General features: G+C 40.7%; 1 protein-coding gene across 1 annotated transcript; it reads left to right on the forward strand.

The window, feature by feature from the left end:
- Positions 1-24,869: 24,869 nt before the first annotated feature.
- Positions 24,870-58,193, forward strand: gsg1l (gsg1-like). Its single transcript, XM_031318743.2, has 5 exons — positions 24,870-25,512; positions 38,879-38,926; positions 51,940-52,092; positions 54,569-54,680; positions 56,829-58,193. The coding sequence occupies exons 1-5, from the start codon at positions 25,176-25,178 to the stop codon at positions 57,187-57,189; spliced, it is 1,011 nt and encodes a 336-aa protein (XP_031174603.1). The 5' UTR covers positions 24,870-25,175; the 3' UTR covers positions 57,190-58,193.
- The last annotated feature ends 2,755 nt before the right edge of the window (positions 58,194-60,948 follow it).

The following is a 60,948-nucleotide window of genomic DNA, read 5'->3' on the forward strand; positions in this document are numbered from 1 at the left end:
TTTCGCTGTGTGAGAGCACCTTAAGAGTCTACAGCCATGTTACCACTTTGTGAGGCTGTATACAGTACATGTTGACCATCAAAAATGAAATCACTTGCAATCATCCTCATAATGGGTCATTGAATAAGCAGCCAGTGCACCTTCACTTGTTTTCTTCTACTAAGATACTTCATGTGAAAGAACAACCAAAACAACATAACCTGCATAGTGAAATTTGTAGTCAAACTTTTTGAACACTAAAACTGTTGATCTATCCTCTAAACATACGCTCACATTTGCCAAAGATGGTCGTTCAGACTTGGCCTTGGATGTCTCGACCATAACAACTTTCGTTACAACAGCCAGGACTACTAAGGAACAAAGCGGTATCGATCATCCTTACAACGACCCCACTGAGATTAAATAGCAGGGTTCCCCTATTTTTCAGACAGAGCTGAGGAAGTCTTCAAGAACCTCAACCAAGTCCAGTTGCCCTTGAATTTAAGCTTCCTTGGATACTATGACCTGGATGAGTTAGAACCTTCACAGACATTTTAAAAACTAATGCCGACCTTACACCAAACAACTTTTCAAGCGATTCCACTGTTGTTACAAATTTCCAATATCGGAACGAAAAGTCTTCTCAATTGTTTGGTTTATGGGTGCGCTCCCTCCAGCACCAAACAGGAAGCAGAAAACTGGGTAGAGATAATGTTCTTTATGGTTGCTATGGCGCCGTGCTAAGCTAAACGCTAAGGGAGTTGGAAAGGAGAGGGAAGAGAGGGAAAAGAGAGGGAAAGTTGTCGATTTTCAACTCTTCTGAAGCGTCATCCAGCGGAGATTTACCAGCGGTTAAATGCAGACCTCCGGGTACTGCCACAATTCATCTGCATGTACGGCAGAACAGAAATCTGCAAACTTTCCCTAAAGTTACCAGCTAACACTAGTGGTAGCTAGCTAGCTTGGTTAAAGTTTTCAAAACAAATCTAGTTATAATCTTGCAAAGTGTGACCCTGCAAAATCTCCAGTCTTTACTTATTATGACAGATAGTCTTGGTTGACAGATGGTGTCAGACTTTAGTCTTTTCAAAGTCTTCTCAGAGTCTTCTAGTGTATGGTAGGCATAACTTTAACACCTGCTGCAACATCACACTTTCAAGTCGGGGCTTAAATTGCAATGGACAAACTAGCATATTGCCCAAAAGAGACAATATTGTTCATTTTGCACATTTGACCTTTTAAATGATACACCCTCTTCTTTGTGCAGATGATTTCCTCCGGGCCTTGCAGCAGCTGAGTTTGGACTGTAACCTTTGTTCTTATGGAAATCAAACACCCAGCGGTTTGAACCGGTAGCTTCTGTTTGTTTGTGTCATGCTGTGAGAGGGAATCCCTCGTGGACGTCAGAGAAGATGTGACTCACGTCAGTCAGGTACAGTTAGAGGGAGAGTTCCGACCTCTCTCTGCTGTGACCCCTCGCTGGGTCCCAGCACCCTGCTGTCCTGCCCCCGACAGGCAGTTTTACCAATCTGTGTCTGCAATGTATTTGCATGCATGAGTGTGTGTGCGTTCAGGTGAGTCAGGGTAATTTATTTTAGGCATGTGTGTGTTTTTTATTTTTTTATTCCAAGAGTAAATGTCAGTCTGTCTGTCCAACTCTTCAGTCGAAAGCAAAAAATCTCTACAGTTAGATGTGGATATTCATGGTCTCCAGAGGATGAATCCTAATGATGTTGGTGACCACAGATGTTTTCTCTAGCACCACCATGAGGTCACAATTTCCACTTCTACCCAAGAAATATTAGATTTAAAAGGCAGTTTACCATAGATGACATTCCTATTTGTAGTTTTACTTGAGCAGGGCTGTATTTGAGTGTTCCCAAATCATATTACAGGGTGTTGTAAACATTGCAGCCCCTAGGTGATGCTAGGAGGGCTGTAAGCTTTAAGGCCTTTACACAACGGGGGCATTTTTTGTGTGAATTAATTAGCATGTTAAATTATTTCTTCGAACTGTTGTTTTTGTCATGGTTACTTTTACACAGAAATCGAATTTTACGCTGCAAAAAAGCGGCGTCATTTGTTTCCGGAAAGAGTTAGATTTTTCTGAGCTTTTGCACCATGAATAAAGGCATCAACCAATCACGTTGCACCTTTACTAGAGGGAACTGAAATTCACTCAGAGCATTTTTTTCACTAAAATGAAACTCAATAAAATAGCTTACAGTAGCTTAGTGTTAGCTCTTTCTGCTTCGGCTTCCCAACTGTGGTTGGCCTCGATCGCTCGCTCTGATCCGCTCACACCGCATCTACGTAGCTTCACTCCCTCTCTCTCGCTACACCAACATCCTCAGAAGGACCTCAAACTGTCCCACCGACATACTGAAATATGTCCAGATCCAGCCGTAGTACAGCGGGGAAAATAAGTATTGAACGCGTCAACATTTTTCCCAGTAAATATATTTCCGATGGGGCTATTGGAATGAAATTTTCACCAGATGTCAGTAACAACCCAAGTATAACAACAAAACAAAAGTTATGTGTAATAAAGTGGAATGATAATGGGAATATATATTGAACACATGAAGAAAAAGGGGTGTAAAAAGACATGGTAAGCCAATAAACCAGCTGAACTCTGTCAGTATTTAGGAAGCAATCCTGCCCCCTATTAGTGCAAATTAATATCAGCTGGATTAGTCCTAATTGATGGCCTATAAAAAGATTTCTCATTACCAAGGTGCCACTCAAGAAGCATTTCATGATGGGTAAAAGCAAAGAGCTGTCCCAAGACCTTCGCAAGCTTATTGTAGAAAAACATATGGATGGCATTGGTTACAGATGAATATCTAAACTTCTGAAAGTTCCAGTGAGCACTGTTGGGGCCATTATCCAGAAGTGAAAAGAACATCATTTCACCATTAACCGGCTACGACCAGGTGCTCCTCGCAAGATTTCTGACAGAGGAGTCCATAGAATACTTAGAAGAGTTGTCGAAGAACCAAGGACCACTCGCGGAGATCTTCAGAAAGACCTGGAAGAAGCAGGTACAGTTGTTTCAAAGAAAACAATTAGTAATGTACTCAACCGCCACTGGCCGACTTCATATAATTGAAGGAAGGATGAATGGAGAAATGTACCGTGACATTCTTGATAAGAAACTGCTGCCATCTACCAGGATGCTGAAGATAAAACGAGGGTGGACATTTCAGCAAGACAATGATCCCAAACACACAGCCAAGGAAACTCTCAATTGGTTTCAGAGAAAGAAAATCAAGCTGTTAGAATGGCCCAGTCAATCACCCGACTTGAATCCAATTGAAAACCTCTGGAAAGAAGAGGTTCATAAAGATGCCCCCGGAACCTTCAAGATTTGAAGACAGTTTGTGTGAAAGAATGGGCAAAAATCACAGCTGAGCAATGCGTGCGACTAGTTTCTTCATACAGGAGGCGTCTTGAAGCTGTCATTACCAACAAAGGCTTTTCTACTAAGTATTAAATACATTTCAGCAAGTGTGTTCAATACTTTTTCCCTATGTCATTTCACTTTATTACATACAACTTAATTTATGGACTTATTTGCTTTGATATCTTTGTATGTGTGGATTATTTGGGTTGTTACTGACATCTAGTGAAAATGTCATGCCGATAGCCCCATCAGAAATATCTTTACTGAGAAAAATGTTGACACGTTCAATACTTATTTTCCCTGCTGTAGATGAACTTGCGCAAATCTATTCAAACCTGTTATTGAAAAAGCGCTCTCATCGCTGCTGGTATAAATAGTTCTGATGTAGTTTACTCGTCACACCCCCGGTGTGTAAAGGCCTTTAATCTTATTTTTTTTTTACTTAATTCAGTTTACAGCACACAAACGTGGGGATACAAGAAAAAAAAACACGCACACACACAAACCTCAAATCAATCTCCCTCCTGAACGTTTTTCCTTCTGTTCTCTAATTTCTCTTTATAAATCCCTTCTGTCTCTCCTCTTTGCTCATATTCCAGTCCAACCAACACGTCTTGGTCAGTAACATTACAACGACATAACTTCATCATTTTGGTTACGTATGTCTTTCAAATTCACTGAACTAACTTGATTTGATCAGTTAGTCAGCCAGCGTCAGTCTGTCATCTTGGCTGTACACAAACCCAGCTGTGATTATGATGTCCAATGATCATCTTTGCATGTCAACAGACAACACAACACATACTCCGTCATTTTATAGTGAAACATATTTTTGTTTTGAGTTTGGATTAGATGTTTGTGTTCAAGAGTTGAAATAATTCTGGTTTACTTCAATTTGGGTAAACTCCAGTCCTCCGTCCACAAATGTCAGTAAAATGTAAATGGTACCTTACATTTTACCTGTCACACTGCTCAGAGGAAATATAAGCAGTCTATTGCCATCTCCTTGACTCCAGCTTCAATTGGTCAGGCTAATGATCAGAGTGGAGCTTGATTTAATTTAGAGAAAGAGAGGGGGGAAGTGTGTGTGTGTTGTGTACTGTATGCAAGCAGAGTATATATTTATTTGCATGTGTGTGTGTGTGTGTGTGTGTGTGTGTGTGTGTGTTTGTGTGTAGACAATGTGGAGGTCGTTGGTCCATCGGACATCTCAGCACTAATTTGATTAATTTTGCCCCTGTGGCATTGAAAGGTCTAATCTAAACAAGGTGACATGGGTGGTGGATGGATACACACACACACACACACACACACACACACACACACACACACACACACACACACACACACACACACACACACACACTGTGAAAACATCAGTTGCTGTACATTGGTGTCTCCCTCGCTGTCTGTGGAGATGTAATGAGGACAGGTGACGGACGGGCGAAGCATGATGACAACCTCCATTGATTCGTTTTTATGCTTGAACCCGCCAAGGTTAATGGATCCTTAGGATCTGACAAAGATGACATTCAATCTAGCCATGTGTGATCATCCTGATTAAACACAATAAAGCTTCCTCTCAAACTTACTGTGCAACCTGTGGAGAGTATGTGTGTGTGTGTGTGTGTGTGTGTGTGTGTGTGTGTGTGTGTGTGTGTGTGTGTGTGTGTGTGTGTGTATGTGTGTGTGTGTGTGTGTGTGTATGTATATATTTGTGAGGAGTTTTAAACTTGTGTAAACCTTTTTGGGGAAAAATTACAGAAGTTAAACCCTGCATGAATGAAGTATGATACAAACCTGTTGTGATGGGTGACAGGAGAGGGGTTTATCTGAATTAATTTTAAAGTGTATTTAAAGAGAGTTTTTGATGTGAGGTTATATAAATTACTTTTTTCTTCTGGCAGTCCCTCCACAAAACATCTCAAATCCCTGTTAGAAAAGTGATTCATAAACAATGTACTGCTGTGGATGGGGGCAGCAGCTAAACATATTTAAGACTCCTAAAAATATCAATATCAGTTTAAGTGTACGCTATATTTAGAATATTTTCACCGCTTTACCTTGCTGTCAGACAACCCTTTATGACGGGGAACTGAATCCGTTATCTCTGCTCTCTTTAAAGCCGCCATACTCCACTGACAAAAACAGTAATTTTACCTCGCAGAACACAGGAGTTCCCCATTAAACATGGTCTCAGTGCACTTTACAATTAAAGGAACATAGTAATAACAGACCAGCAACATAAGAGAATAAGTGAAAAAGTTTGTTTGTGAAGGTTGCAGAAAGGATGGTGTGTTATGGTTGGCTGTAGTAAAATGAGTAGAGGTGGGTTTTCAATCTAGATTTAAAAATGTCAACTGAGTGAGCTTCTTTAACATGTAGTGGGAGGTCACTCCACAGATAAGGGGCACGGTAGGAGAATGCTGTATAACCAACAGATTCTTTTGTTTACTAAGGGAATGAACAGGAGACCAGCATCAAGGGAACGGAGAGAGTGTGCTGGTGCATATGATGTAATAAGCTCACATAAATAAGGTGGTGCGAGAAGAATGTGCTTTTTCTTGGGAGGTCAATCTCACCAGTGAAGTACACTTATGCTCTATGTGCCCACAACATGGAAGCCTGAAGAATTTTGTTTAGAGGATGCATTATGCTTTGTCTGTGATGAACGGATCTTGGAACATCCATGGTAGTTAGTGTACACAAATGGCCTTTTACAGTAAGGCTTTTAAGCTCATTAGACACCAGACAACAACTTTGCTATTTTTAAATCTTTAACACAAGATTGAGTTGAGGTTTGATTATGCAGTTTCCTTAATTAATAAAATGAGCATTAAACCAAGCAGGTTCGAGGGGAAAGCCTTTTAGACTTGTCGGGCTTTATACACTGGCCAAACCTGAATTTTTCAGAATTGATTTGACCTTAACAGCCAAGTAATAATCATGTTCGGTTGAGAGCTATTTGATGAGGGCCTTCCAACATCTCTAAATCTGAAAAAACAGAATGAGCCCATATCAAGCTGAATGTACCAAATCAGGGATTTTTCCCAAGAGAAGTTCTTTTTACAATGTGTGATTTATCTCTATCTTTGATAGAGTAAGAGAACCGCACAGTGTTTCACAGTGTTTCACAGTGTTTCCCAGTGTTTCCCAGTGTTTCTCAGTGTTCAAGCGATTTTTGAAAGTTCACGTTTTTGTCCTAGCAGTTTTTTCCTGGACTTACTTCAGTTTTTTCCCCTTTGTGCGCAGTCGCCAGTGTACGTGTGTTCTCCGGCTTGTGTAATCAATACCTGCTACCATTGCTCATCTGCCATGCCAGCCAGCTTTCGCCTGCCACCACCTGCCTTCTGCCAGTTTTTTCTTTGTGACTTTTTGTTCATTAAACACCCTTGAAACTATTACTGTCTCCGTCTCGGCACTTCCTTCGGGGTCCAAACCCAAAGACACACACCTAACAAGTTAATTGAACTTCTACTGTGTGCTTTATTTCCTCCACACTGCAGCACACGTGTGTCCCTCCATCTCTATCTGTGTCTGAATAAGTCGATCTCTCCCTAATCGATAGCCAGCCTGATATTACTGTGGGCCGGTCGGTGACTTATTCCTCTGAGCTGCAGACGGGCCAAAGCAGCAGGCTGACGGAGGAGGAGGATGAGTCTGAGCACTGGAGCGTTGACTGTGGATTGGATCTGAGGAGAGACAGACTTCAAAGATAATATGAGAGGGAGCGACAGATACAGCGGGGAAAATAAGAATTGAACACGTCAACATTTTTCTCAGTAAAGATATTTCTGATGGGGCTATCGGAATTAAAATTTCACCAGATGTCAGTAACAACCCAAGTAATCCACACATACAAAGATATCAAAACAAATAAGTCCATAAATTAAGTTGTATGTAATAAAGTGAAATGACATAGGGAAAAAGTATTGAACACACTTGCTGAAATGTATTTAATACTTAGTAGAAAAGCCTTTGTTGGTAATGACAGCTTCAAGACGCCTCCTTTCTGAAGAAACTAGTCGCACGCATTGCTCAGCTGTGATTTTTGCCCATTCTTTCACACAAACTGTCTTCAAATCTTGAAGGTTCCGGGGGCATCATTATGAACCTCTTCTTTCCAGAGGTTTTCAATTGGATTCAAGTCGGGTGATTGACTGGGCCATTCTAACAGCTTGATTTTCTTTCTCTGAAACCAAATGAGAGTTTCCTTGGCTGTGCGTTTGGGATCATTGTCTTGCTCGTTTCATCTTCAGCATCCTGGTAGATGGCAGCAGAAGAATCAAGAATAATAATAAGAAAAACTTCACTGTTGGTATGGTGTTTTTAAGGTGATGTGCAGTGCCATTTCTCCTCCAAACATGGTGTATGCTATGACAGCCAAAGAGTTTGATTTTGGTCTCATCTGACCAGATTATATTCTCCCAGTATGTCATTGGCTTGTCCAGATGTTGTGCAGCAAATTTAAAGTGAGCTTCCACATGCCTTGTCTTGAGCAGTGGTGCCTTGCGTGGTGTGCATGCATAGAGGCCATGGCGGTTGAGTACATTACTAATTGTTTTCTTTGAAACAACTGTACCTGCTTCTTCCAGGTCTTTCTGAAGATCTCCGCGAGTGGTCCTTGGTTCTTCGACAACTCTTCTAAGTATTCTATGGACTCCTCTGTCAGAAATCTTGCGAGGAGCACCTGGTCGTGGCCGGTTAATGGTGAAATTATGTTCTTTCCACTTCCGGATAATGGCCCCAACAGTACTTACTGGAACTTTCAGAAGTTTTGATATTCATCTGTAACGAATGCCATCCGTACGTTTTTCTACAATAAGCGTACGAAGGTCTTGGGACAGCTCTTTGCTTTTACCCATCATGAAATGCTTCTTGAGTGGCACCTTGGTAATGAGAAACCTTTTTATAGGCCATCAATTAGGACTAATCCAGCTGATATTAATTTGCACTAATAGGGGGCAGGATTGCTTCCTAAATACTGACAGAGTTCAGCTGGTTTATTGGCTTCCCATGTCTTTTTACACCACTTTTTCTTCATGTGTTCAATATTTATTCCCATTATCATTCCACTTTATTACACACTTTTGTCATGGACATACATGTTTTGATTTATTACTTGGGTTGTTACTGACATCTGGTGAAAATTTCATTCCAATAGCCTCATCGGAAATATATTTACTGGGAAAAATGTTGACGCATTCAATACTTGTTTTCTCTGCTGTACATGTGTGCAGAGAGTCTGAGGGAATTACATGTTTGTGAAAGAAACAGCATCAAGGAATGATGTTTACTGTGTGGCTATACCAGCTGACTAGTAACATTTCATCATGGTCATGGAGGTGTAGAGCAACGCCATTAAACTCCTAACCCGACCCCAACCTCCTCCGTAGGTGCTATATATTTGGTATTATTGATTTAACCAAGATTTAATGTTCCTGTTAGTTCTCCGGCAGAGTCCTTGTTGTTGCTCAGATTCTTTAAATGCTTCCTCAGCCTTTTCCTATCACACTATTTGCCATATGGTCAAGTTTCATGTCTTTATACAGTGCCGCTCATAAGTATTCATACCCATGGTCAAGTTGACGAAATACGACCTTTTAAGGACACCAATTTTTTTTGTGAATGAATAATGTATTGTAAATAAATAAATGTTCTTCCTTAAAATACAGGGGCCATAATTATACACACCCCTATGTTAAATTCCCATAGAGGAAGGCAGATTTTTATTTTTAAAGGCCAGTTATTTCATGGATCCAGGATACTATGCATCCTGATAAAGTTCCCTTGGCCTTTGGAATTAAAATAGCCCCACATCATCACATACCCTTCACCATACCTAGAGATTGGCATGGTTTTATTTCAGTTAGCCTAATAGCTGGTTTGACTTGCATTGATATGGATCTTATCTCAGTTAGCTAAACACAAAATAGTGCAGAATTTAAAATAGGAATAGAATAGATAAAATCAATAAGTATCTCTGACCGAGCCATAACCACAATGGGAGCCACAAAACCATATTGTAGTAGCCTAGACTAGATCAGGTTTGTAAAACCTGACAAGTTTTGAAAGCGAGGAGAAAAAAATAAATTATACTGATCGCTGTCAAAGAACAGAGAGTGGCGCTGCGTTCTGCTACATAATATTATTTAAACTTTTCAGGCTAGTCTCTCTAGGCACAGTAGATGAAGGAGACACCTTAAAAAAAGTGCTGTAGATGAGAGAGAGAGAGAGAGAGAGAGAGAGAGAGAGAGAGAGAGAGAGAGAGAGAGAGAGAGCATGTTAGGAGAGTAGGTATTCTGGGAAGAGTTGTTCAAGCGACTCATTCTAACTACAAAACGACAAAACGACAAAATGACGGACGAGAAGCGCTCAATGTACTTAAGTGCTTTGGATGAAATCCTGTCAATAGATCCATCTCAAGAACAACTGAGCTATTCCATCAGCTCCAGAGGAAGCTACTGAGTGGACCTTGAGTTGTTATATATCATTTGTGAAGTTTACAGGCTGTCCAGATGTGTCGTCATAAGTGCTATACCAATACAATTATAAGTATTGTGACAGCCCCTGCTTAGTAACTTGTGTGTATGTGCTGCATCACTAATTGTTTTTCCTTGATTGTTTAGGTAGTGTGGAAGCCTGATTGCAGTCCTTCAGCCAGATTTGGAGCACCTGGGTCCAGTGTTCCTCAGGCTGTAAAGGCCCGGGGTGGATCCCAAGTATCTTATTTGATATCTCCTCGCTTAAACCGGAAGTCGTTCTGGCCTGCCTTCTTGAAGGCCGTCTCAAAGCTCTCATTTCTGCCCAATGGATGTACGATGGAGGATGGAGGATGGAGGATGAATCTGTGAGGAGCTATGTATGAGCGAGGATGCATGAGAGCAGCCTTTTCCGTTAAGCCGTGCAGCTGAAGCTCCGCCCATACAGCGGACGAGATCATGTGACGCTTCAGAGGAAAGGATGTCTCGTCCCCATAAAAACACATTACTTTGTTTCCTCTCTCCTCGTATGATTTCCTCACATCTCTCCCATGCTTCCTCGGTGGGATGGACTAAGAAGCAAAGAAGGGAAGCAAGTAAAAGGAAACATGGATGCAAGTTAACGACCTGAGACGTATAGCCCCGGATTTCGGCCTCTCTCGCGCTCTCTTCCTGCCGGCGTCTGCAACCCATTTGATTTATTAAGATTATTGTTATTGTTACTTGTCTTTTACTTTACAACACCTTACGCTACATTATCAACACCCACATGAACATTACTGACGTCACTGACTAACACACCTCACACTTGAATTTGTTCTTTAATTTATAGTATTTTTGTTATAATAAATAAGATTATTTGGCATTCTGTGTTCGTTCACGTTTTTGGCCCATAAGCCGGGTTATGACAGTATTGTTTTTAGTATTATTGTTATTAATTAAATGCTCAGGTGAAATGCTCAGCTTGCTCCCATTGCGAATATTTAAGAGAAAGCTTTAAAAGCTGTGTGTGGTTACCTTCATGTTTTCCACAGATCTCGGAGATAAGCCATCCTGCTGTTCTCCCTCTCTATGTGCTCTGTTGAAGCCATTAGCTCCTAATTCTCTGGAGCTTTTTGTCAGACACAAACAATGTTGTTGTCTTCATAAGGAAGCAGCCGGCAGCAGGGAGGGAGGACAGATACGCTGTGAGCCAGAGACACCAGATTAAGCTCAGGATTAGCTATCGATCCTTCCATGCAAACACACGTTTTCCTTTTTTCTCACTTTTCTCACACTTTCTCGTATTTCCCTGCTTCCAGTCTGGTTCTACACTGACATGTCACGAAAAGAAATCAAAGATGGAGACAGTGAAAGGTAGAAATTGAAGACTGACTGTGTTTCCCATGAGCTAATGAAGCCATGTCCCGTCCAATCAGCAGCAGAGATCCGTCTTTCTGAAGGCTGATAAGGAAGGCTGTAATTGAGCAATTGGCCGTCTGCTGGGTTGAAACACGCCAGGACAGCTCAGACGGCGTCATTATGGAGCAGAGCAGAGATTTACCTGCTTTTTGCTGTGAGTGGTCACAGGGGATTTTTTTAATTATATTAAAAGCTGACTGAAAATAAGAAAAATCAAACAAACAGAACTAGAACCTTGATTCGTTTTGTGCAATGCCTGCTGGAGACAGACTGTGTCCCAGCATGCATTGCACAAAACGAATGCTGGGTCCCAGCATTCGTTTTGTGTGCCGAGTGCCGAGAGTAACTAGTTACACACTGATTTTAATCATCCTAATACTCACCAACTCCTTAAGCTTTTTATTGTAATGTAACCCAGCTGTGGAGGGATCAGAATAATAGTCCAAACCAGGCATTTCCAAAGTCCAGCTCGTGGGCCAATCACGGGTCGCGACCAGATTTCATACGGCCCGCAGCCTCGGTTTGTGAAAGACAAGAGCTAGAGTCATATGTTGTAAGCTTAAATATGAACAAACTTTGCATTACGCATAATAAGTGTTTAAAATAAGATTTTTTATTTACATTGTGTACAGTTTGGTTATCTGACTACTTGATGTAAAATGAAGGCAGAATTGTTTTAGTTATTTTCAGATTTGTTCAGGTTCTTTTTTACAGTTACTGGTTCACGCCTGAGTGGTGTTGATTTGGTTACATTGCCATTTAATTTTTTTTTTTTTAAATATATATATATATATATATATATTTTTTTTAAATGGTTAAAGATCAGTGCATTTGTATGTAACCTTTATTGTTAAAAAAAAAACATTGGCCCTCGGGCATCTTCACATTATCAAATCTGGCACTCTTTAAAACAAGTTTGGACACCCTTGGTCTTAACAGAACCTTTATTTGAAGGCAGAAAAAAATTCATGGACTGTCTGTTTCCCTTTACCTGCCAGCTGAATGAGCGTCCTCATCCACGTCAAACAGAAGAGGTGAACGCAGACAGACTTTGAATAAAACATTGACTCACCGAGCAGCACATACGCGTGTGCACTCCACCTCCACTCGAGGTGGGGATTTATGGTGTATATCCTCCTTTTCAAATTCTCCTGACACTTTTATTACAAAGTAAAATATCACAGAAATTGGACATTTCCCTCTTCTGGAGATCAGGCAGCAGAGAGTGAGGTGAGCGAGACAGGTGAGCTTTCCAATAACAAGGTCCACCTCAACGCCTGACTAATCCTGACATATGACACGGGGGCTCTCAGAGAATAAAGGATGGCCTGACTTCCTGCTGGGGTCCCCGGCAGGGTGTGCTTTGATTCTGAATTGGACAAAACCTCCGGACGTTAATGGTCCCTGTGAATTTCAATCGAAAGCTCAAAGAATTAGGAACAAGCTGAGACTTTCTGGAGTCCGGTTTCTCCTGAAGACTCAGAAACTTCAACATGGACACCAAACACATGATGCAACCCAAAAAAACAACATTTGTAATCGATCACAGAGTAGTAGGGCCACAATTAAGAGAAAAAAGAAGATCTGGAAAATAATGTGGAAATATTCAAAGGAAAAGTCGTAATATTTTGAAAATAAGGTCAAAATTATATGAGAAAAAGTTGTAATTTTACAAGAAAAAGTTCATATTACAGGAACAAAATCATAGTTCAAGAACAAAATGCTGTGCATTATGACTCGATTGGGTGGATTAAGCTGCCCAGCAGTACATGAAGTGGAGTGTGTTCTGAAATAACTCAATCTTTCCCCTCTAAAAGACGATGTTCTGTTTCAACAGCCAAAATCAGAAGTCTATTCATGTGTCTCAGTGCCCAAATATATTACAAAGGAACCCTGTGATGCAAAGACACAGAAGTTATGAAATGCCGAGGTCACTCGTGAAGGTGAAGGTGTCTGTTCACTCCTCTTAGGTGAGCCACTGTCTCTGCACAGCTCTGGGAATAAAGAGAGAGATTGAAGGGAGAGCAGAAGGGCAATCTATCTGCCACCGTCTGTCCCTCGTCTGTCACTTTCTCCCTCTTTCTCCACACCTGCAGCCATCAATCACATCTGCCTCCACTGTAAAGGCCGACTCTGTGTGCACCAAGTGGAGGCTGCAGATTTACAATTTTAGCCTCGCTGTCCGAGTTTCAGACTCTTTCTCTGCTTATCACGCACGCACGCACGCACACACACACACACACACACACACATATGTGTGAAAATCACCACTTTCTTTAATGAAAGTTTTGCTAGGTAGTGCCAATGAAAGTAACAGAACAACGCTAAGCACACGCTAACTTTTTCTCTGCGTTTTGGCCTTTTGTCCAAACAAACGTTTTCAAGACGTTCGATCAAAAACGGATCTTAAAAAATGTTCAGAAACAGTTTTCAGTGTTGTCCTTTAAGTACATTTTGCTGAGAATACTTGAGTAGCCTACTTTTACTTTAGTAGGATTGTGAATGCAGGGCTTGTAATGAAGTTGTAATGAAGACATTTTTTGTTTGGTATTATGTAATACTTTGCCTTCAGTAAAGGCTCTAAATACTTCTCCCAGCACTAACTCCAGTTACAGATCTTTGGTCTTCAGAACTTGAACCATACTTCTGCCCTGAAAAAGGACATTCTCTGCAAATATGAGTAGTGAGCAGTACTGTACAGTACTAAGTGGTGACTGTGACGCAGCAGCAGCCTCACCTGTGGGGTTCAAGAGGTCACCACTGACAGTGTGCTTCACGTTGGGCTGGTTTGCAGCTTTAATCTGACTCAGCTGTCTAAATGCTGTTGTAATTCAAAATGAATGTTCTTTCCCTGCACAGTTTTGTCCATCATCTCGACAGTTAACGCAGTCTGTTTTACTATAATATAGCTTCACACTCCTGTGCCTCCATCCATCTCTCCATCCACGCTGCTGACTGATGAATCCATCCCGTCATTCATCTCTCTTGTCATTTTCCATCTCCTCGTGATTTGCTCTATTTGTCTCCCTTAAAAAAAAAACATAGTCTATCTAAAATGGAAGTTTAAGTTTACGTTTAAGATGCAGATTTTTTTTTCGTCCTGGTGAAGATACTTTCTGGATTACAACAACCTTCAGATACTTTTTAAGAACAAATGTATTATGTTATTAGAGCCACGTGTTTTTGTGCAACAGACATTTGCATCTGAAACACACTGCAGACAGCAAGTCCCTCCCATTTCAAATAAGGAAAGACACTACTTTCTTGTACCTGAAAACTCATCTAAATTTGAAATAAGATTCAACCAGGGAAATATAAAAAAATAAAAAAAATGTATTGCAACTGCGTGTTGAAGATATTTCTGTCTTTTAGTGTGCACAAATACTTTAGAGAACATTATAACCTAGGTGTGTGCATAAACAGTAGCCTACAAAAACAAAATACTGTAACTATTCCTGTCTTTTCCTCTCTCTACGACACTTTAATCCTCTCTTTCAGACTCCCTTCATGTTTTCCATCTTGTTTTGCTCACAACTCATGAAGAAAGTAAAAGGGAGATATGAGAGTAAATTTTTTTCTGCGTATACTTGTTTACTTTAGCTTTAGTAAAAGTTTAGAATTTAGTATCTGAATCTAAGTATCTGATCTGAGTTTAAAAGGCTTTGGATGCTTCTTCCACTGCTGTTATTTCAAACAGACCCGTATCGACAGGAGGTTCCAGCTCACTGAGAAACAGCTCATCTGCACGCCATGAAAGCAGGAGCAGGTGTGATATTCAATTATGACTTCAGTGATTTAAAGTACAAGGATGGGCCAGTTGTGCCGCTCTGCTTTCTGAATGTAATCAACATGACTGGATTAACTGCTGGAGTTACACAGACACCACAGCAGCGCTTGCGTCTCTACACAATCGTCTTATTATGCGGCAGGTTAAGCTGCCAAACGTTGTGCCTTGAAGCATAAAGACATAACTGAGATGTTTCAAAACAGAGTTAACACCATCTGAAATAAAGCTATACCATCCATTTTGTAACACTTGTCCTGCTGAGGCCTGAAGCTCCTGAATTTAAACCTTCACGCTGTGAGGCAACAGTGCTAACCACTGAACCATCGTACCACCCAAAAAGAAAAAGAAAATAAATGATTGGCACTTCAGTGACTTGGGACTTTTGGTGACGTTTGGTGAGGTACAGGTTTGGAAATCCAGACGTCTTGTTAGTATTCGGTCGAACACTTGATTATGAAATTAGCTGCATGTAATCCACTGAAGCCCATGTGTAGTTCTTACCACACCTACTTGAATTTAGGCCTAAACCATCACATATCATTAAATGTTTCTTATCTCTTTGTGCAACTCCCATAAACCTTTTTTTATGATTAACAAGTTTTGTTTTTTTGTTAAAACAGCATACAAACACGATTTACAACATGAACACATCCCCTCCCCCCAAACACCCCCATTCATCATCACCACTTACTCAAAGAAAAAGTAAGACAAGCTAACATGACAACCATAATTATTCAATACAATATAATACAATACAATACAATACAATACAATAATGACAAAATAAACAGCTGTAAACCAAATAAACATATGTGACAAAACACTAAGCCCATTGTATACATCTCTCCACAGTATATGGCTTTTTAGGAGCCCTCCAAAACGTTCAGGTACTTTTCCCAATTTCCTAGTGTAGACATTCAATTCAGTTTTTTCAAATGCCGCTACCCTAGCCATCTCACGAGCCCATAAACCTTCTTAAGCTGACATAAGTTCCGTGGAACCAATTAAAATCATTCACAGCATCTGTTTGGTATCGATTTAAAGCAGGCAACGGTTAGTTTGCATCGTTAGTTTACATTTGTCTGCGTAGCACTGGTTCAATTTAACTTCCTCCAAATGTCCTTGCACAAGCCCCCCAGTTACACTGATACATATATTAATATATTATGGTTTGAATTCATATTCACAGGCCTCCTCCTCTGTGTCTCTGAGAAAAATTCTCAGAGACACATATTTGTAATTTGGGGCAACTTTTGGCATAAAACCAGTCGAAGATAATGGCTTAAGATAATGAAAATACTGGCACTGGCCTTCAGAAAGTCATTTTGGTGGAACCCTGATACGGATGGCTGGCGGTGACAGATAGACAGACAGAAAGTCCCATTAGATTAGGAGAAGGAAGCATGAAGAGGAGGTTCAGCAGAGGATATAATGAGCTGCAGGTCAGCACACAGCCACAGTTCTTTACCGAGGGGAAATCAGGAAAACGTGGGGATCAGCCAGAGTGTTGGCTGCAAACACACACACACACACACACACACACACACACACACACACACACACACACACACATTGAATTCAGTTTGAGTGTGTCTACAGGCCATAGGACAGACAGATGGACTGATATTCACGCATTCACAGAGCTCCTCCGCAGCTTACAGAAGTCCGTCACAGAGAGGATTAACAAACCGTCTGACTGCCATCGCTCTGTTTCTCTTTTTTAATCTCATTCTCTCTTTAAAAACATTCAAGTTCACCAGCTGTATCTGAGAGTAAACACAACCTTTGTTAACCTTAACGCTGCATATATGCTTCTTTGGCCACTAGAGGGCAGAAGAACAAACCTGTTTTCAGCACAAACAAACTATTAAAAATAAAAGTACAAGTCAAATACATTTTCCCCAAAGATGGTTTCTGTCATTTAAGGTGGTTCTGATCACACTGATATGTTTTAAGTTAAGTTAAGTTTGGTTTTAATAAGGTATTTGATTCTACAAAAACGGGGTGAAACGCCATGATTGACATCTGTGATTGACATGCGACTGGCAGGGCGGGTTTATGGACGGGACTTTGATACCGCTGTCCACCGCGCAATTACTACTGTGCACTATAGTGGGAGAAAGTGGAGACGCGTCGTCCAGTTTTATATACAGTCTATTGTCGGGACCTGATTTGCGAAAACAGCTTCAGTATCAAGTAGTGTGACATTATTAGGGACTCATTATGCTTCAAACAACGTGTTTGTCAGATTGTTGAACGTCTGAAGCCCCCACAGCTTTCCGACATCACACTCAGGGCGGCTGGGTGCAACTAGTTTTGCAACTTTCCAAAACCAACAATCTGACAATCACACTTTCGACAGTGATTGAGTAGGTGCCTCCTTTTTCATTCTTCACACAATCACCACCTTCACCTTTTGTGTTTTCAAATAAGTGCAGCACCAATCACAGCCACTCTTAAGTGGGTCCCTTTCTGCTGGCACTCACTGGGAGCAGAATAGACTAGACTGGCCCACATTTGCCAACACCAGCCTTTTTAAAGATCCGAAACATTTTTTAGCCCTTTTGGGGAAGTCTTCCCGAAATGAAATACTTACATTAAACTAAACTTGTGTAGCTCAGCCGTGTATGTTTTCAGGTGCATCTCATTCGTTGATCAGTCACACACTCAGGCTTTTTGAAAAAAAAAATTCTGATTGTTCTAATTTTTCTTTTTTTTGAGCTCCTCATCTTGACAGTTGGTGTCAGCTGTAATGTTCAGCTGCTTGACAGATGATTCTGTCTTTTATGCAGTGAAGACGACGGGAGACACTTTCAAACTCGTTTTTAACTTGTCAGGAATTTATTTCCTCTGTAGCAGCATAAACACACTGCAGTTATAAAAGAAGGTCAGTCCCACCGTGCCTGGCTGGACATTGGAGAGCAGCACGATTTTCCAGGTCAAAGTTCAGTCAGATTGAAAGAGATGGGGTCACGACCACAACTGTCTCACTCTGCTCCACTAAGAAATGAAAGGGAAGCTAAATACAATCTGACGGAACCGGAGGTCAAGGTGGATGGTCGGTTCCTACAAAGCAGGTGACTTTAACATGGTTAGCTTCTCCTGTAGTATTAGTTGCTTAATGTTACGACAGGTCTTTTGAGTAGATAGTTAAAAGGGTAAGTGCTAACACGTGATATGAGGGAGAGTGTTTGTGTGACACTGATTAGTGACTCCACAGCACTGCGGAGGAAGGTCTGGCTAGTCCACACAGCATTCTGGGATGGGATGAAAACGTGCTCTGGTTTATTGCCGTTTCTTTAAACCAATCACAATCGTCTTGGGCGGCACTAAACTCTGGACGCAATAATGGTGCTTCTGTAAAATAGCCTCTGAAAGGAACTTGTTTTGGTGGAACGTGCTAGTTCAAAAGTTGTTTTAGTCGTGCAACAGAAAACTCAGATTGCACAGATAGTCTAGCTAGAATGCCAACACAAAGAAAGGTGAGGGACATCTGGCTGAAAATGAGGGACATCCAGCGGATCTTTCAGCGGCTCCAGAGCAATCCTCTAAATGAACCGTCGTGGATATAAACTAGACGCTGGTTAACCTAGATTGCAGGTGTGTGGAGAGAGAAAGATCGATTCAAGAGATTTTTTCAGGATTGAGCCACACGCGGCAGGCTGACGGCTGCTCACCACATTTCCACCCAGAGAATACTATTGAAGACAAAGACGCTGAAATACTTCTTGTTTCCCACAACACAACTTTTTGTAAACACACCTTTTAAAACCTGAACTACAACAAGGAAGACGAAACACGCAGTATCTGGGTGAGTCAGTTTAACACAGTACAACAAGATGGAAAGACAAACACTCATCCAGGAAAGTTTAGTCTCTCTAGCTAAGTTTCCATCCACTTGTCAATCGAATTATCTGAAGTTCGGTAAAAAAACTCATGCGAATAAAGCTGGTGAAAGTGTGTTTCCATCCAACAGCTTTAAAGCGAATAAAAACCTGTGCGTAATGACTTCACATGCTGTTTTGCGGTCAAATTGGTATATCGAATAGATATGAGACATTTTAAGGTGTTTCCATTCGTTTTCACACTGAATCGCACAACATTCAAGCAAACATTTGTTTGCAAAATGGATCGCGCCATCTACCAACAAATTATCAATATTGCACAAGTTGTAATAGTGCTTATGTGCCAGCTGATAGCGACATATCAAGCCAGCTAATAATAAGAAAACAACGATGCTATCAACACATTGCTGTGATGACGCAGATGCAGATGCACGTAAATGCCCGACAACAATGGAGGCGGACTGTGGTGTGGGAACGACAACGTTATATTTTACTCGTAAATTAAATTCAAAAAGTCTCTCGTCTCCTCGTTCGTCCACTTACATCTGTCTTTGTTGACACCCGCCATGTGTGCAAACAGAGCGGAAATACTGGGCGGAAATTAACTAAAAATAATTCTTCTTCGTTTTGTGGCGGGTTGCAACCATAAAATTACCTAAAACTTAATCGCAATTCATTATTTATTCGGCAAATAACATTTCCATCAGCGTTTATCGCATAAGCCGTATATCGATCAAGATAAAATCCGATGAGATCGAACCTATTTCCTTTGAGTCAATATTTATGAAATTCAATCGAATTTTACTGTTTCCATAAGGCATTTTTCATTCGATATCACTTAATTCGGATAAAAACGTGTGGATGGAAACATAGCTACTCTCACGTTGAATGCAACACGCAGAGAGACCGAGACAGGAATGTTGCGAGCTAAGTTAGCCTTAAGTAGCCATGTGTCTTTGGTATACAAGCCCAGGTTAGCTTAGCTTTGTAACACTTATACTGAACCAGACTACAAAATGCACCTATTTGCGGTTTAGCTTTAAGAACTTGAGGCATTTCTGAGGAATATGGTTGTCATGTAGTTGAAGACTCAGCACCACCGCTGCTCTGTCACCTAATCCAACTCTTTATACTGAGGAGGTCCAGAGGAGCAGACTGATTGTTAAAACGTATGCATCGACACACCACACACATTGTCAGCAATCCATCCTCACAGAATTTGCATAAATGTCATTTACCGGCCTAAATAAACAACTTACCTCTCCTCAGACCCCCCCCACCCATCACCCCATCACCTCCTTCTCCATGCACCCATCCAGACACTTAATTGGAAAAACACAACCAGGAGGAATCTGCTGAGCGTGGAATTGATTCGCAGGTTAATTTCACCGCAAACCCCTGTTCATATTTTATTTTTTATTTTGTGACGGCTGCTGAGAGTGAGATGGGGGATCGTGCCCAACAAGGTGGCCAACAGCAGTAAAGAGAGATTCTGATAATTTACTCAAGTAAAACAAAACATGTTCTGTTGAATCCAACAAATTAATTAGCTGATATAGATTTGGTTGTGTCTACTTTAATTTACCGTACAAATACACTATCTGTATCTTGTGTAAATTTTGTTCATTATTTGCAGCCTCACAGTGTTGAGTCATGAAACCTGATGTCAGAGTCACAGAGCTGAACTGCTGACTGATTAAACACAACATCCACTTCAGTTCACAGGCTGCAGTCAATCTCAGACAAGGTTGCTCTGAGCCACTGATGGCTCTCAAATACAGCCCGCAGTGTGTGTGTGTGTGTGTGTGTGTGTGTGTGTGTGTGTGTGTGTGTGTGTGCATGCATGTGTGTGTGTGCGTTTTTGGGTCAGACTGACAATCTACATTGACTGTTTATTGGTAGCATTTGTACTGTCGATCAATAGTCAGTCAGCTCCTGCACCAATCTGTGATCTCTCAATGCCAATACTTCATGTAAATTCTAACTATACCTGCATCTTTTGCAAAATTGTGCAATGTATTTCCAAATTTTGTTCAGGCATCTTCATCTCTGGGTGTATTTGAAGAAAATGTACAGTATTGTGTGTGTGTGTGTGTGTGTGTGTGTGTGTGTGTGTGTGTTTAATTGTGCAACATTTACATAGTCATAAAGGTCACCTTTTTGTCATTAAGACTGAACCATAGTTTATTAACTCAACCTTGACTATGCTTTCCACAGATATTGTAGAATTTAAAAACATTGACAACGGACATTATCTGGGTTTTGTGTCATCATCTGATCAAAGTTCCTGTCTTGGCCTTAGGGTTGAGCAAACTTTTCACAGTGGAGGAGGGTTTTTACCCTTAAAGATGGATTTCCTTTAAATCTTACTCTGAACTATGAATCAGTGGGCAGAGAAACAGCTGCAACAAACATAATTCAGCCTGATGACTTTGTCAGGCTGAAAATCTGCCTTTGTTTCCTGCAAATCAGCAGACTCTCAGCAGAAGATTCTGCACAAAACAAAGCCTGTAGAGTGAGAGGTACTTGAAGTTTGTCGTTCCGCAGTACGCACATGAAGCTAAGTTAGCCGTGGTGTGTTGCAGGGCTGTTCTGTGCCTGGGGTGTATCGTGTTACAGGCTGCTGCTGCAGCAAGCTGTGTTAACTCGGACGTCGTGATCTACTACTGGATTTTATTCAGGCTGCAAACAAAGCTGGGGCGAACCCACAGATGGTCCCATATATCCAATGGGAAATCTTGTCAGGGGCATCTATCCAACAACACAGCAAAAAATATGTGTGTGTGTGCAGAGGTTTATGTGTATTTGTGTGTTTTCAAGCCAGAAAAGGGGATTTAGCCGTCACACAGACAAAGTGATTCGCAGCTCTGTTTTAGGAGCTTTAAAGCTCACAAATTATACGTTGACGTAACAGTAGAAACCAACTTAAATATGTTTTATTTGTTGAAAGAATTTGATTTGATTTGTTTGTGAAGTGGATCATTTGATTGGTGTATTCTAACTTAACATGAATTTATTTAATATGTTTTATTTTATCACAATATTGGCAGCTCAATAACGTAGTGGCATGCAGTACGAGTGAGAAATAATATGTAATAGACTGCATAGTAAACATATTTTCTAGAAATTGTGTTTAAATGCAACTACTGTAATTGCATGCAGCTCATCCTAAGGATTCACTGTGCCACATAAAAGATATTATTAATATTTTAATAGCTTAGTATTCTATGCACTAAAAAGGTATGTGTTAAGGCTTTAGGTCACCCTACATGTTATTGTAGCCCCAGTTTAATATGCAACTTAATTTTATACAATATATGTAGTAGGGGGCATTATTAGCATTATTCTGTGTTTATGTGATAAAGAAGCTCTTTATCTATAATATAAGACGTTTGTTATACATTTTACAAATAAAGAAAATATGAGGAAATAATGGACCCCTTTCTCTATTTTAGTTCCTTTAGTTCTTTTAATACGTTAGTTGATATACAGTGTTTATTGCTTATTTCAATAACTTTTACAACATACCTGCACTGCCTACAATGTAGACCCTTCTTTTTGTTCTACATTCTATGTATTCTATATTTTATTCTCTGTACATTACTCTGCACTTTTTTTTGCTTTTTGCACTTCTGGTTGGATGCTAAACTGCATCTCATTGTCTCAGTACCTACGAGGCTACACAAGTTGAATCTAATCTGATTAAATCTTGAATCTAATGCAGCATGTGAAAAAGACCAACATGCTCCTAAATGCTGTGATCCAGAGGATTAAGTGTTCTCTGAAACCAAAAATATTTCACTTGATTTCCCTGAAGTCACAGTGAGTCTGCACTCACAGTGTTTAAACTGTGGACTGTAGTCATTATACATTTATATATATTCAGTGTGTGTGTGTGTGTGTGTGTGTGTGTGTGTGTGTGTGTTAATATTTGAAGTGTTCAGAGTTTGACTGCAGATAAATCCAACAGCATTATCACACATTTATCAATGCACCATTTTCTGCTCTGTTTATTGACTCTCCTGAAGTGCTTTGTCACTCTGAATCACACACACACACACACACACACACACACACACACACACACACACACACACACACACACACACACACACTGCATTGATCTGGAGGTGGGAGCCATAAAATGAGAGGTGATGGATGGGTGCGGTGGGCGGCTCGGCCTTGTCGCTGGTGATTTTCATGCCTGGAGATGTGAGCTCTCTGCTGGCTGATCGATAAAAGGGGCGGGACCGTTTCTACGTGTTCTTCCAGCATGTCACACCTGGAAAAACAAATAACAGAGAGGTATTCCATCAGGACAGATACTGTATATAAGTCTATCATAGTAGACCGGGGGTTTCCCTAATAACTAGAAATATTTTTACTATCCTTGTTCTGTGGGAGATTTGTCGTCATTTGATTAATGTATTGGAGCTTAAACCTTGCATGTTTTATTGTATATTACAGTAAACATTCATAAAACAAGACATCAAGTATAAAGCCCTGCCAGCAGATCTTTGTCACACCGAGAAAACAAAACTAACTCCTGTGTGTGTGCATTACTATTATTAGTATGTGTGTTTCAGCATTCAGCAAATTAAAAGAAAAGATTATGATAAGGACTGTTGTGTTACAAAAAACACTTTTTGAGGATGTAAAGCAACTGAAATATGATGAAATAAACATTAACAGGTGAAAGCTGACAAGATTCAGGTTTGCTTTTTCCTCCAGCAAAGTGTTTTGTAATGTCTATTTTTACTTACTTTTTAGGAAAAATGAGTAACTTTAGTGGATTTATGGTAACACTTTATAAAGGGATTACTGTATACATTGTAACCAATGACATATTCTTTATAGATAATTTATAAGCAGATTAATAAGAACAACTTTTGATTTGTCACGTCGTGAAAAATCCATTTGGCTGGTGTAACAAACAAACAATGCTGTTATAAATGTTGGTAAGACATTATGAAAAGTTTCTGTCCTTCTAATAAACCACCTGCAGTTGTACATATTATTATGTGTCATTATATTATTATGATACCCCAAAACGATCACAAAGAGACGCTAAACGACCACAAGGAGGTGGAAAAGGACTAAAAGTAGACTCTTACTCTTTGAGACTTTTTGAGTTAGAGTGTCCTGACAGGTCTCTTCCATGTCTAAGCTCAGGGGCCCATTGTGTTATAATCCATCCGTGATGACATGAAAACAGTCTGGCATTGGTCTCTCACTGTGGCACACACACACTTCTAAGCATTTTCTACTATTAAAATAAGTCGAACTGGATTATTAGTTGATTAGTCGACAGTAAATCTGTTTAATCATTTTTCATGTAAAACATTTATAAATTCGCTTTTCTTTGTCGTCTTTACATGCTGTTTGTCTCATAAAACTAGACATTCTGAAGGTGACATTTCTGGGGGTATTTTCTATATAAAAAACAATAAAACACATCGATAATGATAATTATAGATGTGCGTAGCAGCTCTCGCGTGCCTTTTAGAGAGAAAGATAAGAAGAGAAAAAGAGTACGGTCACAGCGATGACGCACGAGGAACCGAGAGAGAGAGAGAGAGAGAGAGAGAGAGAGAGAGAGAGAGACACACACACACACAGAGAGACAGAGAAAGAGAGACAGAGAAAGAAAGAGAGATAGAGAGAAAAAGAGAGAGAAACAGAGAGAGAGAGATAGAGAGAGAGAGAGAGAGAGAGAGAGAGAGAGACACAGACAGACAGACAGAGAAAGAACGAGAGATAGAGAGAAAGAGAGAGAGAAACAGAGAGAGAGAGAGACAGATAAAGAGCGATAGAGAGAAAGAGAGAGAGAAACAGAGAGAGAGAGAGAGAGAGAGAGAGAGACAGAGAAAGAGAGACGGATAAAGAAAGAGAGATAGAGAGAAAGAGAGAGAGAAACAGAGAGAGAGAGAGAGAGAGAGAGAGAGAGAGAGAGAGAGAGAGAGAGAGAGAGAGAGAGAGAGAGAGAAACAGAGCCAGAGAGAGTTTCCTCAGTGAGCGTCCTGCTCTCAGCCAGTGAGCGGTATTGTGTCGGTGATGCTGGAGGTCTGGGAGGTGATGCTGAAGTATTTATCCTTTACGGTTTTCTCCGGGGGAGTCCGGACCACCTGTCACTTCTCTCCGCTCTGAGGACGAACTAACGCAAAGAAAGGTGAAAAGGGGCAGAGCGGCGCGTAATTCCTCTGTCCGTCTCCGCGGCCCCGCCATGCCTCTCATACTCCTCCTCCTCTGACCGCCTCCTGCCTCTTCCTCCTCGGATGAACTTTCTCGCCGCCTGCGGGGACGCGGTTGCTCGAATCGAGACCATGAAGACGACGCGGAAGTGTCGCGCGCTGCTGTCGGTGGGTCTGAACTTGGTGGCCCTGTTCTTCTCCACCACCGCCTTCATCACTACGTACTGGTGCGAGGGCACCCAGCGCGTCCCCAAGCCCAACTGCAGCAAGCAGCGGCGCCACAACTGCATCGACTACGGCGTGAACGAGACGGACCAGAACAAGGTGCACTACAGCTGGGAGACCGGGGACGACCGCTTCCTCTTCCGCCGCTTCCACACCGGCATCTGGTACTCCTGCGAGGAGAACATCCACGAGGCAGGTGGGCACATCAGTCCAGCGGTCGTTACCCTAAAAAAAAAATAATCAGAAGAGTTTAAGACTCTTGCTGTTAAAGGCAGCAGAGATCACAACAAGTTGTTCCAAAAATAAATAAATAAGTATTTTTGAAGACCAGAGCTATTATAAGTATGGCCTGGACGCATTTAGGACCAGTTTGGGCTCTAAATGCTTTAAATATTTCTGCATCTTGTCAGCAGTTGTTGGTTTTGTCCCCAGACGTTTAGTTTAGTTTATAGTTTTAAATCAGAGCACTCTGGTTCTGTGAGTTGTCCCTACTGAATGAAAACGAGGATAAATGAAGCCAACAGGTCAGTAATTACGCACACGTCTCTGTGCATAAAATCGACATCAGCTCAGTTAGTCTCAACCAAAGTGTTATTTATTTTAGTTTAAGTCTGGTCATCATGTTCGGAGGGTTAGGAAGGTTGTTCTGATGCGTTTAAGGTGCACTGATCACTGTGTTGGAGTAGATCACTTGTAAGTTGTGGATCTTTAGAAAAGGAAATTATACTCTCAGTGATGGAAACGAATGACTTCTCATTAGAGCTGAAAATATCAATGGATTAGTGGATCAGTTGTGGTACTCTGTGCAATGACACTAAAGGTGTATCTATCTCTATCTTATCTATCTTATCTATCTATCTTATCTTTTTACATGAAATTAATGTGCAGCTATTTTGATAGTTGTTTTTCAAGCAAAAATACAAAATATTCTGTGGTTCTAGCTTTTCAAATATGAGAATGTGCAGCTTTTCTGTAAGAAACTTTTGTCAGCAGTTTCTTACATTATAATAAACTGGATGTTTGTTGGTTTTGGACTTTAGTCTGACAAAACTACACAATTTGAAGATGTCAGTTTTGACTTTGGGAAACAGATTTTTCTGACATTTTACAGGCTAAACAATTAGGAAAATAATTGTCAGATGTGCAAATGCATTTACAGTAGTCCATTATCAGACCTGTAGCATTAGCATCGCTCAGCATCAGTTTACAGTTAGCCTAGCATTAGCAGCCGAAAGTGTTTCTGTTATTATGTCCATCTGAGAGGATGATCCTGAACAATTATCTACTAAAGAAGTGTGGAAGTGTGTGTGTGTGTGTGTGTGTGTGTGTGTGGGGATAAATAAACAGCTTACCAAGACAGTTCTGACCAGTTTCGGGTCTTGAAGACAAATAATGATGTTTCAAACTGTGCATATGTCAGAAACAGCGCAGGGCTGTGAGGAGATTTTGTTGGTGCAGGTTCTTCTTGTCGTTTAAAAATATGTTGGCTGTCTGGTGTCTGATGTGTTTTTGGAGGAGACGGTAAAGAGGAGCGGTCCAGAGGTCCCACAGATAAATGAGCCAATCATCAACAAAGAGCTCGCAGGTGCATGCGTTAAGGCGTGAGAACATGCAGCGGGCCTAAAGCATAGATAGGATGAACCCTGTTGATTTTGACTCCATGACCTACAGTATAGTTGTAGCCTTGAACTTTTTAGCTTTGTTAAGTTACATTCATTTGTCCAGGCTGTTCCCATGAATTATTCGTACATTTAGCTACTAAAAGTAATGCACTGTAATTCGGATGCATTCCACATATTTTTGCTGTATGTACCACAATATATAAGAATGCTCTGAACACATGGCTTTCAAGCCGGGGAGTTGAGTTCGCTTCCCCGGCAAAAGACTTTCACCCAGGAAACGTGTGTTCGTTGCTCAGGAGTGTTTTAATCCTAACCAATATCTATTGCTTAAACTTAACTAGTCGATTTTGTGCCTAAACCTAACTGTCGTCTTTTTGGGAGCTAAACTCAACTGTCATGGAAAGCACCGTCATCTGGCGGCTCACAGTCACCTATTGGCGTCTAAACTCAACTACCGTCTGCCGCTGATAGGACCGACAGCTCACCGAGCTCTGTATCCGTGATCTGCTGGCAGCCGCCTAATCTTGTAGGATATCGCACGAATTGGTGTGCAAACATTTTTGTATAACATCGTACGAACCAGTTCATGAGAATGCGTTGATTTGCCGGACGCTTTTGTCCAAAGCGACTTACAATTAGTTGGCCTGTGTGCTCCATTAGTGCCAAGGCTCTGTCACCTAGTACCAGACCGGATGCGCTGGTCTTGTTTGGTTTACATTCCATTTCAATTCAGCACACATAAATGATTTGTGCAGCAAGTCAAAAAAATACTTTGTGCAATAGTGTAAACAACACAGACTAATACAAATATATTTTACGTGTTTCCGTTGTGTCTCAGTGAAAAGATTACAGTTTAACCACCAGCTGCTGTTACATTATCAGCGGTCATGCCTACCTCGTCATATTCCACCGGCACCACATTTTCCTGCCTATACGTAACAGGCCAAAAAGAGTTCAGCCACAATCATCATCACAGCTTCGTCCAACTTGAACCTGAGATCAGGCCTCATCAGCCAGAATACCTGTTGTGGCTTTTGCGTTTGTGTTGTAGCTTTTGCGTTTGTGTTGTAGCTTTTGCATTTGTGTTGTAGCTTTTGTATTTGTGTTGTAGCTTGTGTGTTTGTGTTGTGGCTTTTGTATTTGTGTTGAACCGTCTCGGCCACCGTAATGATCCCCCTGGTTCATCTCTTTAACTCTGATTTAGTTTCCCAGTCTCCCAGTATGAAGGGGTCTGGTTCAATCCCTGTCTGTTGAGCAGAAACACTCATCTGCTGCAGCGCCCCACAGAGACAGACACAAGGTGTTATGGGAAAGAAGACAACACCTGGCTGACATTTTACTGAACTGTGAGAATGAACCAGAGGTTGCAGGGTACATACGTGCACTATATTTGCTTTTTATAGACTAAAAGATCAAACCACGTTCTACTTTCACTTGTGCCGCTCACACAGGTGTGTGTTGTTTGGCTGATTAGAGAAGTGTGTGCTGGTGCTGCAGATCCGGGGCACGTTCAATCTCAAAACCGTGTGCACCGTGTTGCTACGGGTTCCGGATTGAACAACATGTTTCCTCGAAATGGTGTGCAGCGGCTTTGAGATAAGTTTTCTCTCGTTTGGTGGGTGTGTCTCTCGTTTATTGTCTGTGTCACAGGTGATAGCCAATCAGCAGAGACACGTCTGGAAACTGGTGGTAATAATGCTGCGTTCATGCCACCTGGGAATATCAGGGACCGCCCCCGTGATTACGTTGTTTTTCCAACTGCCAGCGTTCACATGGTCTGGATGCGTGTTCTTCTTCTTGTGTTATATTGGCGTTTGGCATAACAACTTTGTTGCATGACTGCCACCAACTGTTGGGCGTAGCCTACAGCATCAGGTGTGTGAAAACATGGAGGCCACAATAACAAAAAATTTGCTGCTGTTTTCTTATGCGAGCATAGAAACAGCACATGGACAGGTGTTTGTTTGTGTTATCTGCAGGACAACGGACGGGAAAGGACACGGATAAGATGTTTTTTTATACATAGGCCTATTTATGAATAATTTGAAACATATTATGTCTGTGTATGTTTCTTGGCAGAGGCGTTTGTCCACAATAAACAGTTTATTGTCATTGAAATATTTTCAGTGAACCAAAGTCGCCTACATCAAACGTCATTTGTCAACAACGGGTCACCAACTGGGAAACTCGGTTAGCAAAATCTAGGTTTCCCACCTCAGAGTCCCACATGAAGTGAATGATGACGTTTTCACTGGGGAAAATGTTTTTCCGATGTCCGTGAACGCACGGTTAAAAGGCAGAGCACTTGGCGCACGCAACAGGGTGTTCAACGCATCCCCGTTTCAGTTTTAAAACATGTGTTGCTAGGTTTTGTCGGGGCTGAGTGTGTTGAAGGTTTCTGTTTGGATTCCCTCTGTTGCTAACTTCATTGTGGGTTGCAAGTTGCTCTTGCCTTTTCTGATATTTTTTCCACAACCTTGATTCCTCCCGTGTTTTATTCTGAAACTCTCCTGAAGCTGCATCTAATAAGTTCATTGTACTCTAGATATTTATGAGGATTTCACTGCCAATATTTTGACAACCTTTTAAAGTTTTACTTGTTGCATGAGTCATCTACATATTCCACTGCTGTTGGTGCTCCAGACATTTCAACAGTTAAATATTAATCATATATTAATTATTGCAGCTTATGCCTGATGAAAGGCAGTTTTTCTGCAGGCCTGAAAAACAACATTACAGCAATTATTTATTTGTTTGCTTTTGTAGCAAGGTCCATTTTGAAGGGGTGTTCTGTATTTTTGGAAGTATTGTAAAACACAAAACATGACCTATTTTTTAAAAATGATTTTACATTTGTATTTGTACTCACCAGGCATGGCTTCCTGAAACACCTTTACTAGTGAAACAACTATTCATGATATAAGTGTAGTGCCCCTGAAAATGTAATTTAATTAGCACAAGTCATTTCAACACACGATAAGCTCGTTCGAGATGAGACAGGTTTGTGCAGAATCGATCACCGGTGATCACCGCCTGTTGCATGCTGGTCAGCAGGCACGTGCACACATAGACATCAAAAGGGGCTTGAGCACCTGCCATTTTTCCTCCTCTAGAGAAAGATAGACCAAAATCTCTAAATTGACCACAACATGAAAAAAAGTGTCCTGCATTTACTACATCATTTTGATCGTAGGCTCCTCATCTAATAATAACAGTGCTTTTTCATTATTGGTTTTTTTTTCCTGTAAAATTAACACAATTGCAGCAACAGCCTTTTTCAGTTTAGTGTGAAGATTTTTCATGAGATGTTTTATAAAAAAGATTTTTTGAAGTTTTATTTATTCCAACAGCACCACAAGAATTAAAATGATTTATTGCCATTTGCAAAAAAATAAACACATTCTTAGTGTAACTGTGTCCCTCTCCCTGGTGCATTCACTTATTCTAAATATATTTTTGAAACTAGTAGCATAGAAAACATGCACATTGTGGCAGAGTTTCCTTTGCTGTTTGTGATTAACCAGGTGAATACTAAAACGTATCTGTGTGAACTGATTATTTTGTTGAGTATTTATTAAATCTATTAAACAATTGCGTAAGGGAAAACAGATAAATTGGTAATGTAGTCAGAGTTGTGTTAATATATTTAGTGTTTTGTTTAAATTTCATATAAATAATTATTTATTAACTATTAGGCCTTTTTTCCCCTTGAGCCCCTTGCTAAAATAATAAATAAAAGGATGATTAAACAACTTGAGATTCTCTAACTTCACTCAACTTTTTAACCTTTGTTGCTGTAATCACGTGTAGATCAACTTTAGGGGTTTGATTGTTTGATCCAGCTGCTGTCACATCTGTGCTAAGCTGACCAGGCCACATGGGCAATTACAGGTTAAATTAAACAACAAAGTCACACTGTCATGATCACTTCAGTGAGGCTTACTAATTTCATTACATCACTACAATCTGGCACGACAGGCGAAGAGAGCCGTAAGCAGCTCAGCCTCATACTGTTTTAACAGCAGTAATGAGAACAGAATCTGACGGCTTTAGTCTGCAGAAAGTTCACTTTTATGTCAAACTGAGCTTTTTGTAAACTCTTCATATTTACAATATTCACCTTTCAGCAGCTACATGTTTGTGCTACTGCAGTAATTGCTGTTTTATTGGTTCCTTCATGAAGTTTCACAAAATAATGCAATTAAATTTAAAGTGTATTAAGTGGATGCAGTGAAGATTGAGCCCTCACGGGAAAAGTCATCCATACTTGGGCTGTGTTTGGTCGAGAGCAGCAAAATGAGGTCAACCTGCTGACAGGTGGCTTTCCAGTTCACATGCTGTTAACCTACTGGACAGATTTTATTCTTCATTTAGGGTGTGATTGCAGATAGGTTTGAGTAGAAATTGAGAAGTTGAGAAGTTCACAGGTCTCTAACAATATACCTTACTGTGAGGAAACTCATTACTAGCCAACCCAAACTTGAGATGGACTTGTCTGTTAAAAAACAAATGAACAAACCTGAACGGACATGACAGCAGCTCTAACAGACCCTAAAGTTATGTGCTGGAATATTTCTGCAAAAATCTTCTGGCACATAACCCTCCTTAAAACCATAATGTGTTGTTTTTCCACTTTGATTTTATGTGAATTAGACAAACATGTTAATCCGAGAGCTTTAGAGCTGGTGGTAGCTGGTTATATTTACCTTTGGAGACAGAGGCCTGTACTACGAAGCAAGATTTAGCGTTAACGAGGCAACTTCAGGTTCAACCCAGGGTTTTGTGTATCATGATGGTGGATCACTGAACGCCTAACCTGGTCGGGAGCAGGTTAAGTTGGAGATTAGAGATCAAAAGCATACTACCGCCTACTGACCAATCAATACTGGATTGATAACAGCGCCAGCGTTCTTAGAAGATCCGGTGGAGCTCAGTGAGAGAGAGAGGTGCGCTCATAAAAGTTAAAACATTTAGAGACCAACAACCCCATTAACATTCCCTGATGCGTATTCTTTATGAAATATATAGATTTTCAGCAGAGGGAATTACGTAAAGGCTATTTTATCGACTTCTTGAGCCGTGTGTTGCCTTTCGCACATCGGTTTGAATTATGTTTTTTTTTTTTATTTGCTCTCACGATCGCTTACCACTGCCAGGGTTGCAACTAAAATAATAGGCTAAAGTAATGACAGTTTATGGAAAGCACAAGTGTAATTATGGTCAGATCTTGTGTCTGACTGATGGGGAAGTGATATTGATAAGCGTTGTGATTTACGCATTTACAGCGTTGGCTATTTTTTGCCAGCTTTCCTTCCTGTTTTAGGAAGCAGCGACTGTATTGCGTTTTGCCTGTAAAACCGTGTCTGTGTTCTTCATATTTATGTAGAATTATAGTTTGCTCTTCTTATGTAAAATATGCGGAGCTGGTAGATGTTTGCGATTGGTCATGCTGCGCAAACACCGCCTCTTTTATGTGAACGCGCGCGCTGCTGGATTGGGAAACCCTGGGTTGATTGAACTAGTTGTTAACCACCGTCGTGACACAGCTTATGCGGGACCGCGGTTGTTAGGTTAGGTGAAGCCGGGTAACTGAAATAAATCCAGGGCATGTTGATCTTGATTAGTAGTACAGGCCTCAGGTTGGCAGTTTCCCACTGTTTCCAGTCTTTGTGCTAAGCTAAGCTAATGGGCTTCACCTTCATATTTACCATACAAACATGGAAGTGGTAAATGACACACAACTACCTGCACTTGGCTCTGAAATTAAAAAGTGAGTTAAATGTCCAATATGGACATAATTCTTAAAGTAGGATACTGGGCTGGAAAACACACTGCAGGGAGCAGAGTTCAGGCTATTTTGCCCAACAGACTTACACAAACCTGGCTCATGTTATTGCACTGTTCTCTGGTCGCGCTGGGTCCAATCTAAATGTGGACAGGCTTGAACAGTGTAGTCTATAGCCTCGACGTTCCACTTCGGGGATTGCTCTTGTGCCGCCTGAAATTCCGCCAGATGTCCTTCTTTTCCGCCGGATGTCCGTTACCTTCCACTTTCTTTGTGTTGGCATTCTAAACTCCGGTGGATTTATGAGGACTATGGTTAACTGCTCCTCAGATCTCTGCAGGGTAAATCCAGACACCTAGCTAGACTATCTGAATCTGAGTTTTCTCTTGCACGACTAAAACAACTTTTGAACTTACACATGTTCCACCAAAACAAGTTCCTCCCTGAGGCTATTTTGCAGTGGCACCGTTGCTCCATCAGGCGCTTAGCGCCGCCTTAGACGATTGTGATTGTTTTAAAGAAATGCCAATAAACCAGAGCACGCTTTTCTCCCATCACAGAATGCTGTGTGGACTAGCCAGACCCTCCTCCGCAGCGCTGTGGAGGAAGGTCTAACATAACACACCTGAATCGCTGACCGAACTGTCGGCCATTGAATTGCGTTGTGGATAATGTAGGCACCAGGTTTTGACAAGGAAGAAGACAATATCTCTCGCTCTGCTGCATCGATTTAGATGTCACTCTTACAATGCAATGATTAATTGGCATACCTGTAAATGCAATAACACAAAAAATGTAATTGTTAAGTGTAGCCTATTTTTTTTGTATGCAGTGGTGGAAGAAGTACTCAGATCTCTTGTAAGAGTAGCAATACTACAGTGTAGACCTAATCTGTTACAAGTAAAAGTCCTGCATTCAAAATGTAACTTAAGTAAAAGTGCAAAAGCATCAAAATTTACTTAAAGCACCAAAAGTAAAAGTACTCAGCAGAATCATATATATCATCGCTGTTGGCTGAAAACCTTGTATGTCCAAAACCGTTGTTTTAACCTTTAATAGGAAATGAAAAATGGCTAATTTGAAAAGATTTTATTGAGCTATTTACCTCAGACGAAGTCAGACTTAATCGCCTTGTCTCTGTTTAAATATGTGTAAAACCCACAGACATACGTGAAGGGTGATTCATGAAAAACAATTAAATTGATGATTTATGGAGATACAAGTTTCTGCGACAATATTATATTATTGGATTATAATTATTGATGCATTAATGTGTCCGTGACTTTATTGTTGCAGCTGGTAAAAGTGGAGCTACTTTATATACTGCTGGGTAAAGCTTGTGAATTTACCCTCTGGGATCAATCAAGTCTTATCTTTATCATGTATGTGTTGATTCTATTTGTGTTATTCATCAGAATCTTCAACTAACTAGCTGTTAAATTTAAAAGTAAAGAGTACAATATTTGCCTCTAAATTGTAGTGGAATAGAAGTATGAAGTAGCATAAAATGAAAATACTTTAGTCATGTACAGTAGTTGAGTGAATGTACTTAGTTACTTTACATCACTGTTTGTATGTGGATCAATGAAGGTACATCAAAGGCAGCAGACTCCTTATTATAGTGGGTTCTCTCTGTGTGGCCTGCACCTGATCCCGCTGAAAAATGCAGCCACAGCCACTACTGTAGAAGTAACGGTGTGTTAACCGTTGTTCCAGAAAACCATTCATACTCATTACAGCTGTAATTAGCCCCGAATGACATCTGATCACTGATTAAACAGACTGCGGAGCTGCTGGCTGCAGGGCGAGGGAATAATGAATGAGTGGTGTGAAAGAGAGTGTTGAGACTGTGAATGTAAAAGATAGAGAAAATTTAAAAACCACCTGAAACCTCTTCAAATTGTATTCCATTACAACCTGATGGACTGGAAGCGTGATAACTGGGATTTATTTGGTTAATATACATATTAGAGGAGCGTTTTCTTCCCCCATGTGCAGTGGGAAGGTGTAGGAATACTGATTGTGCTGTTAGTTAGTGCCGTCGTCAGGTCACAGACAAGCCCGCTCACTCTTTAATTACATTTTAGATTCATGTCCTAATCAGACGCTGTGCTGCTCACCTTTCGGCTGTGGCACACTTTCACTGCAGCTCACCAAGTCAGGAACACATTCATCGGTTGCCTCCGCTCTCTCTACTCACGTCCCACGAGTTTTAACCTTGGAAGAGATGAATTATAACACTTCAGATGAGTTTCTGGACAGTGTTTGTCAAACGGCATGCTGCATTCATAACAGGGGAGTCATGGACAAACTTTTAGCTGAGGTTATTATCATTTAGGTAAAGTTGAAGAAAATGCAAGGAGGACCAGTGGCGGTTCTAGGGGGGGGGTGCCAAGGATGGCCAGTGCCCCCTGTAATATGAAGCTTTGACCCCCCCCCCTGCCCCCCCTAACTGTGGCAAATATTTTCATAAATTTTTAACCCCACCTATATCCTCAACGAGGGGTTATTATTCATGTGCAGTGATACATAAAATACATGTTGAATACACTAAAATATGTATTCTTGTGTTTTTTGTTGTGTATCATTAGTCTTTTGTAGAACCAAACCTATGGAGGGTTGGTGTTTGTAACACTTGTGCTTAATATGTTTGGTACCCCTAAAATTGCATGCATTGCCCCTCCATTTGAAACGGTCTAAAACTGCCACAGAGGAGGACTCAAATGCAAAAGGCTTAAGACAAATCAGATGGTCAAAGGTGGTTTACATGGATGATGGTACAGATAACAGTCTTCCCCTGGCAGACAGGGGGGAATCAGGCAAACAGAGAGAGGGATCAGAAGGACAAAAACAACTGGTTGATGAGGGAATGACAGACAGCTGAATGGAAAGGGTCAGCCAGATCATATACAGGTGAAGGAAACTCCCGGAGGGAAAACAGATGGCACAAGTGACATGCCAGGTGATGTGTGTGGCCCTCCATCATTTTGCCTTGGCCCCTTACGCCACGCAGGTGTCCACTTGAAGGAAGATTTAGGAACACTTTCTGTTAGGGTTGTGGTTTTCAGTTGTGGTTTATCCTGTTTTATTTAGTTAATTCATTAACTGTTTCCAGTTTTTGCTGTATTCTCATTCCTTGTTCATGGTTCTTTTATTCTGGGTTCTGTTTTGGTTTTCTAGGTTCTATCCTTGTGTATGTTTTTGATGCTTTAGTTTCCTGTTTTATTTTGTAGTGTTGTTTCTCCTTTGTCATGGCTTGTTTTACTTCCTGCCTTGTGTGTTTTCCCGCCTTTGTGATTGTCTGCCCTGCCTTGATGTGTTCCACCTGTTCATCAGCCCTCATGTCACCTGTCCCTCGTTACTACCCTTATTACCTTGTGTATTTAGTCTCTGTGCTTTCTTTATCTGTTGTCAGGTGATTGTCATTCCCTGTGTCTCGCCATCGTGTTTTTGCTTTTCTGAGTCTTCAGTTTTCTAAGTGGATTTTGTGTTGAATATTCCTTTTGCCAGCCTGCCTGCCTCAGGACACCTTTTGTTGTAAGCCTTTTAAATTTTAAATAAACCTTCATTATCTTCACGCTGTCACTCCAATGTGCATTTTGGGTCCAAGTTGTGCTAATTTTAACTCCTTTATATACTGTTGGGTAGTTTAATCTACAGCAATGCATCATATTCTATAACAGAGATCGTCAACAGGGGGTCTGGGACCCCTAGGGGGTCCTCAGAGTTACTGCAGGTTTTTTTTTTTTTAAATAATTTTTTGTTTGTGATTCTTGATGACAGGCTTACTAGCCTGTAGTTGAGGTAGCCATCCACAGATACAGATAAGCTTCAAGGATTCACTGTGCTACATGTATGATTAACATTAAAACATATATGAATACATCTATAATTATTGTTTTAATAGCTTAGTATTCTAGGGCACCATAGAAAGGTATGTGTAAAGGCTTACATTTTTCAGCTGATTCAAGAAGCTTTTAAAGAGTTTTGCTTAATAAGAATTAGTAGAATTTTCTCATTGTATAAAAGGAACACTTCATTCTTCAGTTTATCACAAAGGTTCAAAATCAACACATCTGGAGATACATGGTTTTCACTGGATAGGAAGGGAATCAAAAAACTGTAATCTAAAAAGTAATTAAAGCTGTCAGACAATGTAGTGGAGTAAATATTTACCTCTGTAGCGGAGTGGAAGTATAAAGTAGCAGAAAATGGAAATAATCAAGTATATGTATATTCAAGTTCCTTGAATTTGTACTTCAGTACAGTAGTTGAATAAATGTACAGTTAGTTACATTCCACATGTACCTAACTGCCTGTGCAGTTTCAGGCTTCATCACTGAATAGCATTTTTGAGTCTTCAGAGGGAAAATTGTCACGACCAAACATCTGCAGCAGTAAAACGCAACACACACATTAATGCAGAAGTAATATTAATCCAGAGATATTATATTAAATTGATTGAGGGATCTCTGTGCGTGTGAGACACACAGGGCAGCCTCCCTCCTGCCTCCGCGTGGCTGGCATCGCTACCTGGATGTGTGATAATTAGATGAAAAAAGGGCACACGCGTAAGCTTTAGATGAGCTTCAGGCGAGCCGCAACTGATTGAACTGCGCTTATAGTTTGTGAAAATTGCAGGAAAAAATACTGGGAACCAAGCAATCGGCCCATTCCGAACAGGCATGCGCTCCAAAAAAGCGCTGCGCTGTCACCAGTAGCCTATATTTATTTTGTCAGTTTATTTAAAAAAAACTCCTAATGTGTATGTAGTTTGGAACTTGGACACCATATACTTACTGTAAGTTTCAGCATAAGTCTATTTTAGCCTCTGAAACTTAAATCATTATCAGTATCCGGGAAATGAGTATCTTAATCTGTTGTTTGGGAAGGTACGGGGTTGAGTGTGTATGGCAGTGTGAGGGTGCTGATGTTCAGTCTGGTTATGAATGGGCCTGCCTGCTACCTGTGACACTGCCGAGGCTGAGTTATGGCTCGGGTTGTAGCCGCTGATCTGTGACCTGCAGGGTCCCACCGAGCTCTGATCAACTCTCTGCAGCTGGAGTGTGCCAGAAAAAACGGAATGAAAGCCAAGATGATACTGCATTATGCAAAACACTCCCTACATTAATATTAAGTACAACTATTGAAAGTGTGGATATGGAATAAAGTTTGATAAATATAAACACATAATTAGCATGCTAACATTTGCCAATAAGCACAAAACACAAAGTATGGTTGAGGCTGATGCGAATGTCATTAGTTTTGCAGGTATTTGGTCATGGTGGCTGGCGGATCTGTACTGAAAACCCAATCTGTTCTACGCATGTGTGTTGTAGATGGTTGTTAGGCATTGACCTCGAAAAGTTACTCATAAGTATTGGACACATTAAAATGTCGACCTCATGATGGCGCTAGATGAAAAGTCAGAAGATCACCAAAGTTATTACAATTCATCCTGTGGGGAACATGAATGATGAACCAAATGTTCTTTTCAATAGTTCTTAAGACATTTCATTCAAAACTACAAAAAACAACTTAATGGTGGCGCTAAAGGGAAAGTCAGAGGATCACCAAAGTCCAATGGATTTGTCCTCTGGGGAACATGAATGTCTGTGCCAACTTTCATGGCGGTACATCCAATAGTTGTTGAGATATTTCAGTCTGGACCAAAGTGGTGGACCGACCAAATGACTGCTTGGTAAAAAAACAAAACAAATTCTATCATCCTTCTGGCATTACGCCTGAAGACAGTGTTGTCACATAATGTCAGTAAAGGTGACACAAACTCCTTCCTGCCAGCAGAATATGATCTGGAGTACTAATAATACTGGAATAACTCATTGTGTGACTGTTTCCCAGCCTGATGCATTATTAGCTTGGATTATCGGTTTGACACTAACGCTCAGTTTCTCCTTTTCTCTCCACCTTGTGCATTCATTTTCATTTTTTTTTCTCCTTCTCATTAATCACCTCGTCCTCTCTACCTTCCTTCCTCCCCTCACTGCCTTTTCTCACCTCCCTCTCTGCTTCATTCCCAGCCCATTTCACCTTGCGCTCTTCACCTCTTTTCCTCTTCACATCCCTCTCTTCCTCTCCCCGTTCATTTCCCCCCTCCCCTCTCTCCCTTCTCTTCCCCCTCTCCCTTCTCTCAGGTGAGAAGTGTCGGAGCTTCATTGATCTGGCCCCGGCGTCGGAGAGAGGTGAGTAATGACCGTCATTAGGCGTCGCCGCCACTCCCTGCCGCTCCCCACCTGTTCGTTAAGCCCAGGGAAAACCAGGGGAAAAAATATACGCACATTTTCTCTTTGTTTGATTCTGGATTTTGTGACAGGATTCCCATAAAGCCACATAATTCACACAAAACTTGTACGTACTGTATACGTTATCTACTGGCTTCCCTTAACCTGCTACTTCATACTCTTAACAGTTCAAAAAAGACACAAAGTTTTCTGATGAATCTGTTATTGTCATCTTACCCTAACAAGATTAGATGGATATTGCTTCATAGTGGGTAGTTTTGTGTCGGGCTGTAAGAACGTCTAACTGTAAAGAAAATAGTGTGACCTGTCCTTAACCTAAATGAAACAGGTTAAGTTTAAAGTGAGAAGATGGACAGATTGTGGTTTGGGGTTAAAAAATAAACAACAAAGCTACTTGGTGAAGATCAGTGAAAGATGGTCACGATGAAATGAATTCACATGCCTTCTTGACAGTCAAAAGTGGCATGTAGGTAACTAGAGCAACAAGTCCTCCAAATCTAACAACTAACTCTGTTTTCTGATCTGACGCCCTTATCAGCTAACCTGACGCGCCAGATGGTTTGTCAACACAAAACATCTTGCCTTGCATGGCAGCTCTGCCACCCGTTGAGATGAGAGGCAAATTGTAAAGCGCTTTGTTCGATAAGGTTGAAAGGCACTTCGTAAATGCAGGCCATTTACCATTTATAAAGCATTCTCTGCAAGTTTGAGCTCCTGTAGCCCTGGTGCACTTTGCATGTGGGGATGAAGATGGCTGATAATTGGGCACATAGGACCTTTTTCAGGATCTTCTTCCCGTGTTTACTTTTTTGCTCCCTCCAATGAGATGAGCGAACGTTCTCACATAACCTCTGATTCCGTCATCCGAAAGCTGGTTTCAGATGCTCTTTTTAGAAGCACTTCATCTCAAGTATCCTGAGGCCTTCATTGTGATTATACCGTACTGATGGAGGAGGCAGTAGAAGGAAAGTGACATGTATTAATTGATATTAAAACAAGCTCAGTCTTTTCTGGCATGTTGTCAGTTTTGATTTATGGAAGTTATACAACCTGTACCCCAACAAAAATGAGGATGATACCTTATGTTCACATCCAAGTTTTAAGCAGATTTTAAGCCCTTTTCCTAGAAAGAAGAAAATTATTGTATGTTTCTATCAACAATATCCTGAACAATATTAATCTCGGAGGAACATGTCTTCTGTAGATCATAGTCTTTCATTGCTGATATGTATGTAACTTGAATGACTGGATGGATTTCATCTCCGGTGACTGTGCTGACCCAGTCGAAATATCGATATCATATCTTGTTTTTAATTGTGAAGGCAATTTACATTTTTTTCCACCATAACAAATCAGTAGGTCTTTTCTAGGTGTCACATTCTTCCTTGTTGCTAAGTTATCATACTTTTATCATCATTAATGTCTTGCTTTGGCCTTCATGACATCTTCTCTTCATGTGTTTCTTAGGATGATCCTTTATGCAAAACAGATAGAGTTCTTTGTCTCAAGAGCTGGATAATGAGAGAACATCTCCTCCGGATTCCTCCTACAGTGTAACTGCAGATAGGAGCAGGTTATTTCAAACAGCACTTGGTGTTTATATCCTTCAGCTCATAAAAAGAATATTTGAGGGTCCAAAAGAAAGGGAATATTTTGGTGGGCGTAGCCTGTAATTCGCCGTTTCATGCAGAGCAGGTAGTTAATAATGAAAGTTCTCTGATGGTTTCATCTGTTAATGCCATCTGGAAGAGGAGCAGCGGTGGATGATATGATGTATCGAGCACGGCGCCCTTGCTCCTCACACACAAGGATACAATATGTTAATCGGCCTTCCTTTGAGCCCTACATGCTCACTGCTGTGTTTTATAACACACAGCTGCTCCTCAGTCAGATCCAAGTTCCTTCTTAATGAAAACTGAAACAAAAAAACCCAAAAGAAAATCCAATTTGATTACAAGGAAACACTCTGAGAGTCAACTCATTAATACTGTGGTCATGAGTGCAAAGTCCAGAAAAACAAGACCCACCTAAGACATGCATCTGTGCTAGCCACCAACCAAACTCTGTCATTTTCTTAGTATTGAAGATAGCACCCAATTCCAATGGAACCTTTTATTAATTAATTTAACCGTTCAATTACATTTTCTGTAAATTGTATCTCCCTCTTCACACAGTACGTAAGTCTGGTGGACAACTTTTTTGTTGTTGCTAAGAACAAATCAAATTTTTAAACCTGTATTAACTGAGTTGATGGAGGCAGCACAACACGCTGTAAACACAACATACATACATATTATCACCTTATAAGTTTGCTATGGTGAAAAAGTAAGCAAAGAGTTTCAGCAGACACAGACCAACATGCTAATCCCATTGAGTTTGTGTCCATGCACTGATGAATGTTCTCTCTCTTCTAGCTGTTTTTGGTCTCGTTGTTCCCCAGCTAGTCTCTCACTGTGTCTGTCTGCTGTTTACTGTTTGCTAGTGTACAGTGGGTTTATCAGAGATTTTTTTTTTTTAAATAGCTGGAATTGATGCTGATCTGAGCGAGTGAGACTGAGCCAAAACACTGTGCCATAAAACCCAATCAATGAGCTAAACATGTCTATAAAGGTTTCAGGGTTTTCCCTGTCATTATAAGGTTTGGGTACAGCACCCGAGCCGTTTTAGGCAGCACCTGAGCCGAATGAATGTAACTAAAAGACTTTTCTCAGATTTAATAATTATAGTTAGACTTCTTTAGCAAGTTTTGTCTTTAAGCTTTACTCTTTTTTTCTTCATATGCTCTAGCTTTTCCGTTTATGGTGATAATAACAGACCAAAATAATGTGAGAAAATGACCAAAACTACCACAAAGGGACACAAACCGACCACAAAGAGACGCCAAATGACCACAGAGACCCCAAACTACCCCTAAAGGATGACCAAAAAGACACAAAATCCCACAAAGAGTTGAAAAACACATTTTCTTGAGAAATGTCGCTTAAACCGAATACCCCGCCAAATACGCGCACCTAGGTCTTCCACAAAGCCAGGGAAAACACTGGAAAACACACATTCAGAATTAGGTGAAGGTTTTCTGTGGCTTTATGACTATAAGCATCATGCTTCACATAGCACATTGTCATTTTTTTAAGATTATATTTTGGGCATTTTTAGGCCTTTATTTGACAGGACAGCTGAAGAAATGAAAGGGGAGAGAGAGGTGGAATGGCATGCAGCAAAGAGCCGCAGGTCGGAATCAAACCCAGGCCTGCTGCGTCAAGGAGTGAACCTCTATATATGGGCACCCGCTGTACCAACTGAGCTATTCGGGCGACCAGCACATTTTCATTTGATCCGTTGTGAATACTAGTGCCGTGCCCCTGTTTGGAACGGGCCAATTGCTTGGCCTCCGGTATTACTGCTTGCAGCTATTTGGAGAAGCACTCATATAAACAACTTTACACTCCACACTGTGCTTTCTCGGGTCCTGAGCAATACACCTGCCATGACATAGTTGCGTCTTCTAGCAATGCTTGGGTATACGTCATACGGTATGTAAGTCATTTGCTAACAGCTAGCTATTTGGAACCAGGCTATTTCCAGGAACAAAAGTTCGCTGATGCAACATCTCCGGTCTCTCTTTCTTCATCTGTTCTCGAATGTACTGTAGCGAGCAATGGAGAGTGAGCTGTACCCTGCTTGCCGTTCGGCGTTGTAACAGATAATAGGGTTTCTCCTTTCAATACACCACAGTGTGTACATAACGCACTACTAATAAATAATTGCAGTGGTTCTCAAGAGCTCGCACTCGACACTGCACTTTGCTCCTCAGTGATACACAGGCCAAGTGTGAAGTCGATCGGATGAACGGTTGACGAGAAAATCAAAGCGCAGACACACAGACAGAGACTCCATCCATTTTAATTAGATAGATATATTGATTAGTGCTGCTTGAAGATATTTAGTGCCAAAAATATCAGAATCCGGCATGTGTAATTGTAGAATTTAAACTCGCCATCACACCCCCCAAAATTCTTCAAACATATTACTGAGACATGACCTCTGTGCACATAGAAAATCTTCTTGGATCTGCCTCTTTTATTTAAAATCATGAAATATATGTGCAAGATTTTGTTAATTAAAGTGCAGTAGTTAGTTTGTTTAGAAGATTCTCATCAGACACAAATCACATGTCTCTGGGCTTTTCTATACACCAAACTTTGATGGAATCTTATTTAAAGTTTTTGAAACTTCTGCAGTCAAACAAACAAGAGGGACGGAAAACAGAGCGTCTCAGAACTAAAATTAAAATGAAATCATTATCAGGTGATGCAAAATGAAACAAAAGAGGCATCCATCCATTGTGTAGTGGAGGCATGTGGAGGCAAACGAGAAGAAGAAATAGCAGCAAGTTTGTTTAGTCTTTTTTGTCTTTATCAAACTACAGCTGTCCATAAAGAGAAATGTTCACAAACTTTAAAATTAGCGTAACAAAATAAGTGTTTACTGTCTTCTGGTAGCTATGTTTTTTTTCACTTATGTTCAGGAAAACTAAATACTACAATGGAAGAAGCTCAGAAAAGTCTTCTCTAAATATAATTCAATAAAAACCAGTACAACATGAAATCCGCTTGTATCGGACACTATTATTATTATTACTATTTAATGTAGAGCTAATAAATTGAGCCTATTAGTCAGCAGACAGAAAATGAATCTGAAGTCTGAAGAACTGAACTCATTTATCAAGTGTGCTTCTTTTCCCTGTTCCATTGAATCCCTTTGAGTTTTAGTAACTGTAGTTAAATTTAAGCAATTAAAACTTGTAATGGACACTTTCCTTTTTTGACATTTTTCAAAGTAGCTTACATTATTTGAATTGATTACTTCCAAGATGAATGGAAATAATAATAAGTAATGACAAATCATTAGTTTAAACCCTAATTTAATTCACTAGAAGTTATTTAAATGTACTAAAATGACTGTTTTGATTCATTTTTTTTTTTTTATCCTAAAACTGGGACTTAATCAATGAATTAATAATCTTGTCAATGAGGTTCCCCCTGGGTCTAAATCTGAAAAGAATCTGCGTTCTCGACATGGAAACGTTTTGAGAAACTCTGAAAGTCAAAAATGTGTAACAAACACACACTGTTGACATCATGCACCACTGACCAACTTATGAAAACACACACACACACGCAAAGTCATTAAAGATGTAATTATTTGAGACGATGCTCGCTCTAATGAGCTCCTTCCTTCCTGTTATCAGCCCTTCAGAACACGTTTTATTTACTCTCTAATGAAGCCTCACTCTGCTCCTTCTACTGATGATACATATTCAATAACAGCAGAAATATTTGGTCAATATTATTGTATTGTGACTTTCCCTTAAAGGCTTTTTATACCCCTGGTATTTGTTTCCATCGACTAGCTGGAAATTGAAGCTGCAGCTAATGAGAAACTGGACAGTGAGTTTGGTGTATCAGAGCGATACCTCATTAAAAATCTGATTTTTAAGACGTCAGTGGAGTAAAATATGTCATTCACTCTGCTGTTTTAATGCCCAGGTTCAGCCCCAGGGAAGAAGATAAAAAATTCACGGAGAAAGAAAAAATCATGCTCAAATTTGTGTGGTACTCCCAATTGTTAGTGATCATATGACTTGTATTTAGTGCCGCAACAGTCATGAAATGAAACTGCAGTCATGGCTTTTATATTTGTGTTGTAACTTTTGTATTTGTGTTGTGGCTTTTGTATTTGTGTTGTGGCGTTTGCATTTGTGTTGTAGCGTTTGCGTTTCTGTTCAACCGTCTCGGCCACCGTAGATGTTGATGCATTAAAATGTTGTAAAACATGTTATTATAATAAATCAGTGTCATTAGTTCTGCAGGTATTTGGTCATACATTTAAGTATTAGACACATTAAAATGTTGACCTGAGGATGGCGCTAGATGGAAAGTCAGAGGATCACCGAAGTTATTACAATTTATCCTCGGGAACCTGAATGTCTGTTGTTGAGATATTTCAGTCTGGACAGACCAGCACTGCCATCCGTAGAGCCACGCCACTGGCAGAACACGTTTATAAAAGAAAACAAGATCATAAATTTACTCACTGTGTTTGTCGTCCTGAAGGTTTCAGCTGCAGGTTTGTAGTTTCTCTTTCACATTCATTTTGCACCTTGACATCGTAAAGTGGTTCATGCTGCTCTTATTACTGATGGTCCCCAGAGGTTTCTGCTCATCCTCACACTCTCACTCCTCTCTTCTCTCCTGCTTTATTTTTCATTTTCCAGTGGTTTTCTCCACTGTCTCCTCAGTCTTTAACTTGCTACAACTTCAAAACCAAGTGTGAGATTTTGCCTGTTTCAGATCAATCGCTGCTCCTTCTGCCTTTCTGCTTTCATTAGGAAATCTGTTTCCACACTGCATTCACAGTCCCATGAGAAAGACTGTATGTATGTATGTATGTATGTATGTATATATATATATGAGATTACTACTGTCTCAGTAACTGTTAGAGGGATTACCATGCAAGTAGATGCAGAGATTCATGGTCTTTGTGCGCTTTGATGATCCCCTGACTTTTCATGTAGTGCCATCATCAGCTCCAAAATTCAATTTGTCCAAGTTCTTGTGATGTCACAGTGACTTTCCGTATACATAGTTGTCTTCTGATTGGAAGGCTTTACAGATGTTTCATAACCAAAGTTCACACGACAACTTTGGTACGTGTTGCAAATGCAACACATACGGTAAAGTTTCTGTCCTCCCCCAGCTTTTCCCTCAACCCCGGTCTTGCGCTCTCATTGGCTCTTGGACTCCCTGACATATCCAATTATTTAGCCTGCTAGATATCTTGGATGCGTCTGAGATGCATTGTCTTTGAACAGTTCAAACATCGCACTCGAGCGGCGATTTAGGAGCGCTGATTTGGGAGCGCTGATTTGGGAGATACGATTTGGGAGCGCTGATTTTGGAGCGCTGATTTTGGAGCGCTGATTTGGGAGCGCCGAGCCAACGCTGATTAGCCCCTGATCTGGGGCTTAAAAACTAGGCATTAGCAACCAGTTTACACATCACTAAAGTCTAACTAAGACATTAGGTGGGTAGGTAGGTTTGATGATGCAGCCTAATTTATTAAATCACTACAGTTAGTTGCTTGAAACATTGGAAAAACGTTATGCACAAACTTGGAGATGGATTTAACCCGAGTCTGTAGAAAATGTGCTGTTTTAAACACAAATCCTGCGTTTGGAAACTCTGGCTCTGCCTATGTTGATAATGCCTAAAAACTAATCTCTGTCATCTTCTTGCCATTGCTTTTAGCAAAATTTTTGGCTGTATTTTTCTTTTAATAATCTACAATTTTATTCCCTTATTACACTCATGTATGTAAAACTCTAGTCTCGCTTTGCCAGCCCCTCCTCCAAAGCATTCTGAAGGAGGGTCTGGCTACTTCACATAGCATTTGGGGATGGGAGGAAAACATGCTCTGGTTTAATGGCATTTCTTTAAACCAATCAGAATCGTCATGAGTGGCGCTAAGCTCTGCACAGAGCCGCTGCAAAATAGTCGAAAACGAAAAAAATAGAAAGAAAACTCAGATTGAACAGATAGTCTAGCTAGCTGTCTGGATTTACCCTGCAGAGATCTGAGGAGCAGTCAACAGTAGTCCTCATAAATCCACCGGAGTTTAAAATTCCAACACAAAGAAAGCGGAAGGAAACGGAAAATACATGCATCCGGCGGAATTTCCTGCTGCACCGGAGCCATCCCGAAAGTGGAAAGGATATAGACTAGTAAAACCCATTTGTAAAACCCTTTGAATATAGCAATAAGGTTGCCTTTTCTTGCCTAGAAAGAAGTGTGACACAGAATTAATGATTAATTTCTGCTCCACTAAACTCACAAAAAACTCCTTCCTGTTTTAATTCTGCGTTGTGAGCATCACCGATTCAAGAGGGGCTTCTGCCTTTTAGAAATGATAAATGTGGGGAGCAGTGGAGTCTGAGTTGTGGTGCTGAGAGTGGTTCCTGAGGGCAGCTTCGGTTACAGAATGACAACTCTTCTCTGCTTTAAAAATGTTCACATTTTCAGAGCGTGAAGAAGTGCAGTAGGGGTTGTAAAACGTGTTCATCATCCTGCATAATGTGTCTCTCTGCTCTGATGGGATTTTTTTTTTTTCCTCTCGGTGAACAGCTCTGTTTGACCAGAGGGCCCCGCCGACACACTTCAGAGCCAAATATGTGTCACACAAGCAGGTGGTGATATCAAACACACTCTCCCCCTCCCCATCAGAAACAAATACTTCACCTTGTTTTGAGCTCTAAGTGTCACATCCTGTCTGGAAAGGAGAGACGAGTCCTCATTCTCCAAAGATTCATCAGAGTCATCATTCCTGGCTTACTCCACACAATACACACACAATACACACAATAAATGGAGGGACAATCCAACGTCCCCTCAGTTTATGCCTGGAGGACAAAAATACAACAAAAATGGAAATCTAATACCCACATCCTTCTCTGCACATGAAAAGTACCAGGAGTGAAGGTCGACACGGACATTTAGAAAAAAAACAAAGCAAGTATACTTGTAGAGCACATTTCTACGCAAAAGAATAAGAGAAAGAATAAGAACAGACAAATACTCAAAGTAAAGACGTAAGTGCAAGGTGGATAATGATTACGGCAGTGGTGGAAGGAGTATTCAGATCTTTTACTTAAAGCTATAGAGCGTAGTTTTTGTCTCCCCAATGAGGAACTCTTAGTAATGACAACAAAACTGTCGGCGCATCCACATGACACAAGCCTTCCATGATCACGTACCACCCCTCCTCCACACAGTTGCTAGTAGCCAAAGAGGACACGGAGGATGAAAAAAAAACATGATGAACTCTTCAGAAGAGGTGATTATCTTCTCTCGATTTTCTGTGCGCGAAAGTCGCCGGACGACACAATCTTCTGCCATGCTGAGAAATACAGAGACATATAAGTAAAGCTTTAAGTAAAAGTACTAATACCACACTGTGAAAATACTCTACTACAAGTAAAAGTCCTGCATTCAAAACCTTACTTAAAATAAAAGTATTGTATGTAACATACCTGTCACATAATAAACATACTTATTTTAACCCAAACCACAATCTTTTTCCTAAAGCTAGTAGTTTTGTTGCCTAAACCTAACCGTACCTGGCACTTAGAACAATAATGCCAAAGGTTTCTGAGTCGGAGCCCGAATAAAAACACTGGTTTCAGCTGTTTGAATTTGGATTGCACGTGAGTAGTAGTTGGCATTTGACATATTGTCAGATTCTTCGTCTCAATTCTTTGTTTGGATCTTTCCTGATCTTAACCAGGTGTGGACCTTGTTTTAAAGGTCTCACATTCTGCTCATTATAGGGTTCATACTTATATTTTGGGTGTCTACTAGAACATGTTAACATGCTTTAATGTTCAAAAAACACTTTATTTTTCTCATACTGTATGTCTGAATGTACCTGTATTCAGCCTCTGTCTGAAACACTCCGTTTACCCTCCTGAAAAAGCCCAGTCTGCTCTGATTGGTCAGCAGGTCTTCCGCATCTGCACTCACTGTAGCGGCACTTTCTTTCTACTAGCGGTACTTTCTAAAAATAATAAATATATATATATATAGTATAGTATAGTTGTGACATCATAACTGTACGTAATGGCTTGTTTAAAGGCACAGTTTCTGAATATGGGCTGTGTGCATTTCTCTGTGAATTGAGCGTTTTGATACTTTAACAGTATTTTTATAGCACTTTGACCGTATTTATTATTAAAAAGAAAAGACATGGAAATCTTACTTTTAACAATATGGGACCTTTAGGATCTCATTACACACCGGTACATTGAGAAGTCTGGCATGTTTTGTTTACTGATAAAATGAGTTAGTGTTCATGTTTCTACAGTATTTATATGACTTTATATTCACTTTGACACACTGCTGAGCTGCAGGTGAGCCAGTTTCTTTTTTTCTTTTTTTTTAAATATGTTTATTGCAGATCAACATTGGGTTCAGACTGCACTTGTTCATACAAGCAACATGGTTTTTACATTTTCTTATTCATACAATAACATCAATAACAATAAGCAGCAACCAAGAACATACAATTGTAATTATTAGGCGGATTCTGAATACAATTATGATGAGGCACCGTAGCAAATGTCAAGACTAAGTTAAGAGACCAAAAAGCAAACCAGGAGTCAAAAGAGATAAGAAAAATTCCCTATGAAACCGCTAATCCTACATTATCAATATATCTGACCCCACTCCGCTTCCTCCCTCAGACCCCTTAAGTGTTCCAAAACCGGTCCCCATGCCCTATCAAACACATTCTTCCTCCCTGCAATCATGAATCTGATCTTCTCCAAGTGGAGGACTTCTCCCAGCTCTCTTAACCACATCTCAAATGAAGGGGCAGCATCGGACTTCCATAATCGCAATATAAGTTTTTTAGCCAGTACCGTACCCAGATACACTGGCCATTTGTCCCTGCCAGAGTTCAAAGCAGTGTCATTTGTAGACCCCAGAATGGCCACGAGGGGGTTGGGTATCCACTGCTTCTTGAAGGGTTTTGAGTAGAAATCAAATACAGAAGACCAGAATGAGTGGAGGTTAGGGCATGTCCAAAATTGGTGTGTGAGGGTGCCCTCTTGGTTCTTACACTTATTACAAAATGCTGATATACTGGGATACATCTTGCTTACTTTTACTTTTGAGTAATGCAACCTATGTATTACTTTAAATTGTATTAGAGTGAGCCAGTTTCTTATTGTGTATTGTGCTTTCTCTTACCGTAATTTGCCAAACGAACTCCGTCAGTCTAAACTCTGATCCGTCTCAATCTGTTCTCTGTCTGAAACCTACTCAGCACAGGCAGATTTCACCACTCAGTTCTTCAGCAGGTCTCTGTTGTTTTGCTTCCTGAGCGCCAAGTGGAAAAGCTTCAGATATTTGACGAAGTCGAAACCCTGACCTCCAGAGTACAGGAGCTCTTTCAACACAACTTGTTCCGTCTCAGTGTGCATGTGTGAGAGAGCGTAACGCATAAAAAAAGGGAAAATACAGTCAGAATAACAGGAGCGCACTATCCCATAAATCATTGCTGAATTCAGTTTGATGTATTTCCTTTGCTGGGTCTTTGGGTATCATCTCAAAGACAACGCCTGCTCCAGAAACACTGCTACTTAAGATTTCCATTTGAGAAAGTTCATTTAAAAAAGCTGTAAGGCTGAACATAGTTTTTAATATACAGTGTGGTCATCAGGGCCACCTGAAAGTACCATGGGCCCTGGGGCTACAACTTTTTCAACTTTTCCAAAGTGATTGCGACTTACAATGACTTACAAAGATACACAACAGCTACAAGTGTATGAACTATACAGGATTGACCCTATTATTCTTTATCGACAGGAACTGATAGGTCATACAGCAAACAGCCACCCACAAAGTCTCTAAACAAAGCATCAGGCTGTCTTTGAGATTTCACATGAACAACGGTTAAAGTTACTCAGGCTACCGAAGAATACCATAATTCCTCCGTTCAATTAGGCCTAAGCGACGCACCCCGAGCTTCCATCCTTAACAAACAGCCATCGGCTCTTCCAGTCTCTCCACTGCTGGCTGTTCCAATTTAACGGGAGAGAGGAGCAAGAGGGGTTAGGATCGTGATCGGCCTCTGACGAGTTGTTACCACCACCATCTTCAGCCAGAGAGGACATTATTTCAGGAAGTGTGCTAACAGGGCTTGCAGCAGGTGAATCGGTCATGCTATTAACGTCATCGCTACACAATTTCTTAGTAAAAGAATGAATGAAACGTTTAAACCAAAATGAATGAAACTGCCTTGTTTTCTTTTTGCCATGGCTATATGAGGCTAACTGCAGAATGGATTTCAAGGACTTTGCGTGCCAATTAATGGCCTCCAACATTTATTTTTTCTACGAATCTTTGCATTAATATGTACTAAAACATGAGTTGAATTTGCACCACAGCGCCGCCACACCACCGTGATGATCATGACAAGAATAGCATGTATAGTTATCTTTATTGAAGTGAATTAGGTTTGAATCGCCGTCATGCATGAATGAATGATATTTTTGCAATTTTACACATAATAATCCACAATGATCACATTATACAAAACTGAAATTACACATTGTCAATATTTTTAGAAACCCCCCAAAATTTCACAAATCACGTTTTCAGGGGAGCCCATGTCTTATTAAGGGGAGCCAAGCTCCCCCTAGCTCCCCCATTGTTCAAACCATGATTTGCATACAATAATGCATCAACAATCACTCATGACTGCAGTTTAATTTTACGACTGTTGCGGCACCGATGTCTAAAAACAAAACTCGCACGCACGCATTTTTTTGTCCACAAGTGGTGCAAACATAAGAATTTAGCATAAATCAGTCGCTAACAACCGCAGGTATTAAAGTCTGTTCCTACCTTTAAAATGTTTTCCTCCTGGCTTTATGTGTGGCAAACCTGATTAGATTAAATCCTTGATGCAAATTCAGAACTGTACTTACAATAGTTAGCTAGTCTCACATTGCTCCATCTCCACAGCGCTGTAGAGTAAGGTCTGGCTCCCCCACACATACATTCTGGGATAGGACAATAAAAAAGCGGTCTGGGTTATTTGCATTTTGTTAAACCAATCACAATCGTCTTGGGCGTCGCTAAGGTCCGACGGAGTTTGAGAACGGCAAAACATGGAGAGCGGAAGGGGCGGGACATGCGGCCCGTTAGCCTGATGTCACCCTCTGTACCACTTGATGTTATTGTTCTTGTACTGCAAGACTGTATTATAGAATAGTATAGAAAAACATACCTGGACAAGAAAGAGGTGTGCTTCATATTTTAATGTTCACATTTCCAAACAATAGGCTCACTTTTAACAACTTTTATCTCTAACTGAGTTATGTGTGTTTGCAGGTGTGCTGTGGTTGTCGGTGGTGTCCGAGGTGCTCTACATCCTGCTGCTGGTGGTCGGCTTCAGCCTGATGTGTCTCGAGCTGTTCCACTCCAGCAACGTCATCGACGGACTCAAACTCAACGCCTTTGCCGCTGTCTTCACCGTGCTGTCCGGTAATATGGGACGCCTGATAAGACACACACAACCTTTCAATACTATTTCTTCTTTGACTTTTCCATGCACTTTAGAAATAGGTGAAGCTGTGCAGGAAAGACAGACATCACATTCCTCTAACACATTCAGAAGTGCCCTGAGGATAAGCAGGGAGACTGATGCAGATTTGTAAGAGGCCATCCAGGGTCAGAGGTTATCCTCTGGAAGCCTTCGCTGCGTAGGATTGTCGGATTTTTCCTCCCAACTCATGTTAAACCTCTTACACAAGAAGTTGGCTCTGTGTCCACCATGTTGCACACTGCTCTCCTTTTCCTCAGGCCAACTGACCCCTGATTATTTTAAAAGCACATCTACAGGCTTTACGCCGCTCCTATTCTATACTCATCACACCGCGAGTGATAGATCTGAATCACAGTTCTTAATGACATGAGATGCTAATGGAAATCCTTTACCAGGAAAATGGTCCATCGATGTCTTGAAATCAATATCATGGCAGCGAGGGGAGTCCAGCCTTTGTTAGCAAAACAGGATCAAGGCTTGAATTCTAAAAGACAATACAACACATACTTTATTATTTTAAGTAGACTAACAGATTCCTCTTTTTATTGAAGGAAAAAAACTCACTTTTCTCGACTTCAAGTGATAATTATCATTAAGTTATAATTTAAGATTATAATCTTGGTTAATATTACAAAGGTAATAATTACAAGGTACTGTAAAGATGAGTGATGTGATTAATAGCAGCAGTGTCTGCAAGTCAAGGATATTTAAACAGCGTACTAAAAGTATGATATACTCATACGATTATAATATAAAACTGCTTTTTACATGTTGATTTGGACATAAACATTTATGATTAAAGCTATATTGTTGACAAAATGTATACAGTCGAACACACAGTAAAGTAGATGGACCTTGTGTGCGCACACACACACACACACACACACACACACCTTAGAGTCTATCATCGGGGGTGTCAAGGTTGAGGAGAAATGATGCTCTTTTTATGGTGAACTGTAAATCTGGAGCAGCTGAGTTTTATTTACGATGCCACACACACACACACACACACACACACACACACACACACACACACACACAGAGATTACAAACACAGACACGTGGCTCTTACCCATCACACACTTCCACGTGACACACACACACACACACACACACACACACACACACACACACACACAGAAAGGTTGTGATGTATAGCCGCTGCATTAATGTCATTGTGGCTTTTTTGATTTACCGTATGTTGATGAGTGATTGTATCCCTGTCTTTAATTGATTGGGTGTCTCACATTAAATCACTTGGTTCTGTTTAATGTCTAATTATCATGGTAACATGTGTTCTGATTTATTAATAATCATATGTTAAGCTGCAGCACAGAGGCAAAGTGATTTACCGTTGTTTTGTTAATGGTAATTATCACGGCAGATTATGTGCTTGTGCTGAGGGTAATGTTGTTATGTAAGGTCGAGGAAACACACTGAGGATGTAGCTGCACTTTTTTTAGAGCCTTGAGATTAATGGCATTCAAAAGTGTAAGTTTGTGAGAGGAAAAGGTCATAGAGTCCCTCATCCTCTGGGGAGAAAAAAGTATCTACAGCACCAGTTGTGGAAATCCAGTTATTAGTTTATAAGATTCCTTTTTATTGTAAAGGGATCATTTTGATCTGATGGATCATCATCTTGGGATCATGAAAATTCATAACAAATTATGTGGCAGTTCATTCTCTAGTTGTTGAGTCTCATTTGATTCAACCATAAAAAAGACTCACAGAAATGACAAGTCAATAAAAGCTTGTTTTTTTGTAAGTCCCAATATTATAAATGTATCTCACTGGGCTTTAAAAGTCCACAACAGCATTGGTTTTAACCAGCCTCTAAGGTGGGAAAATGGCAATTACAAAACTTAACAGTGAGCAAAAATAAACACAAGTCTACAGTCATGCGGACATGCTGATGTTTAGCAGATATAATGTTAACCATCTCAGTTTAGCGTGTTACCATGCTAACTTTGATCAAATTATCAGTAAACACAAAGTCCAACTGAGGCTGCTGGGGATGTCATTAGTTCTGCAGTTATTTAGTTATAAATCAAACAACATACCAACAAAGTATTGGACGCCTTACAATTTTGACCTGACGGTTGAGCTAGATGAAAAGTCAGAGGGTCAGCAAAGTTATAACAATTCATCCTGAGGGGAACATGAATATCTGTACTAAATGTCATGCATTTCCATTCAATAACTGATGAGAGAGACACAAGGACACGTCCACATGATTTGAAAATGTTTCAACTTGAGTGAAAAAATGTGTTTCCCAGGGCTTTATGATACTGCTTCATAGATGTATATGTGTATTATACCCATTTGGGATTATGTTTGACACAGACTGTGTGTGTGTGTGTGTGTGTGTGTGTGTGTGTGTGTGTGTGTGTGTGTGTGTGTGTGTGTGTTTTGCAGGTCTTCTGGGTATGGTGGCCCACATGATGTACACTCAGGTGTTCCAGATCACAGTCAGTCTGGGTCCTGAAGATTGGAGGCCTCACAGCTGGGACTACGGCTGGTCCTTCTGGTTAGTCCAAGCGCACACACGCACACACACACACACACACACACACACACACACACACACATATGCCCCTACTTTTGATTAAAAGGGGTTTTGTTAAAATAACCCTTTATAAAGGACACATGTTTTACTTGTTTTAAAATAACATAATATATAATGATCCAGTGATTCACTAAAATCATACCATTGGTGTCAGACACACACACACACACACACACACACACACACACACACACACACAGGTGGATACACATGCCCTCTGTTCAGTCCATCATGAATCCTGAGTTCAGGATGTTGCTGCAGGTGTTGTTGCTGCTGTAGTGGAGCTGTAGGAGTGTGTTGACAGGTACACAGGGAGCGACGCAGCTGCTGTTTCTGGGATAATTAGCCAGACAAGACGCACCTTGACCTCCACTGCTCTCTGCGTGAAGGTAAAGCCGAGCGGCTGCAGCTGCTGTCTGAGCTCCTTTTGCTCATTTGTGGATCAAGGACAGAGAAGAACACGGAGCACTTTAGGACTTTCATCCACGCTAGCTACTAAACAGAACTTGTTTTCCTTACTGCTGTTTCCAAAGTTACTACTTGTTACTGTTCTCCCTAATAATAACCATGTTTAGTTACTGTATATAGTAGTCAGCATTACATGTGGATTATAATTAGCCACAGTAAACAATGAAAGACAGAAAACTGTAAAAAGTCACGAGCAAGGACTTTAGGATGAGAAAATAAGAATAAAACGTGACGACAGAAAAAGTGAAATATCTGGAACATGAACCTGTTAAAGGTGATTTTTCTCTGTCAGTCATTCAAGTGCTCATTTAATTTAACACCACGTGGGAGTCGTTCAAGATCGTTAAAGTGGAATAAAATCAGAAAGAATGAGGAATTTCTACTGGAGCAGGAGGCCAAAAAACTCCTTCAGGATGAATAAAGAGTATAAATGTGCTCTATTGTGAGGGAGTGATGTCCTGTTTAAAGCTCTATAGAAACTGACTTTAGCTTAATTTAGAGCCTGAGGCAACAGCTGGCATACTAACTCTATAATGAATGGGCAATCAGTCAAACATATTCACTTCACTTTTTGTAACAGTTATTTGGTTGAGTGTCATTGACAATCTTTACATGCACAAAATATTCCAGTTGTTGCCCTTATTTAAAAAAAAAAAAAGACAATATTCCTACTAAGCTGTTTACATGGCTAATGAAAATGAATATTCCATCAATATTCCCTTTTACATGCAGCTGTACAAAACAAGATTTCTTTAAAGTTTTCCACTAGTGGCAAATAAGGGTTTTAAGATAAGAAATTTGGTGTACATTCTCTATCCATCTAACAATTTGATCCAGAGTAAGATATCTTAACAACTACTGGCCAGATTATCATGGACGTTTGTGTGAATATATGATCCCACAGCTAGCACCAAAGCTCTAAGTAGTAGACTGTCCTTCAGACTGGGAAACACACAGCCTTAAACAAAAATGCAGGGAAAAGTAAGTGGGAATTGGGACTTACCAGAAAAACAGTACATATTTATATTCATGATCCCCAGCGGATGATATCCAATGATTTTAGTAACCCCTCACCTTTTCTCTAGCACCACCATCAGGCCAAAATGTACACTCACACAATAAATATCAAAATCAGGCAGCAACGGTATGTTACAATTTATCCTGAGGGGAACATGAACATCCAATGTTGTTGAGACATTTCACTCAAAACCAACAACTCATGTTGGCGCTAGAGGAAAAGTCAGAGGATCATCAAAGTCATCAGGTTTTCATCGTCTGTGAACCATAAATGTCTGTACAAAATATTATACCAATTCTTCCCGTAAGTGCCAAGATATTTTACTGAAGAAGTTAAAACTTTGACCTGCTGATGGTAAAAAAAAAAAAAAAAAACATTAGGAGATCACCAAAGTTGTCAGAATTAATTATCTTGGGGAACATGAAAATCTGTCCCAAATTTCCCAAAATATCTTGGCAATCATTGGATAGATTGCCAAGATATTTCAGTCTGGACCAAAGTGATGGACCGACCAGCAGCCATGCATCGAGCCACACCACTGGCGTGGCTAAAATATGTCAGTATGAGTAGGGCGATTCACTGCTTCTTCTTCTTCTTCCCTCCCTGTGTCTCTCCCCAACCAGCATGGCCTGGGGTTCCTTCACTTGCTGCATGGCTGCTTCCGTCACTACCCTCAACTCTTACACCAAGACGGTGATTGAGTTCAGACACAAACGCAAGCTGTTTGAGCAGGGCCTGCGTGAGGAGCAGAACTACCTGGATCAGGAAGCGTTCCACTACTTCCGGGACCGCTCCCTCCAGTCCATCTCCAGCACTGTGGAGGTCTACCCCGGCCACGGTGGAACCAGAGCCGGGCTCATCGTTGGGGGGCCGAGTCTCGGTCCAGGACCGGGTCCTGGTCCCGAAAGGGGCAAGATGAGAGCCCCGTCAGCCACGATAGACCTGGGGGAGAACACAGACTCGCTGGGAGAGGAGCAGTGCTGAGCAATCTACGGGAACGTGAGGGTTGTGTGGGATGACGGGGCGAACTGCTCCTTTAGGTCTAAACTAGGCCACGGGTTCTGCCACCGAATGAGAAAGCACAGCAGTCCTTTTCAGTTTGAAGAAGATTATTAACTCTTCAAGAAGAGACAAAGTCAGTGGAATAAATAAAATTAGACGGATATTTTCTTTATATATTAATGAAAAGTCAATATAAAGTGTGAAAAACAGACTTGACTTTGAGAATTAAGATTCTTCGAGGACCAAAAGCAGGTGTTCTCTAGCTAATTTCAAGGTGCTATGTGTAGTATTTCAACATCGATTTTATCAATTCTGATACACTAAAGTGGGCCAATGTAACAGAAGTGCCAACTACAAAACAATGGGGAATGCTGAAGAGTAACAGTAGCACTAATAATAATAATAATAATAATAATAATCATCAGTCAATCAGTTCAGTTACACAGGAATATCTACCTTAAGTTGGCTAACATTAGCTACTATAAGCTACTGGTCATACCAGACCAAGTAAGACTGAATGTAGCAGCAAAACACCTGGAAGTACTGAATTAAGTTAGGGTGTGTTTTATTGCCTATTAATTAAATTAAAAAAATGTATTTGTAACGGAAGGAATATGTTCTATTTATTTCATTGATATATTTTAGACTACTTTACAACTAAAGCCCATTTTACATATGCACTTCAATCCTGAAGTTATCCAGACATTACACAGAGGAGCTGTATGTGAAAACGCAAATGTCCGAATCAGTTGGACCGGACATTAAACAGACTTTATCCTGCCAGCTGCCTAGCACAAAGTCTGCGTAATGTCCGATTGAGCCCATGTGTGAAGAGATCAGCTCATTGTCCGGAGAATTCACAGAATTCACAGCGAGTTGCAGTGATGATGATGTTTCTAATGGCGCTTACCCACTGCTAGTACCACTCGGCTCGGCTCGACTCGGCTCGGCTCGGCTACGGTAGCCCGTCCTCCTTTTTCCATTGCAGATTTTAGCTATTAGTACCGCCAAAGAATTTCTAATATGGGAAGAAGTTCCACTCTCTCGTTACTTCCGGCTTCTGAACTGGTTGCAGTTCCACCAGAGTTCCATATAGGGGGCGCTCACAGGCCAGTGCAGAATGAATGGGAATCTATGGAGCTATACCCCTCAAAATCCACTTTTCTCAGGATATAATTTTTTGTCTAGTAATTTGAATGTTGCATTTGAAAGGAGAGGCTAAGAAAATACACACTGCTGGGTGTTAGATTTTTTTAAAGTGGCTTTTTTGTTCTAAAAAGCCTTTTAAAATGTCAATGACGTCATACACATATACGGCCAGAGATTCTGCTTTACGGCAAGATCTGAGTCGCTTCCTTTTTTCTCTCGAGGCATCGACAACACAGCTGACAGATTAGACTCTCCCTGTCAATACACATGCTAGAAAGAGGTTTGCTAATGTTTTAAAGACCACGCCGAAATATTCACTCTGACATTCTGGTTCTGCTTTGGATGCCGTCAAGCGGGATCTCCGATCGTAATCAGTCCTTCACTGACCAATCAGCATTCATTAGCAGAATGCTAGCGTGTTATGGGCAACAACGACTCAACCTGTAACAAATCGAAAGGGCATAAGTACTCGTTCATTCAACTTTCGACCTATAATCCATGTTGAACTTGCAAAAACTACAATCAAATCTGAGATTTCTCAACGACAATCAGGCGAAAGAGACAAATTTAGCCGTCTAGCTCCATAGGGTCCCATTCATTTTGCACTGGACCGTGATCACCCCCAGTAGAACTCTGGTGGAACTGCAACCAAAGTAGGTACAATGGGGCTTAATAGGGAGTGGAACGGCTTTCCGTAGACAGGCTTTGGTACCGCCTCATGCATGAGGCGAGTGTGGCTGGTAGTCATAGCGACGCCGCAGGAAACTGCCGTGACCTAACGCGACACACACACACAGAACGTTGAAGGTGTGTTGTTTTTGATTCTCGGCATGTGGCTGTTGCCACAGCCAGAAGACACATTTTGTTTCAAAAGAAGCTGGAGGCAGCAAAAAAAACACTGCTGGCTAAACTATTTAAATTTAAAAATGGCGGGTTTGTTCAGGATACCCCCGTCCGTCGCTAGGAATGATGACGCAGTGATTAGTGACGATTCTCTCCAACCAATCAGTAGTCTGCAGGTTTTCAAGTCACCTTTTGGGATCGCCTCAGCTCGCTTGGGACCTCGACGGAGGTGATACTAAAAAAAAGTACCTGATGGCAGGTACCAGGGACTTATTTCATAATGGAAACCAAAAAAGGCGAGTAGAGTCGAGCTGAGTCGAGTCAAGCAGGTACCATGTAATGGAAAAAATGGTAAATGGTAATCTCTGTAAGGGCCAACGCCAAAATCATCAGTTATATACAAGGAATAGCAAGAGACTTTGTTGTTTATGACCAAATTACAAACCGGCTAAGTGACCGCAGTGTAATCCCCGTCATGTCCTGCCTCCTGCATGCTCTACCCAGGTGCCACCCCTCGCCTAAACCAAATGGAGTATTTCCAGTAAGTAATAACGCGTCTGACACAAACAATCTCCTGTTGTGTGCTAGCTACATGTGTGAAAGGGAAACTTCTGACATTGTCCGGAGTTCATATGAGAAAACATAACAAACAAAAATTTAGAAATATAACATTAGAGAGCGTGGGTGGATATCTTGGGTAAGAGAGAAACCAGCAGTTGTGATGAGGTGTAATGCATGCAGAAAAAACTTGGGAGCTTTGTTAAAGTCATGAAGGCGATACGAATATGGGTAGTAAATCACAGGAACGTGTCACTTTTTTGGGAACACACAGAAAAGAAAAGAAAGAAAGAAAAACTTAATGAGAGGTTAGAAGAGCAGGAGCTAGCCCAGATGTGACAGCAGGACTTCGTCTTATTTAAACCAGCATCTTGTAGTCATTAGAAGAACTGCAGCATAAAGGTATTTTACTGAGGTTTTACAGTCTGGATCCATTATTGTCTTTCATCCTTCCTGTGGTTCTTCAGAACCAACAGAGACTGATTCAGAGGTGGGGAAGTAGGGAAGGAAGGAGCATGAGCTGCCTTGGGTTAGGAAACCTTGTGACAAACAAAATATACTACACATAGCACTTTTAAACAGGTCATGACCAGGCCGAGCCCTATTTATGACACTGAATGTAAAAACTAGTGTTAGGAGTTATTATTAAAAACTAAATGTCTGTTCAGCTGTGTTGATCCTGTTGGTGAAAACTGAAGTATAATGAGAAAACGTTTGAATGCGTCTTCAGTCCTCAGCAGCTTTGCGATGGTTTTTATATTTAATTCTTGCTTCAGGACAAGCTGTGACAAGAAAGCCTGTTCACTTTCTAAGACCTAACAAATTAGTATTTTTCCTCTTTCAGTTCTTCTAATAGTGCATTTTATGAGTGCAGGTGTGAATATTTGCCTAATATTATACCAGTTGTGTTGTGTTTTTAAGTTGCATGCACAAACACAATTCAAGAATTGTCCCGGCCTGTCGTGAACTTTAAAAAAAAAAAACGATTTAATTTACATGACAGCCTGCAGTTCAATAGCAGAACATTGTCACAGTTCAACAGCCTCCTCAGGCTCTTTATGCAGGTCGCTGTCCAGGTGCATCACTTCAACTGGACCGCCTTTCATTTTAGTCACGGAGCTCTCGGATTTAGTGAAACTTTTTTTGACATTAAACCAGTCCCTCTTTGAAGACTTGACGCTCTGCAGTGTG

The sequence above is a fragment of the Sander lucioperca genome, chromosome 21 (genome assembly GCF_008315115.2).
Source record: "Sander lucioperca isolate FBNREF2018 chromosome 21, SLUC_FBN_1.2, whole genome shotgun sequence".
NCBI lineage: Eukaryota > Metazoa > Chordata > Actinopteri > Perciformes > Percidae > Sander > Sander lucioperca.

Excerpts from the sequence above, each read along its gene's own strand:
- gsg1l (XM_031318743.2), top strand. The coding sequence starts at position 25,176 with ATGAACTTTCTCGCCGCCTGCGGGGACGCGGTTGCTCGAATCGAGACC. Across the intron at positions 25,513-38,878 it reads GGAGAACATCCACGAGGCAG|GTGAGAAGTGTCGGAGCTTC; the intron begins GTGGGCACATCA and ends CCCTTCTCTCAG. Across the intron at positions 52,093-54,568 it reads TGTCTTCACCGTGCTGTCCG|GTCTTCTGGGTATGGTGGCC; the intron begins GTAATATGGGAC and ends TGTGTTTTGCAG.